Raw genomic sequence first — 72089 nt, forward strand, 5'->3', positions numbered from 1 at the left:
ATAAGAATGGCCGTACTGGGTCAGACCAAAGGTTCATCTAGCCCAGTATCTGTCTACCGACAGTGGCCAATGCCAGGTGCCCCAGAGGGAGTGAACCTAACAGGCAATGATCAAGTGATCTCTCTCCTGCCATCCATCTCCATCCTCTGACGAACAGAGGCTAGGGACACCAACTTTGCCATGCAAAGTTACAAAAGGAAGAAAGCAACCGAAAACTACAGATTTAAAGTGGAAATGATACAGGCTAATTTTAAAGAGACATAGACTGATCATATTAGCTCCCATTTTGTGAAATTGGTCTAAAATATTGATATAAATTGCACCCCTCAATTTTTGCCAATTCATTTTGTGATTTAAATGCCTTCCCCCCCCAAGCCAACACATATTGCTACTCAAAATTCAACAAAATGGTTCTGTGGCTCCACCCATGAGGTATGACTCAACCCTCCTCCCTGTTGCTAGCTACTTGAAGTGGCTTCTGCCCTCTGATAGAATGGGTTGGTTCTTTGGTTCTTTTTTGTGATGACTGGTGCCTCCACCCAAGGTGGCTCCTCACTATCCCTGAGACACAATGATGCTGATCCTTGGGAAATTGAATAATTCTACCCTGATGGCAAGGAGCATAAAACCCAATACACAAGAAATGGTAAAGTACATCAACACAAACCCCAGGAAAAAAAATGACCTACACAAAATAATAATATAATGGATGAGGACTTTATTGGGAACAGGAAAATAGGATCTGTGGAAGGAAAGGTTTAGGGTTAACAGACAACTACTAACACATCAACAAATTTCTCACCTCTCTTATCTCCTGTTCCCTCCATGGCATCTTCTCAGGCAAATGGCAGCTAAGGATGGTTCCGGAGACAAGTGCTGTGAATGTTGGCTGGCAGAAACAAAAAAGGGGAGACCCTGTTATGGTGTCTTCACAACCAGGAGGGGCAGGGTTCTCTTCAGGGTCTCAGGTCTGGATCCTGAAGAGGTCTTAGTAGGGTGTCGGTAGCTAGCACCAGGTCAGATTGCTGCCATTCTGAGCAGTTGTGGAGGGCAGGAACTGTGAGACACATGCACTAGGCTCCAACAACAGTTCAGTCCCCCTTTGTGGGAAGGGGAGTTAATCAGAGACTTGCTGAGCTCTTCTGTATCTCACCACTCAAAACTTAAAGCTCAGATACATAAACTAAAACAGTCTCTTTGTCTCAGTCCAGTTGTCCTTTGCCATTGAGGGGCTGAGCAGCTCTCACTCATCATTTAACCCAGCTAGCTGCATGTCCATATCACCCCCTGCAGAACCTTCCCTGTTGGCCTCAGCAGAGGTTTCTAGCCCATTCTGTCCCCACTCCTGACTCCAAGTATACTGGGAAATGGTGTCAGAGGGCTCCGATAGCCATCATTGTTGTAGTCCCTAGGGTAGGAACCCTAAGGGGCTCAGTACAGAGTTCCAGAAGCTAGCAAACTCCAAATGGGGGTTCTTTCTTTTTCACATAAATCTTAACAATCAGATATTTTAAACAAGCAACATTTGCCATTTGAAATTCCAAAAGTGCTCAAAATGTGATTACTGGGTCAAGTGAAAAATGAACTACTATGGCATTTTTGTATGAAATCAATCCATATTCAAGTACATAAAGTATGAAAATTTAAAAATTGCCTCTGGCAAATGTTCCGTGTATGGTTCTGACACACTTGCTAGAAATCTCCATCTGTCAGCCACGAAGGGCTTGTCTACATGACCCTGCAGTTCAGATGACGGGGGTGTGAACTGCAGCACGCACTAGCATGCTGTGTTGTAAGAGCTCCTTGTAGATACTGAGGGCACAAACTAAAAGACCTAATTTATTTGAACTTAGTCCTGTCTGTAACAGGACTAGATAAAATGTTAACTTGGTACCTCTCAGCTTGTGACCACAGGTTGTCCATGGAACAAAGCAAGCTAGTGCATGCTGCAATTCATGCCTCCATAGTCTGAATATCAGGGCCATGTAGACAAGCTCTTTGGGGCTCTTTTTCGATTCTCAGGAGACTGCATTGTTAACTGTGCTGATGAGCTGTGCGTGGTCACCTGTGATGATGAGCTCTCCACGCTGGCCAAACAGGAAATGAATTTCAAAAGTTCGTGGAGCTTTTCCTGTCTACCTGGCCAGTGCATCCGAGTTGAGAATGCTGTCCAGAGCGGTCAGTGGTGCACTGTGGGATACCGCCCGGAGGCCAATACCGTCGATTGCGGCCACACTATCCCTATTCCGATATGTTAATACCGATATTAGCGCTACTCCTCTCGTCGGGCAGGAGTACAGAAACCGATTTAAAGAGCCATTAAAATCGATATAAGGTGCCTCCTAATGTGGACGGTTTTGGCATTAAATCGGTTTTACGCTCCTAAAACCGATTTAAACGCCTAGTGTAGACCAGGCTACAGTTGCAAAGGCCAAATCCTCTTTGTGTATCCAGACCAAAATATCAAGTAGGGGTAGGCATAATGTGGCCAGATTCTCAGCTATTTTGGTGGGCAATAAGAATCTGTGGTAGCCTTTTAGGACCAGGTATTGATCTGTTACACCAGTGCAAATCCAGAGTAGCTTTGCTTTAACAGTGCTGCTTTGGACTTACAGCAATGTAAAGGAGCTCAGAATCTGGACTATCTTCTCCAGATTTATTTGTACTTGCTTTTGCCAGGGGCTATTATGTTTGTGTGTTCAGTTTTGTTCAATTAGGAGGATCTTTGTTCTACTGGTCAACACCCTTGCGCATGCTGATACTGTTTAAATGAAAGTGCGGTGAAGTGGGACACACCAGAATGCACATGAGATGGATGGGGAGAATGCTGCTTGTAGATGTACTTGACTGGCCTTCAATAAAACAATGTTTGCCTTTTAGTCAGATATTAAGGCTAGAGTATCTGCTTTTCATAGGGTTTCTAATTATACTTCTAAATTAATAATTTTCTTATCTTTGCTTCATTGCCATAGAGAATTTGTTTTACTAAGTCAATCTAAGTAATGTTTGAATGTTAATATTTTCTATAATCCTATCTTTTAATTTAATTTTTGAAACAGTCAACAGACCATAGTACATAGGGCCCATGGATTTCTCTAATGAAAATACACTATTTATTTTTTAATATAAAGTTTTTTTTAATATAAAGATTTGACAATGCATATTAAGCAGTTCAAATCCCATTTCTCACACTGTACTCTGGTCCTTCTAGTTTTCTTTTTGACTACACTGCCTGCCAATTACCTGTCTGCCTCCTCCAAAAGTTTCTCATTAAATGCAACACCACTTGGAATAAAACAGCTTAGAAGAACAAACAGAACACACACCTTTCATAATCATCAAAAACCCTGCCCCCCTTACACATACCTAGTTTATATGGAGTCTGATTCTAGACTTGTGGAAGTCAATGGTAACCCTCCTTTTGAATTCATGGTTGTAGAAATGAGCCCAGAAAATATGCAGTACAAACTCAATCAGCTGGATAATCTTACAATTGTAACTCATCCTCCCTGTCTCTGTTCTCCATAGCTATCATCCCATCTCCATGTTTAAACTGTAGAAATGATGGATGAGATCCTCACCCTCACTCTGATAAAAGGGCTGCAGTGGCATAAAAGGGCCTAATCTGGCTGGCACAGGCAATGACTAAGACAAACATAATGTTGCCTTCCAAGGACCACTCACCTGCCCTGGTGTAGGGATGTATTGGGGCAGGCACACAAATGAAGCCCTATGAAGATTCCAGGCAATGTTGTGGTCTAGGAGCAGCCTAGGGAGGTGGCCATAATTTAGAAAAGATGTACAAATTACACCAGCGACCTTTCCGGTCTCTGAAGCAGCCCAGGATTAGGAGGGCACAGAGATGGCTAATGTTACATTAACCCCCACTTTTCTGGGATGCAGGTTTAGAGAGACAGCCCAGACTCATATCCCATGTATTTAAGAGGCTCTGAAATGCACCTTAGCACATTTTAGGCACTGAATAAATAATTAACAATAGTTGTAGTTATAATCCAATGGGAAGAGACATCTACTGGATTTCCCCCTAATAATGTAAGAGCTATTACATGTTCAGCAGTGAGAGAATCAGGGCTTTGATAAATGCAAGTTAGCTGCCAGATGAAAGCACCATGGTAAAGGCATGCTAATTTGCTACTTGTTGGTATTGCTGTACATGCTATTGAACAGCTCAAGGAACCTAAAAGCTGTTTTTACAATGAGATTATTCATAAGAAACACAGGGAGTTTGTTCCTGCCAACAGTTTTAAAGCCTGAACTTCACTGTTTAAAACTCTCCAATAGGCACTCAGATAGTCTTGGCAGTAATGAGTCCCTCTGAGCAATACTGATTTTCCCCTCCATCTTTATTTAAGCAAAACTTGGAAAATGATCGCTTACTAATTACCATGAACAAGGTTTGATTCAGTGTCAAAGATCTAGAGCTCAATGTAATTTACAACTATAGTGAAAGCTGGTGCCTAAAAGATTCAGTGGAGTTCACCCTTCTGGCACCGAACACTCACTCAGTCACCTCCTGAGTCCTCTGATAGAGGCCAGATGCAGACGTTTAAGTGTTGCATAGAAATACCTCAGCCCTGCTGCCTCCAACCCTCCTGCTCTATTCAAATTCTACCATTTCAGTGCTGCAGCCACAGCCAGACACCTAAAAGCTTCTAATCCCCTTCCTCCCTGCCTGCTGCTGTATTCCCAGAACTGTTTCAACCCCTACTCCATCTCACTGTTGATGATCCTTGACACTGCTAAGCCCACCTGCTGTCAAGAGTCCCTACCTCATTGCTGTGTCCTAGCAACCATGGAAAATGTGGCATTACTTAGGGTTAGAAGAGAAACTGAGGCCTGATTCTCCACTACCTTGTGCCCTACACTTCTGCAACTGGGGTATGGAATAATAGAAATGTAAGATCTGGAAAGGAGCTCAAGAAGTCATCAAGTCCATGCCCCTGTGCTGAGGCAGGACAAAAGAAACCTAGACCATCCCTGACAGGTGTTTGTCAAACCTTGTCAAAGGCTTTCTGGAAATCTAAGTACACTATGTCCACTGGATTCCCTCTTGTCCACATGTTTGTTGACCCCTTCAAAGAACTCTAATAGATTAGTAAGACACGATTTCCCTTTACAGAAACCATGTTAAATTGTTGGGCAAAAGTCATGTTCTTCTAGGTGTCTGACAATTTTATTCTTTACTATTGTTTCGACTAATTTGCCTGGTACTGACGTTAGACTTATCTGAATACATCTAACATTTAACCCTGTTCTTTCTCTATTCTAGCTTGAGTTCCTTCCCTTTTGTTGAGTATCTGGTCTCCATTAACCTTTTTAATGAAGATTGAAGCAAAATAGGCATTAAACAACTCGGGCATCTTGATGTCGTCAGTTATTCGCTCTCTTTCCCTGCTAAGTAGAGGAACTATATTTTTCCTTTGTCTGTCTTGTGGTCCTGGTGTATTTTAAAAAACTTCTTATTGCCTTTTATGTCACATGCTAGGTGTAAAACATTTTGAGACTTAGCCTTTCTGATTTTGTATCTGCATATTTGTGCTATTCTTTTGTATTCATCCTTATCTGTTGTCTATGTTTCCACTTTTTATAGGATTCCTTTTTGAATGTCAGATCTCAAACAGCATCTGCTTTGCACAGATGTGTATGACTGCCCCAACTACAAGGTGGTAATAAAGCAGGACATAGGTTGGTTAGGTGCATCCATTATAAGTACTTAAGTGCTTCTCAATCTGGGGGTTGTAAAGTGGTGTCGGGGTCGTAACATCCAGACCTTCTCATTTTGTTAAATGGAAAAGGTGGATCTTAGTATGGAAAAAGTTAAGAACTGTTGACTTAAGCAGTTTAGTTAAAGCCAAAGAAGAGTGAACATAGAGTTGGACAAGTGGGTTACAGGAGTTAAAAATATAGAAGAATTCAGCAAGAGGGAGAAATTTATTAATTAAACTTTTTAATATCCACTCTTACTGCGTTAAACAAAAAAAGCCCAGCAGATTTACAACACACTTGGAGCGAAAGAGGTGTGGCTGTCTGATCAAAACAACCACAACAAAACAGCATCAGGCAGTGATTATTTTTTGTTTTGGAATTGTTTGTAAATATTTTTATGAAAATAATAGTTCTAGTTTTCAATGGTGCACAGGTAAATGGTTACATTTTAGGAACTCTTTTTAATACTTACAATCCACTACCAGCTTTTGTAAGACAAAAGCCATAAACAATGAAGAGGTGGTCAGCCTCCCTGCATTGTCTTTCAAATTTTGTTTTCAAATGATGTTTTCAGTCATCATCTACTAAATACAATGTCCGCTCCAGAGAAGATGGCATGTATGGAAAATACATTCCCCATATAGGAAAACTCCGCATAATAGAGTTCAATCCTTCAGTCTACACTTAGGCAAGACTCCCAGTAAAGTCAATTGAAGTTTTTGCTACAGTAAAGACTAAAATACTGGGCCCATAGAAACTTGATTTATAATTGCTTTGCTGAACAACCACAAGATGTCATTGTGGGCCTGCTATGAGGGGCTGTTATGTCTGCAAAAGTCAAAATGAATGTTTTGAGACCTCTAAACAAACTGAAAATATCAGACTTATAAGTGTGGATCTATTTCACATATTTACATAAAATGAAAAATCAAGCAACTCTCCTAATGTAGATTCCAAAATACGTTTTGGAATGCTTTCAAAACTTTACCTAACCACTTAGGTATATTGAAAAATAAAGCCACGGCTTCTTTATATAAACCCAGTAACACCTCCAACCATCCACAGAGCATCCATTGTTGAACTTTAGGTGCTCTGAGATGAGGTAAAGTAAAACATGATGCTTTTGGGTTCATAAGAAGAAAAGCAATGAATAATAAGACGCTCAAGAAAAGAACAAAGTGGTCAATAAAGAAATGCTAGGCATATTTAGCAGTTGTGAAATGCACTTACTGTATAGTTTGTCTGAAATTTCATAAATTAAATATTTCTTCCAAAATGGTTTTTATTCTTGGTTAGAAACATTAAGTTAATGTTTTCTGTTCTGTATACATTTTCAAAGCAGAAATTTATGTTCATGATAGCAGTATAAAGATGACTGTTTTAGGAATTGAATATCACAAGTGGATATGAAGAAACAGAGTGGAGATTACCAAAATGATTTGCTGGTAAATGAAGCAAAATGTTTCAAACCTGACTGCAACCTGCCATGCACAAACTGGAAACATGAACCCTGTTTGAAATAGCAGTAAGTTAAAATGCACTAGCGAGCTTTTACTGCACAACAGTAGAGTCCACACAGCCATTTAGTGCGCAGTGGGCTACAGTGCTATAGATTCACAACCCGACTTACTTTGACAAAATTTCCATATAGCCTTTAAGCGCCTCACTAACATTTTCAAAAGCACCTAAACTTACTTAGGGGGCCAAAGCTGCAAATGACTTGCAGTTAAACCTAGGCTTCTTAGTGTCTAAATCACTTTTGAAAATGGGACTTATGCACCTTTGAAAATTTTACCCCTAGATCCATATTTAGGCCCCTAAATAAAAGTAGTCTGGTATTATGTCTTCAGGTGATGCTGCAGGTGCTTCACATCTCTGAAAAACTGGGTCACTCTTATTTAGGGGACTAAAGGCTTGATCCAATGCTTCTGAGAAAGTTCCCAATAATGTATCTATACATTGGATCAAAAACTGGCAGAGACAGGAACCAAAGAGTAGGAAGAAATAGATGGCAAAAGGCTATGTTGAAAATTAACAGCAGGGTGCCTCAAGGGAAGTAGTAGGTGCAGTGTTCGTTATTATTAATTATTTGTAATGGGGATGGGCAATTAGGTAGCAAAATCTCTGAATGACCCAGTTATTTAGGTTGGTCAAGTCCAGGGAGGACTGAAGAAATTAAGAGAGACCTAACCAAGTTAGGCGAATAGGCAGCACAGTGGAAAATGAAGTTCTTTGTTGATAAATGCAATGTAGTGCACACTGGGTGAGGGTAGTGGTGGACACGTAAATGACTCCTGCACCTTTACTGGGTTCTACATTTGCTATATTAATCCAGGAAAGGGATCAGGGCATCAATGTGGACAGCTCAGTGAAGATCTCAGCTCAATGTGCAGTTGTAGACAGAAAGTCAAACCAATTGCTAGGATACATAATAAAAGAAATGGAGAGTAATACCAAGAGTATTATGATGCTAATATTAGAGCTGGTTGAAACTCAGTATTTCCATTCAACAGGAATTTCCAACATTTCAAAATTTCCTTTCATCTTGAATTGGAACAAACTGTCAATTTCTGGAAAAAAATAATTTTGACATGATCAAAGTACCTCATTTGACAATTTTATAGAATATAGTGGAAACAGTAAAGTTGTAATGAAGTGCTTCAACTTTATTAATGTTCTGATTTTTTGTTTTTTGGGGCAAATTGACTCATTCTCTTGAAACATTTTGATTTTGTTGAATCAGGAATTTCTGACTAAACTTTTGTTGGAAAAATTTCAACCAGCTTTAGCTGCTATATAAATACATGGAGCACCTCATCTGGCATCCTGTGTGCAGGACTGGTCACCTCAGCTCAAAAAAAAAAATAATTGCAGAATTAGACTGGGTTCTAAGAAGGTTGACAATCATGAGGGTATAGAAAAGTTCTCATATGAAGAGTGATAGAAAAGGACATGATAAAAATATATACAATAATGAATACGGAAGGTAGATCACTTTGTCTTAGAGCGCAAGAACAAAGGGGCATTAAATGAAATTTAAAAGATGACACATTCAGAAATGGGGAAAGGAAATACTTTTTTCACATACACTTTAAAGCTAAGTTAAATTGTGCTATTTAACTTGATTGCAGTGACAAGATCAGCATTTTTAAATAACACAAAAAGACCTAATGAGGCTCCCCGGTTAGAATGCCCTGCAGAAGGATAATATCATTTGACTGTGTGGACTAAACTGAAAGAGCTTTTAGATGTAGTGAACAGATATGCCAATCCCTCCCCCCCAAAAAGCAGAAATTGGGTTTGTTTTTGTCTTAATTGGCTTGTGAGATGCTTGTTGGCTAGCTTTTGGCTTGTAGCATGTTGCGTGTGTGCTGCTTTTTTTTTATTGGCTCCTGGCAAGCAGGGGCAAGGGGTGCACAGCGGGCCCACCTCAGTCCCAGAGTGCATGCCCGGGGGATCTAGTCGCATAGAGTGTTGGGGATCTAGTCGCATAATTCTTAGGGGTTGGCTTGTTTTGAAATGAGATTAGCTTGATTTTTGGCTTATTGTGAAAGTTGGTGTGCTTATTTAGTGCGTGAAAGTTGGCAACTGGGGTAGTGAATTGCTTTGAGGTAATCACTGTGTGTTTGTGAGTGTGAGAGTGTGTGTGTGCACATGTAGGCACATGTACTCTTGTGTGCATGAAGGAAGAGACATACAATAACAATGAACTAAAGAGCCAGTGGCGATAACTATAAAACCTTTATAAAGCTCCAAATCCAGACAGAGAAAGCCGAGCTGACTGTTTTTTAGAAACAGGTCTCAAAAAGTGTCCACATATCCAGCAAACCATCAACAAAGTCCTCAACTCTCATCTCTAGTGTCAGTGAAATCTTCCTCTCCTCGATTATAATTTCTTCCACACCCATACTCTCTTAGGAGTCTCAGATGTTCAGTGCTGCCAGTATTCTCTAAGTCTTGACAATTCATTAGGTTAACAGGTTCAGTCACAGTCTTTCAGATTTATAGATTTAATCTATAATTTTAGTAGGCTGGTTTAAAGAGATTGTTCTTGTTGCAGTTAAGTGAGCAGCTCTTGGCAAACAAATAAGGGCAAAGGCCCAGATTTGTAAAGGTTAGGTGCTGCTCCAGTCAGTGATGCAAGGCCTAAGGCCCAGATACTCAAAGGTATTTAGGTATGTAACTCCCAGGTTCCAAGGCTAGTTTCATATAGAGAGGAAAGCCTAGAGGTCCCAGCCTGGGGTGGAAGGAGTGTTTTCACAAAGTCAGCGTGGAAGTAGGGGGCCTCTACATGAATTGCCCTCACTTCCCATATACCTCCAAGATTCATGCAGCTTTTAAGAGATGCACCACGTCTGAATGGAACCCAGTGCCATTTCTGCACCAACGAGGGGTTGGGTAAATCTTGCCTCCCAATGGAATGATCGAGGGAAAACCAAATGGGGACCTTACTTATGTATGTGATAGATTAATCTATCTGATTAAACAGTTCCTTATTAGTTCAGCTGATGCTGCAGATCATTAACCATGATAGAAAAAGAAATTTCTGCTAGATTTATTAACTCAGAACAAAGTTGGGTTTATGTTCAAAATATACAGTAGTTAAGAATGGGTAGAAATGTACCTTGGGGTCATTTGCCCCCTTATATTCCCCATAGGGTTTGGTGAGGGTTAAAGACAAATTCAAGTTATATTTTTAAAATTATTTTAACATTATGGCAAAGAAAAGCCTCATCTTCCCTAAATAGCAGGGTTGTTTGTTTGTTTGTTTGTTTTTTCTCCATGGCTTTTTTGAAACATCTTTTCCAAGAGTAAATGTTCCTTATATATAGGCAATCTCACTCCTCTTGCTTAGCTTACAGTAACTTGGGAAGTAGTGGAAAATAAACTTTGTAGATAGAATTTGGAAGCCAGATATAACCACTGGGAATTTAGTAGATTTATGATGGTAGAATACTAAGATACATAAATATTTTTATCATGATGTGCTGAATTGAAACTAACAATTAAATATTTTAATTTTAATTTGCCTAGACTTTTTGCCTCAGGGGAGGTGGAAATCGATAGCCACATGTTGTTTTCTTTATTGCTATGCTTTCATGTAACTGTAACAATAGAGAAGTTTAGAATCCAGAGGGAGCACATTTGGGAGCTTACAGCTACAAGGATACAAACCTTTATTAGGTTTGTTTCAAACTAGTTGATAAAGAACAATACTGATTTTGATGAATACCTTATCCAGTACAACAAAACCATTACAGTAGCAATTAAAATAATTGTTCATTTGAGAGTATGTACATAAACACACATTTGCTAATGTTTTTACCCAAAGCCATGACCATTACCAGCCTAAGTGCAGAATTTAATCCTTTCAGAACCTCAAAAAACCTTGTTGCAAAAAGGGACTTTCAAGAAAAAAAGTGGCTTTTTTTCTTGGTTAGAGAGGTAAATCAATCCATTGTCCATGGGGAGCAAAGCTATTGGCAACATTATATTAAAGAAAAGAGGAGAGAAGTGTTTAATTCTGAAGAGGAAATCTGTGACCTGTCACACACAGTGAACAGCAATTAGAGGAAATAATCTTGCAAAGGACTGTCTCAGGGAAGAGTACTGGGAAGAAGTTTATTAAGAAGTGCTTGTGCAACACAAACAAATCAGAAAAGTGGTGTTTGGCACTACAAAATTCTGCCCTGTTACAGACTGGAATGAGTCATGATGATGATTTCTGTACATAGACTTTGTGCAGTCACCACATATTTTTCCACAGATTCAAGAACTAGAAGTTTCTGAGCATGTACCATTTCAGGCACAAATTTCTGTATGCCTAGTCTGGATATGACTTGTGCAGGAGTCAGTCTCTCAAGTGGCCATGTAAATGCCTAACCATGGACCTAATGTTTGTGTGCACATCAGGTATTCGTGTTATACAAGTGTATGGAGAATGAATGAATGTACATGTGTGCACCTAACTTTTTAAATCCTGTCCCTCAAGGTTGGGAGGTTTCTATGTAACACCCATAAGCATGGTACTACTCACTTATCAGTATATTGACTAGAACTCTAGGAACCTGTGACTAATCCTGTTTAGAAAGATGTATCCATAGGATGTAAAAGTAGAGTAAAAATTTATTATTATTTATCAATACAGCACAAGTCGTGTGCAGAGCATTTTATAGACATTAATAAAATCATGGGTCTGGCCCTGAAGTGTGGTGTTAATTTTTTTTTAATTCCAGTTGTGTCTAGAGGCCTCAACCAAGATTAGAGGAGCCAACCTGCTATACGCTATACAAAGAGTGAGACAGATCCTGCCCAAGGAGCATAATAGACCAGATAAAGGGGCAGGATTGGAAACAGAGGTGAAGTGACTTGCCTAAGGTTACACTGCAGGTCAGTACCAGAATCAAAGATAGAATCTGGGTCTCCTGACTCCCAGTCCAATGAACTGTCCATTAGACATACTGCCCCTGCCTTCAGTAGTTTACAATCCAAGGAGCAGGGCAGTGCAGGGGGAAGGAGCCTGAAAGAGCAGCTAGCTAACATGTCTTGTAACTTCTGTGATGTTCTGTTATTAGATGCTGAGAACACTTCCCTCAGCGGAGGAATAGGGTTTGTAGGCTTGTTGGAAATGGTGTGTTTTAAGGAGGGACTTAAAATAAGAGACTGAAGTTATGACAGACCAATTGGAGGAGGAGTTCTACCTATAGGGGGCCACATGGAAGAAGATGTGAAGAAGGGATTCAAAAAAGGCTGTGAATGAGAGGAGCTACATTGGTGAAGAAAGCAACAGAAGGAGAAAAGTACAGAAGATTAAGCAGGAACTTTTTTCCATCCCCTAGGTGTAGTAGGTAGTGGAGCTGGTCATTTAACACACTTGGTAAAGGCCTCTGTTATTAGACTAAAGGCTGCCATGAGTTGCATCTCATCCAGTGAACTGAGGGCTACTTGCCTGTATTATGTTGCAACAGATTGTATTTCATACCCTGGATTTGCTCTCATGAAGTGAGTAAACAATTTAACTTTTGTGACTAACTTTTTCTGATTAATGACGTTAAACAATTTCTTCAACACTTAACATTGTTTATTGTACACAGTTAAAAATTCACTGTTACCTCGCCATTCTGTAAAGCAAAGCATTAAAGCAGGAAACGCCATCAAATATATTGTTTTGCAACTTTTCGAGGTCTTAGAGAGACTAGTGAGCATTTGAATGCAAATGGTATGTAATTTATACATCACAAAGTTTGTTTGTGTCAAGTATTGCCTAATTAAGTCTATAGTTTCTGCCAGCATTTTGGCTAATCTTCTGCTATAAAAATATGGAATGTTACCATGGGTTGTAAAGTCTATAGAAATGTTTTTCAGTGCTCAGCTGAGTGAGTTTTATCTAACATCAAAGGTATTACATGGTGACAAATGAGCATAATGAAAAATATAAAACTTTGGTATGTTAATATATATTTGAGGAGAAGGCTAATAAAATATATAGAATTGTGATAATGTGAGTCACCTACCTAGCTGATTCTCTGACTTGTGATCTGATCACTGTATTTGGAGTTGGGAAGGAATTTTTCCCCAAGGTCATGGTGGCAGAGACTTGGTGGAGAGGGGGTTTGCCAGGGGTTTCCTCTGAAGCATGGGGCCTGGGTCACTTGCAGGTTTAAACTAGTGTAAATGGTGGATTCTCTGTAATTTGAAGTCTTTAAATCATTGTTTGAGGACTCCAGTAACTCAGCTAGAGGTTATTGGTCTGAGTGAAATTCTGTGGCCTCCAATGTGCAGGAGGTCAGACTAGTTGATCACGATGGTCCCTTCTGGCCTTAAAGTCTGAGTATATTAACCAGTCAATAAAAATGAATTTTGAAACATAGTAACATGTATCAAGAATGTTAGAACTCAGTGCAATTTAGTCATCTCCATTCAGTAATATAAAAATAATATAATTTTGTTTATGATATAGTTGGGTAGATTTTTGTCAAACACTGTGATGAGAATTTTTAGATAAAGAGCCTCAAGGGGATGAAATGTGGAGTGTGACTGGCTCAGAGGATCAGAAATAAATTCTGAAGTCTTTTTCCTGTAGGTCACTGGGTTGAATGTCGAAATGTCATAATCTGAAACTTATTTGATGGCCTAGGTTGGTGTCTCAGTCTAGCTCCTAGTAGAAAGCTGGCCACATCAGAAACTATCCCAATTGACTTCATCATCAGAGAGTTTAGGGACTGAGCTACATTTAAGTGGTATTTCTCTACATATCAGGGTTGAGGCACATTTAGGTTGTGAGGAAACTTGCATTATCATACTTTCAGTGATTTGAAACTGCTTTGTAGATCATGGGACCATAGTCATGGCCCCACACTTCAGGATACAATCAAGCTTCCAATATCTTTCCAACTCCAATGCAGCTTAAAAAAACCCCAAACCAAAACAAACACCAATGTAAAAACAAACAAAACCCTCCCTCCCCCCCAAAAACCCCTCTTCTTTTGTGCTGAAAATTTTTGAATTTAGTATTCAAGAATAATTTTTTTTAGTTTGAAAAATGAGCCCAGTCATTGTAGTGTCTTTGGCTGATGGAAAATGTAAATTTCCTTCCTTTTAATAAATGTATCTACTCTCTTTTAGGGAAGCTAAAATGTTAAAAATTGGTATCATGCATCCAAATGCCACAATTTCTTACTCCTTTCAAAGCACTAGTGGAGAGTATAATTTAGAATAAAACTAGTCTCATAACAAGTTATTAATTCTCGAACAGCCTGGTTCTGCATCTTGCTTCAGTCTTTTTTAAAAAGTTCTCTGTTCAAAACAATTTTAATACTAATTATAGTAAAATAAATAAATAAAATAAAAATGTTGCAAGCAAAATGATTTGGAATTATTGGGGGTGGGGGAGGAGAGGCAGGAATACTTTGCTCGACCTGAAGCATTTTTCTCCAGATTGTTGGTTCGTGAAATTTTGAGATTTCAACTTTTCAACCTAATTAAAGACAGGAAATTTATTTTTAAAAAAATCCTATTTTTCCCCCCGGGATAGGAAAACTGTTTCCTGCATAGTTTTAAATTTAAGATTAAAGATGGTCCAAATTTCCCATTTCTGTTCCATGGGAAATTCTGATGTTTTGAAAAAACTCAATTTTGAAGTTTCTCATGGAACAGAGATTCACAATCACTTTTGCATTGGAAACATCAAACCAGTTTGGTTGAATCCATTTTTTCTTTCAATAAAAAAGATGGAGCAGAGCTGCCCTGACTTCTGGCAATCCCTCATACTGCCCAATCTCTCAGGGAGTCCCTCGGCAGGTCCCTGGGAGTTGGGGGCAGCCTGTGGGTTTCCCAGCAATGGGACGAGTCCACCACAGAATAGGATTTCCTAGCAACCCTGAAAGCCCATGCTGCAGCTGAGGCTTCCATGGCTGCCAGGCTACCTGCTGCAAAGTCAAGAATCTTGACCATGAGAGCCCCTGCTGGAGCCAGGGCTCATGAGGCTTCCAGGCTTCTCCCTCTACAGTCCTGGATAGGTTGCTAACTATATTTGATACAGAAAAAAGATCTAAATGCTGTAAGAGTCTGTTTTATATTGCATAAGATGAGAGAAGTGTACATCTCCAGGAAGGGTTTCTGGATGCATTGTGTGCGAGACCCAGTGGAAGAATAAAACTGTTGTATCCTTGGGGTTAGCAATTTTAGGAAGTAATCACTTAAGACGCAGAGAGCTGTAGACCTTGAAAAGCAGCTATTTGTTGCCATACACCGAACTAACCAACAACCAGCCAAAACTGGCAGGGCTATCCCCTAATAATTTAACTCAGTTGCCATAGCAACAACAAGATTCTATTACTATGACAACCAAACACAACATATTTTCCACCCTCCACTTAAAGAGAACATCACCTAAATAAAACAAACACTAAACTAGAGAAGGAGGCTGCCTCTGTTCCCTCCTAAACCCTGGGGATTATTTTGCCCCATAACTGTGGGCTTGTCCAAGCTAAAGATCCAGCATTGAGCAGGCCTTCTGTATCTAGGTGGATTATGGCAGACTTATGGTTTTGTTGCACCTGAAAGTATCTTGGGCACAGGCCTGACAATGGGCTCAGGGTTCATAGTGTGAATGGGTGAGGATGTGGTATCAGCTCACTCAGGGAAGGGGTGTATTTCCGCCACAGGCAGTAATAGAGGGGGAAAGTCAGGAACAGGTGACTCTTGATTCGATTCACTCGAAGCTTAGCAACTCAACTGAAGATGTGTCCTGGGGACTAGTATGACCTGGCAACAGCTGATCTACATATCATCGCCAGGTGAGATCCTTGGTAGTCCGGACAATGTAGGAAACAGGTCCTGTTTGAGCGATGACAGTGGCAGGGACCCATTTAGCTCCAGAAGCATAATTCCGAGCCAAAACCAGCTGTCGTGGGCTAAAGGTTTGGTCTTTTGCTCTGGGTGCATGCCTGATGACTTGATCTTGTTGCTGAAGTTGCACAATTTGTCGGGTTTCAGCAGACCAAAGTAAGTGCGCAGCTGTCGTCCCATCATTAGAAAGGCTGGGGATGCCTTGGCCATAGCGTGAGGTGTGTTTCTGTAGGAAAGTAAGATGTCCAGATGCTTTTGAATGGATAATTGTCCCCTTGCCAATTTCAAAGCTTGTTTCATTTTCTGCACAAATCATAATGCGTTGGTGGATGGATGATATGGTGCTGAAGTGATGTATCTCAGTTGCTTTCATAAAATTTCGGAACTCCTGAGAGACGAACTGTGGTCCGTTGTCGCTCACAAGTTGTTCTGGAAGACCAAAATGACTAAAGAGTCCCCGTAGTTTTTGGATAGTACTCTCTGCAGTAGTGGACTGCATTATAGAGACTTCTGGCCATTTAGAATGGGCATCTACCACCACCAGCTTCCTTCTAGTGGGCCAGTGAAGTCAAAGTGAATACGCTGCCATGGGTTTTCAAGCCAGTCCCATGGGTGGAGGGGTGCCCACTGGGGTGCATTCCTCACACCCTGACACTTTTGTTTACTGGCACATTCAATGTGTCCCTTTTTGCCACAGTGTTGACACACCAGGACCTTATACCAGCATTGTGATGCATGGTGACCCAGCTTACCACAGTGGTAACATTCCTGAATCACCAGTTTTGTGGGTACGTTCTTGTGACACCTTATGCACTCTAGGGTATGCACCAATGTATTGTGCCTCCTTTGTAGCCAGTTCTATGGCTACTGCAATATCAACTGTCTTCTGTAAGGTAAGCTGAGCCTCTTTATAGCTTCTATATAGCTTCACCGTGCAGGCCACACACTAACCTGTCACATAGGGTGTCATTTAACGTCTCCTTAAATTCACAGTGTTTCACAAGCTTTTTCAAAGTTGCTACAAACTGTACAACTGTTTTTGTCTTCTCTTTGGTCTCTTTTGTGGAATCAATATCTTTCAGCAATTACCAGTGGTTTTGGAGCAAAATGGGAACCCAGGATTTCCACAATGTCACTGTAAGATTTGGTTTCTGGTTTAACAGGGTGTAGTCAGCTGCATAGCAGGGAGTAGGTTTTAGCCCCTACAATACTTAAGAATATTGGCACCTTCTTCTACTCTGCAATGTCATTTGCAACAACAAAAAGCTCAAAATGCTCAGTATATATGTGCCATTATACAGTAGTCTCCTCAAAAGGTTCCAGCGACACCGTAAGTGTAGCCATGGTTTTAGTTTCAGTTTGCACCATCAGTGCAAACCAGCCAGTTCGCACCCCCTTCCAACAGGAAAAAGTTTTTTTGTTTTTTTTTAACCTTGACTTCTACCTTCTTCTGTTCCTGGGGCAGCACAGGGATCCTATTCTCATTGCCATGTTGTTGTATCCATGGGGGTAGTGGTTTTAGGAAGAAATCACTTGAGACACAGAGAGCTGTAGACCTTGAAAAGCAGCCACTTATTGCCACACACTAGCCAAAACTGGCTGGGCTATTCCCTAATAATCTAACTCGGTTGCCATAGCAACAACAAGATTCTGTTACTACAACAACCAAATACACCACAAAAACCTCAAGGGACAATAGGGGAAACATGCTTAGAAGGGGCTCTTGCTACAAATGTTCCAAAGCACAAGCTGATGCACAGAGGATGGAGGCTGATCAAGCTCCCTCAGGCACAACCCCACTAGAGAAATGTGCAATCCTGAAAAATTGGTAGGGTCACCCCATGCGGCCTTGTAGCACAGACAGCCAAATGATGGCTGCCTCCTGAATTGGTGTGATACATTTATGCACTAGGGGAGAAGACTCTCTTCACCCTCTACCACAACCACACAATTGGTGGCAGAATTTTCAGTTTCCTCTGTTATGATTTAATATACATTTAGCCATATGTCTAGGAAGAAAGAACGTAGGCCATATGTACATGATGGGGGAATCTCTCCTGGGAACCAGTGACTGAAAAGATTTTGAGGTTGTGGTGGATAATTGGCTGAACATGAGCATCCAGTGTGATGCTGTGAAAAAAGGCTAATGCAAGCCTGGGCTGCATAAACAGGGGACACTGAAATAGGAGAAAAGAAGTTATTTTACCTCTGTATTTGTCACTGGTACAACCTCTGCTGCAATGAGGGTTGTGGTAGATTCACCAGCACTGACAATTTTTTAAAAATCAAGATTGGATGTTTTTCTAAAAGACATGCTCCAGGAATCATTCTAGGGCATAGTCTATGGCCTGTGTTATACAGGAAGGCAGAGTAAATGATCACATTGGTCTTTTCTGGCCTTTGAATCTATGGATCAGAGAAGCTTCTAGGAGTACTTCTAGCACTGCCTGGCTGGGAGCCATGTCTTCTTCCTAGGTGTTTGCACAGTACTAGACAATGGGGCCAATACCCTCGTTGGAGTATCTGGATAATGCTGCAATACAAATTATAATTATAAAAAATACAAATACAAATAGAATATGGATGCTCTGCAGATCAAGAAACTGAGAGACAGAGGGCCACATTTTCTGATCCAGGTAATCTGTGCTTGGTGCTGGATGGAGGTAGGCAAAAGTGACAATAAATCACCTTTATGTTCCTTTTTTCTGAGGCTGCCGGATGATGACCCAATCACCATTTCTGCTGTGTACCAATGGTCCTCAGAGATAGGGATGGCACAGGCACACTCCCATTTCCCCCAGCCAGGGAATAAGTTTGTTTAGGATCACATGAACATTGGTAAAATGAAATACCATGGCAGCCTCTCTTCATTCTCTGTGATGTAAAGCAACTAAGGAAGATCAAACGATTACAGTCAGATTTCAAATGAAGGCCTGGTCCTGCAAAGGGATCCATCCATGTGGCTGGCCCCTTATAGCTACACACCTCACTTTGCAGAACTAGGGACTATCACTGCAAAAAGAATTGCTTCTATTTCTGCCTTCCCCTCTCTTGTCACAGTCATTTATCAAAAGAATGGATACTTCTGTATCTACACAAGGAGAATAAATTTATTCTGTAAGGTCTTCAGTTCTTGATAAGAATATCTTGCTTTGAATCAAATAATTATAATACAAACATAGCCTCATTTAGTTTAAATATTTAGTATTGTGGCTGGCTGACCATTCTCCCTTTTCTCAAAAGCTATTGATACTTTTAAGAGTAGACAACCAGAATGGCTAATGAGTTAAGCAACAGAACATTAGTAAAGTCAAAATAGTACAATTTACATCCACCTTTTACAAAATCCATGAGGTCCATGGTACTACGTCACTTGACAGTGCTAAGAAGGGGACTAAGAAACATTAAAAATGTAACACATTCTCATAACAAATGCTATGATTGCTGTCAGATAACTTGTTTTCTTTGGTGTTGTACTACAGGTTCTATATCAAGAAAGATGCCAGAAAATAACTTGGTAAATGGCCCTTTTACTTCCCCTGCAGCGCAGAGGGATGTAAATAGAATGATCCCATTACAGCTGCAAGATTATGGTGGTCTAAAATCCAAGAATAATGTCCATAAATGCAAAACATTTAAATCTGGAGCCACTGAACTATATATCTGATCTAGATAAAATCCTAGACACTTACTTTCTCTTGGCAAGGGACAAACATAGTAACAAGGCTGAAATTTAAGTTAAGTGGTTGACATTTGTGACAAGGCTGATATCTCTCTTTACTACACAAATTCAGAATGTTAAATTCTTATTATGCGTTTAGTTACTTGGATATGGGCTGTCATCTCTCACAGGACCAGAGTGCCAGCTTTAATATGGGTGTTTTAACTGCTTGTATGTTCATCAAAGGCCCTGTTATGCTAAACATTGTACATATACATAGCAAAAGGCAGCCCAAACCATGAAGCACTTTGTCTGTACAGACAAGAGGTAAGGGAAGTATAGAAATTCACTTGAAGGTCATGGCACAGCCAGGAATAGAACCTACCTGTGACCATTATTAAAGATTGCATGTTAAAAGGATGGGAAAATATATAGGGGGAAGAGACAGAAAGGAAAAGATACATGAAATTATTGAAAACAATATTTTTAGTTCAGAATCACTTTCAATATGGCTAGTAAAATGCAGCATCATTTTTTTGTGCATTGAAAGAACAGTGGATATTTTATCCACATGAACTCCCACAGTGGCTGGTTAGGAGGCTGAGCCTGTGAGGAATACAGCCAGTTCACACACAAGTAGTCCCTGTTGGTATGTATGCAAAGACTTTATGAACTACACCTGTAACAGTTGGAAGTCCTAAAAAAAATGAAGTCTAGGAAGTTAGGAGGGAAGTATCAATAGAGTAAAGCATGCTGTTTCTTTTTACCTTATATTGCATCTGAATATATGTATAAACACTAGCATCAGAAAGAAAGGGGCACACAGTGAGCTGAAAACACTTGATAAATAAAAGCTGATCTTCTCTTCAGCTCTTGTAAACTAAACCACATATTTTCTTCAGTGTTAAAATACCTGAATTGCCCAGAGATATTACATTATACATGGAGATTAGACTGGAGCTGAATTTAGCAGAAAGGGAGAAAAAAGCAACAGAATTTTAAGTAGTGTGGTTGCTGTGAAGATTTGCTGCCTGTAATGAATAATGCATGTAGTATTCTTTCTTTCATGGAATAGGCTGCCTAATGAAAAGTTTGAAAAAGGTTATAATTCACCTGCCTGAAGAGGATTCTCTCTTCTCCCCACCCCACCCCCAAGATAGCCTTATAATGAGCCAGCTAAGTTGTATTGGTACTGGCAAAAATACAGAGAGCAGTTTTTTGCCAATACCATTTTCGTTGGTTACTTCAGGCAGGTAATTTGTAACCTCTTTCAAACGTTATATATATATAATCTCTCATACTACAGAAATCCAATTTGCATCTGAGTAGAGATAAAGATGCATACTGAAGTATAAAGATGCAAGACAGACTAATATGCCACTAAAAGATAGTTTCAGTATGCTACCTGCTAAGAAGACAAGGAGGATATGCAATACTGACTTCACCTGGCATTTTTCTTCATTAACTTTCAAAGCAGGGAAGGCTTTGCATATGTTTTTGTACATTTGCATGTTGCATTTGAGAAGGATATCGTGTTTCAAGCAAAGCAAAAGTGTCAGTAAAGTTAAGCAGAATCTGTCTGTGGAACTTTAATGTAAAGATTCACATTCCTATATGAAGGGAACAGGGCTTTTTGGTAACTACTGGCTGTAGAAAAGTGAATGCAATCTTTGATACCAGTCATTCTATAACAGTGTTGCACTGAAAAGGACTGGGCCCAATAGGTTAGAGGGCCTTCAGCTTGTATGAGAGTTAAAGTAAATGTCAGAAATTTCTGAGTCAACTTGAATTAACTAAAATGGATATTCAGTTACTTCGGCTAATATAAAGATTTGAGTTGCCTCAGCGAGTCTGATTTTAATTACTAGCACCCTGGGAAGCAAATGTACAATGTTTTTCAACTTCTTTATAATTTCATATAGAAACTTACATTAACAGAATGTTAAAGCTGCACAGCTGAACACTCGCAAATCATAAAGGACCAGGATTAAGGCTGCTTTTACATGCTTAGCTCTACCCTCTTCTGCATATGCATTACAGTTGAGGGGTTGATTCTGCTCTCATTTACATAAATGTATAGCAGAAGTAACTCCAATGAAATGAATAGAGTTATGCAGGTTAAAAACCAGTATGAGATCAGTATCAGGCTCATAAAATTTAGACGGAAAAAGATCAATGGAAGGCACTTCATGTTCCAGGACAATGAAACTCTATTGGCTTCCAAATGTTTGTGAGTGGTGAATATACATTTCATAACAGAATTCCCTTGCTTGAGTCTCTGCACACCTTACAAAGTTAGTTTATACTGCAGTTGAATTGAAGGTATTTAAGGAGTGCTTATTTTACACATCCTAACTCTAAGGGTTATGCCAAAGTGCGTAGGAAGGAACCCTATCACAGCACAGCTTACTTCAGACCTTTTACATTTAAGTCAGGGGTTGGCAACCTTTCAGAAGTGGTGTGCCAAGTCTTCATTTATTCACTCTAATTTAAGGTTTCGTGTGCCAGTAATAGATATTAACATTTTTTAAGATCTCTTTCTATAAGTCTATAATATATAACTAAACTACTGTTGTATGTAAAGTAAATAAGGTTTTTAAAATGTTTAAGAAACTTCATTTAAAATTAAATTAAAATGCAGAGCCCTCCGGACTGGTGGCCAAGACCCAGGCAGTGTGAGTGCCACTGAAAATCAGCTCATGTGCCGCCTTCGGCACGCGTGCCATAGGTTGCCTACCCCTGATTTAAGTCAACTATGTAGTGAGTTGGCTAGTCACATAGATCTGGGGTTGAGGCAAGGACACCTGCAGACTTTAAGGTGCACTAAGTTTCAAGGGTTCCTGCAGACTTCAGACAGTAGGAATTTTAGCACTTTGCATAACTCCCCAAAATCTGTATATGCATGTTGGTCAATGAAATGAACCTGAGAATTCTGGGGAAGGAAATGCTGCTTGTGTCACACCAGCAGGTGGAAAAGAGAAGGAAACTGGGCTTTAATAAGGTGGGGAGATTCTATCCCACCCAAAGATGGGGACCTTCTTCTCCACTCAACACATTCATGGTTCAGACCTACTATAAAGGGGGTGAAGTCTCTTGTGGCTGCTCCAACTAATCTGAAGTAATGGGATGACAACAGCATATGGGGGGAGCACATGAACTCCGCCCAGATGTGCTGCTCCTGTGGGAATCGCAGAAGGAAATCTGTATGATGTACATGGCAACTGACCTATAATGTTTTAATGACAACTGTATGTTGGTCTGAGTATGGGCAATGTACTATACTAATGCATGAAGTTTGAAAGCATGAGAGGTGATAATGGATGCTCGGTTCAGGTGAGACAATGTGGCTGGTACAGAGTGAGGGATAGGAAGAGAGGCAGGAAAGATGAAGATCTGTCAAATCCTTTGTCTGCCTGAAGCATTTGGATAGTAGTCCTGGTTAGTCCAGAGCAATGTAAATATAGCTAATTTAACCAACTCCAAAACAAACATGCTTCAGGACAAGGAATGTGCACTGCTCCTCAGTAAAAGTTAATTTCATAGCAAATTGTAGCTATTGACCCTCAGTCATTTGGGCAGTAGAAATTTAAATAAAGTCACAAGATAACTCTTGTATATGCATAGAAATTGCACTTAATAAAAAGTAACCAAATATTTTTCTCCAGATGTGCAAAAACTAACACATTCACACCCAACATAAATGCTTCTGCAAGAAATGCAAAAACAGGGGATTACAATACTAACTGTTAGGCATCCTTAAATGCCATCCTTGGGAACCAGAATAGTTAGAATTCTATGAAGGTGACCTGTTTTGTTTACAATGAGAGCAATTAAAATGGAAAGGGAAGATGTTGGAAGCCAATTTGTTATTCTACAATGTATCACATTCTTTGTGTACGCTACTTTTACTAGTAAAATGGAAATCAGGGGAACTGATTAAGCACAGCTCTTTACATTAGCTAACATTTAAACTTTAGGCATCAAAAACATACAGGAAACTATTCAGAAGCATACTATGGCAAGTAACCTGTTTAATTTTCAACATGTAAAGGATGAGAGGATTCCATCATGAATTTAGTCCCTGTCGGATGGCAAGTCAATTAATGTTCGTAGTGCAACTGTAAAGACCTTCTTTCTGTGATGACATTTCAAGACATACAACAGAAACAGCAGGATAAAACAACAACAAAAATGAGGCGAGATGGGTTTTTCCTTTATTTTTAAGTTCTTTCATTAGGAAAGCATTAACCATTTATGAGAGAAGCACTAGTTCTTTGTTTTAATGTCTAATTTATGGAAATACTGTGTAAATGGTCACTAACTAGGTACACCTTCTGTCCTAATATAAAGTTATGCTAGTTGTAAAGATCTTTGTAGAAAGTACAATTAAATGATGCATACAGATAGCTTGAAATTAGTTGATAATGTAACTAGTTAAGTCTCTAATCTCCATCCTTGATCTTCTAGCATACTGACAGGGCCGCCCAGAGGATTCAGAGGGTCTGGGGTCCTTGGTGGTGGGGGGCCCCCGCTTTGGTGGCAATTTGGTGGCGGGGGGTCCTTCCGCTCTGGGACCTGCCGCCGAAGTGCCCCAAAGATGCATGGCGGGGGCCCCCCTGCCGTCGAATTACTGCCAAAGACCCAGCTCTTCAGCGGCGGGTCCTGGGGCAGAAGAACCCCCTGCCACGGGTCTTCGGGGCACTTCGGCAGTGGGTCTCGGAGTGGAAAGACCCCCCTGCTGCTGAATTGCCGCCAAAGACCCGGAAAGGAAGAAGCTCTGGGGCCCAGGCACCACGAGAGTTTTCTGGGGGCCCCGGAGCAAGTGAAGGACCCCACTCCAGGGCCCCCAAAAAACTCTCGTGGGGGCCCCTGTGGGGCCTGGGGCAAATTGCCCCCTTCCCCCCCGCCCCCCGGGCGGCCCTGCGTACTGAATAATGGATCATTCACAAGTAGTGCACTAAGAGTGGCTTAGGGCTTGTCTACAGTTACAGCACTGCAGCTGCACAGCTATAGTATTTAGTGAAGCTGCTACCTGTGCTGACAGGAGAGCTTCTCCTGTCAGCATAGGTGCTCCACCTCTGAGAGGTGGTAGCCATCTTGATGGGAGAAGCCCTCCCATTCACAGTGCTGTCTATATCAGGGGTTAGTTTGGTATAACTGTTGCTCAGGGATGTCTATTTTCCACACCTCTGAGTGATGTAGTTATACCAACATACATTTGTAGTGTGCACCAGGGCTTAAAAATATGGCTGAGAGTTGCTTACGTTAATGGGTGGCTATTCAAATCTAAGGTTCTAGTCTTAGATTCTACATATGAAACATGCATCTTAAAAGACAGCAGCCTTTTCCACAGACTGTAGTCTATTCCATAGACATTGCTGCTGGTGAAATATCATGATTACATGTCTTAGTGGAGGAAAGACTGGGAAGGGTAAGGGGCTGGGACATTGGAGAGCCACCAGGAGACAATCCTTGCCTGTATCTGTTTTCCCACCTAGACTTAGATGTGCCATCCCCACTGAGACCTCCATGCTGATGTGACTCAATCAACTATGCTTGGAGAGAAGGGACTCCTGGAATCTGAGGAGCACCTCCTTGTGGAAAGATCAGAGGCAGATGCTGGAGATGGGGAAGAAGTATGGGGTGGATGTGACTGGGACTGTTGTTAAGACTTTGGAAGCTGCTGATCTTCTAGCTATGGCTGAGGGTGGAACTATCCAGGGGAACAGGATTTTGTGGTGCCAGATGGTGGCTTCAGAGACTGCATACCATGGTGATGATACTGAGTGTCAATCCAGGGCTGTTCCTCACCCTGATCCTGGGAGAAAGGATGTGATCAGTGTGCCACCCACTTTCCCTAACCCCATCCCCTACTTAAGCAATGGGGATGCTGCAGCCGGAGCTGAATGTTCTTCTGTGTTGATGGAGTCCAAGAGGGGTGAAGAGGATGGCTATGGCCTCTCTGACTCCTTGCTGGTCCCCAGTGTTCCAGCCAGTTAGCTGGGCAGTATTAGCAGCTCTGCAGGAGTCTTTCCCTATGGCCGGGAAACATTCCAGCAGCTCCCTGAGAGAGGAAAGGCTCCAGCAGCAGGGAGGATGTGAGACTCTACAATGCTAAAAATAGCTGCACAGATAAGGAGGCACAGCTTGAGCAAGCAGAGAGCCCTGTAGGATACATCCACAGAGTTCAGTAGTGTTTTTACTCTGCCTTAGTAGTGCCTCACCATCTACACTGCTGCTTACACTTCATGACCTCTTAGTACTCTACATGCTGCCGAAAGGAGTGTGCAGGGTAGATGTACCTTTTGTTGACAATTTTTAGAGGGTGGTATTTTCTACCAAAATATAATAGAGAGAGCACCAAAATTTAAAGTTAGCATAAATAATTTCTGATGGGAATTAGAAATGCCAGAACTTTTAAGAACAATCACTGAATTTCTTGTAACTACATGTAAAGATGTCAGTACTGGAGCACTTTAAAATGCTATAAATCTACCCATTACAAATGGTTGTTTGAGATTCTATTGGAATTTCCCCCCATTCATTGTATACTTTCGCTGAATGTTGCACAAATATAATCTCCTGCAAAAGTGTTTAGATGTACTTAATTTTTTCTAGGTCTATACAAATAAAAGGTATACCCAAGGAAATGTTCTTTTTACCAGGTGATATTTACTCTCTAACTAAAGAATAACATCATTTGATAAGTGAAAAAAGATGTGATTGCAGAATAAGAACTGTACCTGGAATAAATGTCATTTTCATTTATGCTTGCTATAATTTAACCACTGTGTTTTAATGTCCACATGGATGTAGTTTTAAACTTTTAGATTGCTTTTATCTAAGTAATTGAAAAGGAAGTTCTATTAAGACTTCTCTAATTATGATATTGCCACAAAAAAGTGTATCTGTAGCTTCCAGAATGTAATAAGCATACTTATAAACGTGAGCTTAGATATAACACACAGTACTTATTGCCCTGTATTTTTATGCAGTATTTTTACCACCAGGTTTGCTGCCAACAAGTCAGGTAGATGAGCTGGCATGAAACCTGCCTGGCTTCCAGAGAAATTCGGGTAAAATTGACACATTCTCATGGAACATTCAATTTAGACAAATCAGTAAATTCCATCACAAGTTTAATCAAAAATTTATGATGAAACCAGCTCTAGTTAATGAAACCATTGTGACAGTAACAATAAATTGTTTAATGTTATAGTTCAGGATTCATGTCAATGTATTGATGGCATACTCCCATTGTAAGAACCTCCATTAAAAATCCCGTAACACTTTACAGGCAGAAAAAGAGAAGAGTTCAAATATTTAAAACTTGAAATTAAAACAAAAGTGTTAATTCTTTCTGTCATCTCTCTTGCCATATAGAGATTTAATTGTACACTTTGGGGAGCAAGCAAAAAGTGAGTTTAGGTGGGCTTGAGCTGTTTCTGATGTTTGGTCAGTTTCCTCTAAGACAAACTAGATGCTGGAGAAACACAGGCATAGCCTATCGTCTTATTAGTCATTTTGAGACGTGGCAAAGTCTTACCCATATCAGGCCAAGTCAACTTTTTTTTTTTTTTTTTTGGCTGGCCGTTCTGGTCACAGGCTGGCTCTTAGCAACATTGGAAAGGGTAGAATTGTGTTGGCCAACTAAGACAGACCCTTATTAGACAATGGCAAAAAAAGAAAGCTAGGAAAGAGGAGAAATAAGATGGGGAGGTAAACTGACAAATTATTAGGGAGAGTTGTGATAGCTGACAACTATCACTCACATTCCAAGTGTTCAGCATTTAGCCAAAGTTGGTGGAGATAGTGGTGTCATCTGGTTCTCTTACTCTGGTTTGGTTTGCTCTGCTCAGAACATCTTTTAGCATCATGATGATAAAGACTCAGTGGTGTCAAAGATGGTATGGGTAGCAGCAGCCAGGATGGGAAAGCTTGCTCCTTCCAATCCACCCATTCCACTGTCCCATCAGCTTTTTTTTTATTGCCTCCTACAGAAACAACATCCAAGAAAGGGTGTCAGCCTCCTCTCATTGAAATTAGTCACTCAAACACATTTCAGTGATTGTTTTTTCCCCAACCAAAAAAACATTTCCTCCCACTTCTAGAATCCTTAGTTCATTAGCATTGTTATGCCAACCCATGGCTTTACCAGGAGATTTAAAGACACATCACTTATCACAGCACTTGACTTACGCTATCCTGTTTGTATCAGCATTTGTCTCCAACTTTTGTTTTCTTTTACAAACAATTTTATATAACAAAATGTGTAGAACTTGTACTCCACATTGACTGCAGCATAAAAGGGTTAGTTCTACTTCAAGGCCAATTGAGTAGCGGGTGAGGAGAGAGGACATATGGCCCCAGATTGGCTAGAAGACAGGGAGAGATTTCCTGCTCCTACCACCTCAATATGGGGAAAGGAAAGCCACTCCAGAGCAGGTGCAGCCCTGCCCAAGTGGAGACAGGGAACTGGTTGATGGCCTGTGGTGCTAGGCCAATCAGCGGGTGCAGGGATGAGGCTGGAGAGAAAAATAACATAGCTTAAGTGAGCGCACATGTGGCAGCTGCTACTGGGAGGAGAAGCAGACCCAAACTCAGCCTGAACTTGGGTGATGGGATCAGCCTAGGGTGCAGTCCAGGCACATTCACAGCCACATTTGGAAGAGTCCCAGATGCAGCAGAGGTGCCCTGGTCACCGAGCAATACAGCATAGACTGTCAAGTCTAAGGTCACCACAAGAGGCAGAAGGTACTCTGTTTTGGGACTAAGGCCAGAGGTTGGAGAGGGATGGGGGGCTGTTTGGACTGGAATTTTGTGCTAGAATGTAGTAATAGGTATATTTAGGCACTGGGGAGTCATTATATTGGCAATTGCTAGGAGAAAGGTATGTGTGATTCTTCACAGGGCCCCCTGAACAGTCCCTTGTGTCAAGTGAGGTTTTGTCTCTGCCCAGATAAGTAGTGGCAGCACTTACTTCTGGTGTTAATTTCTGTCTCTCTGAAGGTTGTGGAAGGGAACTGAAGTTTGGGCCTAATAGGAGGTAAACCAAATTCTCTCAGGCACATGGCTTGGGATTTGGGATCCACTCAGCCAACCTAGGATGACCCCAATGTTTTTCTACGTGGCCATAAATAGTGGAGCGCTTCTCTAGCTCATTGATTCTTCTTCATCTCTGGTACTAACTCCAATGAAGTAATGAGATGCCCCTGTAGTGAAGTGCTTAGCTGGGAGAAGGCACTCCATCCTCTTACTCTTAGCTACAGTTTCACCAAGAATGCTTGAGCCTTATCTGGCATGAGAATTTTATTTTCTCCTTACGCCTTGTACTGGTTTAGCCCATTTATCTTTAGAAATAAAGATTTTTGTCTCCCTCTTCTCTTCAAAGAAACATTTGTTTGTAAATGGTAACTACAAATGTATACAGACTTGCAAAACAATTTTGCCTCCAACTGCACATGCTGTCCTCCCTGTCCACTCTCTCTTCACAGATTTTTAAGACCAGAAGTGATCATCTAGTCTGACTGCCTATATAACACAGGGCAGAGTTTCCTGCATTAAATCCTTTTAAGGGTGCCTCCACCTTGATAGCTGCTGTTCATGAGCACAATCCTGTGTGGCACTGGTGCCCTCAACTTTCATTAAGAGCAGATGAATAGGATACAGCAGGAAGTGGTTTGTTCCTCTGAAGTCTTATGATCTGATTATACTCCCACTGACTTCAGTGGTGCAACAGTCCAGATTCTTGATGTGATAAAGCAGTAGAGTTGCTGGCTTAGGTCAGAAGTTGCTGCTTTGGTATATTTAAACAAAAAGCTAAAGCTTTCAAAGTTTATCATCCAATGTGCCTGTCTCTTTGCAACAAAGGTGAATTTCTGAACAAATCAATGATTTTCGTCAAAAGCAAAGTAATTACTCAAGTAATTTCTGCTAACTGATGCATTCTGTATGACCTTTAGAGTTGAGCACAGCCTTATTTTGCCTGCAGCTTTCCTTTGCTACATCGTTCAGAGCCTAAAAAAGATTAATTTTCTGGACACACAATCTAATTAGTCTGAAAAATTCCTTTGTCAATATCAATACATAATTCTGTTTTGAGTTATATGGTCACAATGCATTAACTCTTAGAATTTATTTTTGATTACTGATTTTCATAAACATATTTTAAACCCTTTCATCTTACTGCATATCGGTAATCAATCGGAATTCTAAACCAGTAAGTTAGTGTAATTAGAGTTCCCCAAGTTAGTGCTTGGAAATTTTTCCACTTTATGGAGAAGCAGAAGTTTCTCGTAACAATACATTTCATGGATGCATGTAAAGATTTCCCGTTCTCAAACAGCAGCAGTTTACAAACTAATTCTTTTCCCACTGATCACTTTCAGTAAGGTGAGTTGTTTTTCTTTTCCACAAACTTCTTAGGCTCTCTGACTTCAAAATGTCAGAAAAAGGCAGAAGTGGTTCTCCATCTTCCTGGAGTAGGAAGAAGAGTCTACATTACATTCTTCACAGAAGACTGCATTTCAATCCATTTACAGATGAGTATACTTTATTTAATATACATTTAAACTAAATCATGTGCCTCACATGTGTCTATTCCAGGAACAAGTGAATGAATTTTGCCTACCTTTTTAACACACTCAAAACTCTTAAGTTCTAAATCAGGAGAAGAACTAGATACTTTTAAATAGCAATAGCAGCCTCAGAATAAGGTTATATGCACTGGACAGTCTTCCTTTTTTCACAATAAAAGGGAATGAGGATAAAGTGGGAAAACGCTTTTTTGTACTGGGGAGATGGAGTACTAAGAGATTCAGTGCTAAAATACTTAGAATTAAGACCTATTTTTGTAGTGCTCCTAGTGCTGCACTTGCTACAGATTCTCATGCTTCATCTTACTTGTTGCAAGTCTCTCTACACTTATTCAGAAATTGCGGAAAACCACAGATTTACTCTCATCTCCACCTCTATCTTTTGTTTGGAGCATTAGGATTTGTTTTTTGATGGGAGGGATTGGGGGCTGGGTGGGATGACAGTACTGTATGTTATAAGCCACTTTTCCTGGTCTTTTAGGTTTTCCTCTTACCTTAGAAAAAGATTCTCTAGATCTAGATCATTACCATCATTCTACTTCCACTGTTCTTCCCATCAGAAGTACATTTTATTTCTCTCAGGGGTCTCAAACCAGTGATTTACTCCAGTGGAATAGTCAACTATTCCTCATTGCATTCTTGGACACTAAAAGTAAATAGACCATGCTAGGCAATAAAATAACGTATCTTTATACCTGCTATTAGCAGTACAGAAATCACTCAAATCACACTTTATCCCATATGGAATAAAATATGGCAGCTATTTAAAGGTGAACAGAGAACCTTCCACAATACTTTGGGAGAGGAAGTGAGGAATACACTTGAAACTATCAGCAGAACTTGTGTGTGGTAGAGATGCAGTTACTGTATCTGTGGAGTTCTGGCCAAATTCTAACAATCTAAATATTACTTCTCTTTTAAAAAAGTGGTATGACAGCTTTAATGAACACAAGTGGACAGAATCTTTACTTTACATCACACGTGAAGTACAATGACTTCACTGGTGCTACTTCAATTTATACCAATTAAGGATCTGGCCCTGATCCTCAAGCAACATAGGATCATCTAACATGAGCTTGGAGTAGTGGTCAACACGGGCTCAGCAGGAAGCATGCCAACTCTTGATTTATCTTCACAAGCCTTCACAGGAAACTTATGAGGTTAGTTTCCCAACCAGCTTTACTTAACTACCAGTTTCATGAAGCTTTTTGGGATTTCAAATTTTTTCCTATTTTTCATGGGGATGAAACCAAGAGTTTTTCTTGGTGAGCAACCCACAGCAGGCTAGCTAATAGCCCCATGGTTAGGGCACTTAGCTGGCATGTGAGAGTCCCACATTGAAGTTTTTGCTATGCCTGTTACACCAACTCATCTCTTTACTCACCTTCAGTGTACTGCTCTCTCTGACTGGGCCTACAATTATCAATTATCACAGCATTCAACAGGTAGGCAATCATCCACTCTTCCACATAAAACACTTTTCCCTCCTTAAGTTATTCTGTAGCCAGTTGTCCACAAAAGGACTTAGTATTATCCACTGCATCCATTTACTAAGGGCTTGCTAGATATTGACAGTGTCTCTTACGTTTCCTGTTTATTAATCTCTCTGTTGTTCTTTGAGTACAGAGACTGTAACTTCAGTGTTTTCAAGACTTATTACAGATTTTCATCTTTTGTGTGCTTTGCCATGCTACTGTGCAATACAGTAAAAAGTATTACATGAAATACGGGGAGGGATAGCTCAGTGGTTTGAGCACTGGCCTGCTAAACCCGGGGTTGTGAGTTCAATACTTGAGGGGGCCACTTAGGGATCTGGGGCAAAAATTGGTCCTGCTAGTGAAGGCAGGGGGCTGGACTTGATGACCTTTCAAGGTCCCTTCCAGTTCTAGGAGATTGGTATATCTCCAATTAATTTAAAAAAAAATTAATTAAAAATCAGAGCTGCCTAAGTTGCTATAATATAGCTGTATGCTGCTACTCCCCCAGCAGTGAGGAGAATTTATTTATTCAGAACCTTTACATGATTAGAGCAAATGTTTTCTCATCTCATGTTTCATCTCACTGGTTTCTAGGAGTTTCTATCAGCATTCACATCATGACCTCTTGAGTTTAAAAATTCCACCATTCTTTAGCAAATAGAACTACAGTACACCCATTGCAAAAGACACTAGAGAACAATATGGCTGAAATATTGTGTTATGAAAAAAATTAAAGATCATTGTTCTTGAAAAACTAATTGAACTAAAGGGCTTTGAAAAGACTATTTTCAAATCAAAAGATGCATATTAGCAAAATATAGAATTATGTGACACGCACAACTGTGAAAGTTAATCATAAGTGGGAAAAGAACAGAGCCTGAGATTACCTCTCTCACCACAGCGTAGACTAGAAGGCAAACAACTAATTAGTTGTGAGCAATGCACTGGTCATATAACATTCTGTCTACCATCACAAGACAGTTATATTTCTATCAAGATTTATACTACAAGATTTGGTCATTGTGCTAGAAAAGCTGTCATTTGAATTTGATATGTGGTTCACCCTCCTACTCTCAACCTTCAGCCTCTAAACTATATATGCAGCCTCTGAAAGGTGATGGATATTTACTTGTAGCATGTTATGAACAGTGCTTGTTTGGTTTAAGTGACTTCTCAGCTGACATCAGCAAATTGAAAATAAATTGGGATTGCATATACATCCATGGCTACTTTCACTGAGATTCCCTGGCTAAGGTGATACATTCTTCTCTCCTCAGAAGAACCTGTAAAAAATATGCTGAAGCACAGCGTGCCTTACTGGAATTCTTATATGCTTGAACAACTAATGTAAAACCGGGTATGTAATTCTCTGTGGACAATATCTATTGCTTGATGTACACTGAAAGCAATAAACCAAACTCTTCCTCAAGCTGTCCCAACTGAGCATAGCAAGGAGTGTCTTACAATCTGATAATGTACGTTTATGTCATTAGTCTGCACCTGCTATTTCAGATGGAGCCCAAAGATACTTCAGGATAATCAAAAGGTTGCTAATCACATAGCATGTGGGCTTCTCTTCCAAATAATGGGATGTCTGGCCTTTGTCTATAGCTGGTATTTTGCTATTCATATTATTTGCTTACATGGAGAACACTCTGTTATTAGAAGTACCATAGAGAGATATTAAAACTCGGGAGGAAAGTTGAACAGGGTAAAGGTAGATTTATGCATGGCAGGTGGGGATTTTTAAATCCCCTTATCTGTTTCTAGCTCTGAATTTAAATAGGTCCATAAAGATATCTGTATGCAACAGATGCTGTCATCACTTGCCAAAGTGATGACAAATACCATAGAAAGTATTAATTATCCATTCATAATCAGAACAGCACATTCTTCACTGCCATCAGTTAGTGCAGTACCAGTTTTCTTTCCTAGATCCCTATCCCAATTCCTCTTAGCAATAAGTTATGAGAAGAAAAATATAGCATAGAGACATATTTTAAAAACACTACCGAGGAAAGTTAGGCAAATGCTTTCCATCCTAAATAGAATTCCTATTGACCCAATGGCAAGATTTCAGATTTATCATAAATACTTTCTAACTTGCGGAAGGAGAACCATAACTCTGATAGTGGGGAGCTGTAACATGACGACAAGTCTGTTCAGAAAAGAACTTCTCAGAAGAAATGAGAGCGCACACATGTAGGGCTGCCAACTCTTAAGACAAAGAGGTAAGGACAGGTTTGAAGAATTCAAAGATTCCATTGACTATGGTCTTAGAATTCATTAACAAGAAAAATATCTATACACTTGTATAATTAAGCTGTTTCAAAGAATTGAAAACTACTTATTCTGTGAGGTGCATACCATTTAATTTTTCAGTAAGTTTTTGACAGCAACTGGATCAGGGTGCAGTGCAATTGGCTACTGTATTCTTGTTCTACAAAATAAAAGTGCTTTTAAAATTTTTACCTCCTATGTGAGGTAGAAAATTCATTTAGACATTTGATTTAATCCTTCAATATCATATAATTATTCATGAATGTGTGGTCATATTGTGCAATACATGACTATTGAAGTTGGCTTGCAGACTGGGTTGAATAATTTCAAAATGGTGAAGGAAGGTTTTTCCATAGTTTTACTGCTGATGCATTAGCAGCATACTGTTGTATTATCCACCTTCAAAGATTGCTCTTTCCGCTTTTAGTAAATCTCTGCAGCAGCATATGTCGACAGCATCACAGAAACCAGCATGTCTTTCATGTACACCATTTTCTTTGAACACTCTCTCTCTCTTTAAAGGGAACATTATTAAAATACATTACTTGCAGCTCAATATGTCTTGCTGTTCTTTAGTTTTTCCAAGACAATATCAGTGGAATGGGTAGCTTGTCCCTCACAATGCTTTTAGACTGCACCATTAACTGAACTTAGAATTTACCAATAATTGGAAGCTTAGAAGTGCAGAAAGAACTTGAACAGGAATGGGATCTAACATTTGGAACTCACTACCAGAAAATGAGTGTTTTGATGCCAGGGACAAAGCAACCACCTCTATGTTTTTAGTATCCAGTGTCTTCCCATGCTGATTTCACATCTTTTCCCCCTCCATCCCATATCAACCTAGCTTTTCCTGTTGACTGGCATGCAAATGCATCTCCTATTGTGTTTTGGCTTTTACAAAGCTTGATTTTTTTTTTTTACATTAGACCTAGGCAGACGGGTAAATCATCAGTCCGCCAGTTAGTGGAGAGGGGCTCTTAGAGCGATAGTATCTGCCAGATTTGGTTTTGGATTTCTCACCGGCTGTTCTATGCATGCACATTGTTCAAATTCACGATGGCTCCTCTATGTACGGTTTTGTTCTTTGAAAATCTTGGCAGATCCTATCAAATCTCCTGAACGGTGAGCCATTTCTCTTTCTAGGCAATTCTGATATGCACTGACTTTATTTCCCAACTTTCTCCCTAGTGTGCAGCTGTTACATCATTCATCCTTTTGCTGGAAGGGGAAAATATGCAACCTTTTCTATGGCTCCTATCTTTTAGACAGGGGAATTAGAGTATCTGCTAAAAAATCATATAGTTGATAGTAGAATTTTGCTGCTGCAGGAGTGAATTCAATTTTAAATATCAGATTGGAGGTCATAAACTTAGTGGAAACAGACATGTATTCAAAACTTGCCATATACATCTGAAACTTTGACTACCCGGTTAAAAAATATTCCGACTGGTTCTATAACGAGTGCACCTCATGATAGTTTAGTAACACCATCTTTTTGTCATCTGTGTCCAACAGAGACTTGACTACTTTAATGCTCAAACTTATTTTAAAATCAGCTATACTGATTTTAGAGTCTGGATGATTTATTTTTGTGATCTTGCTCTATATAGTAGACTTGTTAAATACTGTGATTAGTAAGCAGTGCTGGTTCCAGCATGTTACCATTGGTGTTAAATATCATAAAGTCCTCAAGATTATATTGTAATTTGTCAGTATATGCCCATAGAATAACAGACACTTTATTTAAATTTATCTAGCTTACCAAAGGAGGAGATATTATGAGGCACTATTTAATGTCTTTTCAACAGATCTCCTGCTGGTGTGGAGTACGTTAATGTGATTACTGTTAGTAATTTTATTGCCAGTTTAAGGTGTAGTACTTTTAGAATAATCAACAACAAAAATTAATGGAACATATAATGAGTCTGTGCAGTTTATTGCAACAGGAGATTGTCAAGACAAATACTGTGACTGACTTTTTTTATAAGAGCGAAGAACATGATATCATTAGTAACATTTGGCCATATAACTAAAAGTGGGCACTGATAAAATGATATGGGTAATCAGATACTGAGATGCTTCAGAAGGCGTTTATCCCTCCTGTGCATAATTTCACAATTGAGTAGATGCTGCACTATTGGTCTTCTGAAGCATCAAGAATTGGACATTGCTAAAAGCAGAATACCAGACTAGTGGGACCAATAAACTGATACAGTAGGCCAGTTCTTATGCTAACTTGAAATTATTCCTTGCTACTACTGTATCTCAAGGAGTACAGTACTTGAGCAGTATGTTTGCCTGGGTCTATATTTCCAATGGAACTGAAGGAACTAAAGCTGAAATAAAATGTCTAAAGGAAACAATATATGGTTTAATTAGCCTTTATAAAAATATAGTAGTAATACATCCAAATTTCAGTTCTGTTAGCGGTTGCAAGGGGATTACCCATCTAGAATGCCAAAACATATTGTCTCTCTAAGCAACAGAAGTTGGTCCAATAAAAGATTTTTATCTCAACCACTTTGTCTCTCTAAAACATATTCAGGCAGTGAGTTTTCACCTCCAAAAATGTGTCTTACTCTGGAGGAAAATGTGATGCAAAACTATTAAATTTTTTTTTTGCAAAAAAAACAACAATTTTTTTTTCAATTTTTTTCCCAGCTGTGTGACTTTTTTTTTCATGCTAATAATCAGTGATCATATATTCTTCTTCATCAAAAAAAAAAAAAAATCATCATCGTTTCTCTGATAGTAAGATGCAATTTAAATATCCATGAAAAAATCTGAGAGGTCAGAGACGCTACTCCAAATTAAGTCACAATAGCACTACATCAGTCCAAGGAGAGGTGATGTAGCACTTTGTGTCTTGTCATGCTCAGGATATATTCATGGCAGGTCTCAAGTATCAGAGGGGTAGCCGTGTTAGTCTGGATCTGTAAAAGCAGCAAAGAGTCCTGTGGCACCTTATAGACTAACAGACGTATTGGAGCATGAGCTTTCTGCATCCGACGAAGTGGGTATTCATCCACAAAAGCTCATGCTCCAATACGTCTGTTAGTCTATAAGGTGCCACAGAATTCTTTGCTGCTATGGCAGGTGTAACACTGGTTTTTCCTTGAGTACTATTGGTAATACTTTAGTTATTACAGAGTTCTCTCTTATTACAATCTTGTTTAGCAGTATGGGACCCCAACACAGGAGAGCAAGGAATGAAGATATATAATACATATGCTTGCTGATCTTCAGCTAGCAGATGATGATGATGATATGTTGCAACTGAGGGATAAATTCTGCCCTCCTGCCACCCCCGCTAGGTTCTTCCCTTCTCTATACCCTGCATTCTCACCACTCTTCTTAAGCCCAACATGCAGATATACAGTATCGTCATGGACTAGTAAAGTTTGATATATGTAGCCTCAGAAGAATTGACAGTCTCCAATAGAAATGAGATGGTCTTCCTATCCTCAATTTGGGATAAGGTTAGAGTCCTCAGCTGTGCTGTGTATGGTGCATCTTGATTTGTATGGAAAATCCCCTTTTATCTCTGCACTTATCTATGTGCCCATAGACTGTGGACAAGAAATCATCCTGTCTCGTACATCTAGAAAGTGTCTAGCACTATTGCTAAGTGAAAAGGTAAGTATTCCACACAAAGAATTGAAAGGAAACAAAAATGGTTGGTTTGAAATTTTTTTCACAAATTTTTTCATCTTTTGAAGAAGATTGAACTGAAGCTCTTTTTTTAAACCAAAAACTGCAAAGTTTCTCAATGTTTTAATGTGAAAAATCCATTTTTTTTCAAATCTTGCCACCTTTTTTCTATTGGATTTTTTTATAAAGCGAGTGTGCTCTTTCAGAGTGAAATGAAATGTTTCAAAACTTTTTTGGGAAATGAAATTGAAAAATGTCAATGAAAATTAAATTTTTCATTAAAATTTAATACACTATCAAAAAAACTTCAACCAGCTATAACTTAGCATGTAGGGGGTACTAGCACAAACACATTAATAACAAAAATAGAGGATTTTACTCTCCTCTTAACCAAAGCACTGTCACATTTCAATATAAAAATTCTCTCTCTTGGCCTCCCTGAGAGAGCTCTGTACCAGCCCAGATTTGACAAAATTCAGACTCCTCATTTTATGAGGCAAGTTTTGAAGACCGTTTTCTACCAATTGCATTTATTTTACCAGGAACTGCTAAATTATTTGGTTATAAATTCCTAAGCATGATTATCCAGTGATTAGCTTTGCATTCCAATTCTTTTTTTTTTAAAGGCTATTGCTCTAATCAGCAATAAAATGAATTGTTCCATTTTTGCTACTGATGAAGGAATGACTGTTTTGTAGGCAGTTTTTAAAATTGCAAAATGTAAAATGGTGGTGGCATTTTTTTTTTAACAACAATATATGCACCTAGCAAAGTTTTATTTCATAGTAGAACATCCTAACATTTTTAGTTTGGGTAAGACAGAATAATTTATCTTTGCTTAGAACCCTTTGGTCCTACCCATGTTGTCTGTGCAAGGACGCTGTGATCTCAGGAGAGGTAGTATAAAATCAACTATTTAGTAGAAGCATCCATTTGAAGAGTGCAGCATGTCAAAAAGATTTATATATAAGGGTTCTTAAACCCTCCCTCTGCAAGAGAGATCCTTGAGTCTTAATTTTTGGTCACTTCCTTTGGTTCATATGTCGTACCTAATACTCATGAGTTTCCCTCTTAGCTAGAGTTTGACAGACAATAATGATTTGTACTACTGTAGCACCGAGGAGCCCTAGTAGCGGACCAGGGCTCCATTGTGCTAGGTGCTATACTAACACCCAACAACATAGATGCTCCAAGAAGATAACAATACAAGTATAAGATGACAGATGGATGGATAGAAATGCGGATACAAGGAAACAATAAGACAATTATAGTCAGCATGACAGGCAGTGTCAATGTCAATGTCAGCAAAATGTCTCTCAGATTACCCTGTTGGGCCACATGAAGCTATTCACATCTTGTCTGTAACAAGCTATTTGTTTTTCATTTTCCCCCTTGAAAGCATCTGAGTTTTTGATGTCCTGCCTTATCATGTATTCAGTGTTGTAAAGCAGTAAAAGTTGTCATTATTTAAACAAATTTCATTAATGTGAATGTGATGTGAGTACTTTTATTCTACTATTGGTAAATGTGAAGCATCTTGAAAACAATAAGGAGAATGCAAGGAGCTTTCAAGCAATTCCTGTTGCTAGGAAACCATGCTTTCTTTGTGTATTTTCAAAATGACTAAATCACCTTGTCTGGCTTCAGAGACAGGAGCAGAGGAGGAAAGAGCTAGTAAATTAAACAAAAGCGTTATTTTTTTAACTTTGCAATGTGCTTGGCTTGGATGATGATGATGAGTAAACATGACTCAGAATGACTGTGGAAGCAAGGCTGAAATCACTAAACTTCACCAAGTAGCTGTACATTGGAGCAGGACCTGGCTGATCCTTTCCATCAGGACTGGAGAACAGCCACCCATAGATGTCCCTTGATTATGACTGACTTGACCTGTGAGTGGGGCCTTAGGTAGGTGAGATTTGTGGTGAGACAAAGTTCTGGGCTTCTCTAAGCTAGGCATGATGAGGGGTGTGTGTGTGTGTGTGTGTGTGTGTGTGTGTGTGTGTGTGTGTGTGTGTGTTAAAACTGCTGATATCTTCATGTGGCTTTCTCAGTTTCTTCTATTCGAAATTGGTTTCTCTTGTTTCTTTTGATTGTCTTTGGACCCAAACAAAAAGATACTCATGTTCAATGTTCCCAGGGGACTCTTGAGTGTTTGTAGGCAGGGAAAATGCCTGGAAGGTGAACAGGGGGGGTTTATTTCAAATTCCCTGATTCAGAAGCTGGCATATGTCTCTATGTAGGGACTTCAGCCATAGTTTTTTTTGTTTTTTTTTTAGAACAGAATTCCTAAACAAATTGAATTGGTCCTTGCTGGTGTCACTGGCAGTAGGGTTATACATACAAATGATAGGGGAAATAAGTCTGTCAGATTTTGGTTTTCTATTTCATATCCCAGGATATAGCATGAGATCAAAATATGTCTGAAAAATACTCACCTTTCACTTGAATTTGTAGGAGTTAAGTACTCTATGTGAGAAGGGATGCAGTGGATCCAGAGTTTTGCAGGCCTTGTGCTAGTCTATTCTGCAGAATATGAATGAAGACTGGTGTGTAAAATTGGGTAGTATCCCTTTAAATAGTTTTGTGAACCCTCTAATGGCATTGATTGTTCTATGTTTAGAAACCTTCTCAAGCAGCGGTGTATACATAGCTAGGCCTTGCATGTTGTGTACAGTTAGTAAACATGGATATTTGGTCCCCACTGTGCCCATGTGGCTCTTTCATTATGGTGGGATGGCAGCGCCACTATAGTTAAGTTGCATCACAGCTTCTGTCTAAAGGTCGAACCTTTCTCAATCTCTAAAATTGACATGCTATGTTAGATTCCTTTGAAATCTGGTGTGTCTCAGGGGGATGCAGGTGTCACACTGTCTGGAGTGTCTGAGGTCAGACAGTCAGAAAACAGGGCAGACGCCCCAAACTGGTGGTATAATTAGATTTCACCAAGCCAGTAACAAATGTACACACCTGTATCACTATATTAGTCTTATGATGGAGTTACAAACAGTTCCCTTAGGCTCTCCTTCCTACCTTACCACCCAGATAAACTGGACTTTTTGATATTGGTCACTATACAAAATACTGCATCACATTAAGTTACTCTCAAATGTCCAGTCACTTACCCCAGGTCAAATAGATACTCTGGATCTCACGAAACAGAATGCTGAAGCCAATTTCTGTAGCAAACCAACTAAAGGTTTATTAGCTAAGAAAAAGAAAGTTGTTGAGAGGTTAAAGCAGGTAAAATACATTAACAGGTAAGTCCAAGTTTGTAAGTCCTAAATGACAGAGATGTTGTGATCTGCTAGTTTTCCATAAGTCTCTCAGGGTTATCCATGGTAATTCTGGGGATTTCCATCCACTCTGTAAGAATCCAAAACAGTTCAGCGATACAGGGTCGATCTCTGGATCCATTCTTATAGTGTCTTTCCACAGAAGGCAATCTGGCAGGCATATTTATTCACAGCATGGGCTTTTCCTTTGTTGATTAAATGTAAACAGTTTGTGAATTTCCATTGTCAAACACAACGACCCAGACTTTGAAGATAGCAATCTTTTACATTTCCAAGGCTTTAGCCTCCTGTGACTGGTAAATGTGATGTAAACACAATGTAATAGCCTGAAACAGTCCTTCATTAGTTTTCATCAAGTAAATAATCATCTTCATTCTAACACACACTTTTGATCTAGGGTTAATTAAGTACAGGGATATACCTAATGTACTGTGAAAGCATTCAACAGGTTACAGATAAATGAAGACCATATCATTCACATTTCCTTTGAACCATCTGAGTTAATTAGTACACAACATTTGATATTCACACACAAGTGAATTGGCTTATGACTCTGACCTGCTGGCCTGTCAGCATCACAACAGAGTAGACTTAGTGACTCGAATTTGGAGTCATTTGAGCTAGATGGTAGCAAAGATATATGTCTAGGAAAATATAGCCATTTTTCAAAAAGTTTCTAGTTGTTTTTTCACAGAGCTAGAGATCAAACTATTGATGTGACGAGTGTCAATGGTCTGGTCTGTCGAGTTTTACCCAAGGTAGTGCCTGGTGCCCATTAAAATGTTGAGGGCCCCAAGCTGAGAATGGTATTTAAACAAATGTACAGTTTTTACAGTGTGCATGTGCCAATACAGAAAAATGCCTAGGTTTTCATTCTTGCCACTTTATATACTTTAAAGTTAGACTCTTGTAAGTGATCTAAAATCCCCATGGTTACTTAGACTGCTTTGACATTTAGTGATCCTCATGGGGTGGCTGATGGTCATGAAATCTTTGGCAGCATTTTGCAGCTTCCACAAGTTTGGCTATTGTAAAATATTAATGCACACTTTCAAGTAAATACTGCCCTCCAGCTTTAGAGGCTATGTCTGGGCCAGTAGGGAAAAGAGAACCCTTGGTCCCTTTAAGGATTTCAGTCCCCATGGACTTGAGGGGTTGGGCACTGTGGCTGATTGGTTGGTCACAAGGGTGCAGCATAAGTTTACTGGCTCTCACACACCCTAGGAGAGGGCTTATAACCTCCTCCTCGTGCCCAGGGTGCCAGTCTGTGCTGGGAAGAAAGGCTCCCCTTCACCCCCACTTGGGATTAGAGTAGAAATGGGTTTGAGGGCCTTTCCATGGGTGTCATGCTAGTTAACTTTTTGCAGCTGGAAAGGCATTGTCTGAGTGGAGATCTTTCACCTTTCTCTCAGCAGGGGCTTGGTGGATAGGTTAGATTTAAAATTCTTTTTGTTACAATGTAGGAGGTGACTGGTGCAGGTGCTCATTCAGTAGGAGGTCCTGCTTCCTGACAAACTGGAATTGGAAGAGGATTAGGAAAAAGCATCTCCTACAGAAGGTGCAGAATGGGGCTGGAGCTCAATGTTTGGGACAGCAAGTAAGCAGCCCCTTCTTTCCCCCTTAACCACTACCTAAGGAGTGGGGGAGGTGGTTGGAGTCACAGTAATGGTGTGGGGTCCATGTGGCATGGATAGGTGGGGAAAACAAATGATACCCCCTGCTGGCAGGAGGTATAGATTACAAAGAAAGGATGACCTGCACAGAATGACTTATTGCCAGCTAGTTCCCAGATGAATTACTAAACATTTAAATTGTGGCCAAGTATGGACAGCCAAGTGCAGAATCTCTTCCTTGGTTGTTAAGCAATGAAGTGTAAAAACTGGAAGTGCTGTATGAAAGGATGTAGTTCAGACTTTGAAAAATGGGAGCTATAGCATAATGTGCTGCAGTAGGCAACAATGAATGATCTGATGCAGTACAGTGTTGCTCTACTATAACTTGTTGAATTATGGACTCCTTTAATTTTCTTAAATACCATGACACTTTTGAGCCATTTTCTTGAGCTTCTTTCCATTCCCTTAATTAGGGTAACCAGATAGCAAGTGTGAAAAATTGGGACACTTTTTTTCAGGGGAGGAAGGATATAGTTGCATATATAAGACAAAGCCCCTAATATCGGGATGAGCTCAATAACATCAAGACATCTGGTCACCCTATCCTTAATTCACCAAGAAAGATCACTAAGCAACAACCAGCATTATATCTTGTTTTCTCCCTAAGGTCATTTTCCTTACAGATTTCTGCAAATTACTACGTTTGTACATAATTTTCCTCTCCAACGTCCCAAAACAAAATCCACTCAAGTCAATGGGAGACTGACATTGACTCTTATCCCCCTACCCCTACAAAGATTATATGTATTCTAGATAATGTTATAGTATCTTAATTTTCATTATCCCAAGTTTTGCTAACAATTACACATCATATACTAGCCATCTGAGTCCCAAAGAACAAACTAAGTTGCAGACCAATAAATACATGTCACATATGACCCAAATTGTCATGTGGTATGTGCCCATATACAACTTTGCAGAACACCACACACAATCTGTATATCAGATCATAGCAAGAAAATGAAAAAGGGTTACATTTATGAAAGAAAACTTTGCTCTAGAGTTTCATAACAGCTTTTTGCAAATCCTTATCAGAAATAAAATGCATTTAATGAATGCTAAAAACATTTTCTGTCACAAAATGCAATCTGTGAAATCAGACTGGGAAAAGGCAAAACTCAGACAATCATAAGCTCTTGGTGGATGAAAAGATGGAATAAACATGACCAGAGCTATGAAATTATTTTTAAGCGGAATGCAACTTATTAAAATATCAATATTTTCACCACAACTATGGAATTGGTTTATAGAAATGGATATTTACTTGAATAAGGACCAACCTTGACTAGGCATTGAACCAATGTCTCAGCAAAGCTCTAGAGGCCAGAGTGCTGCAGGACATGTTATCTTTTAGAAACATTTTTTAAAAGGAATTTCTTTGGGGTAGAACTTCCCCTATGTCTGTATAGTGCCCAGCACATGTTGGGTGCTACTGCACAATACATCGATTTCTTAATAAAATAGTGAGAATAAAGGCCCTAATGGCTTGTGGCTGTTAGAATTCTATGGTATTTTGTAATATTAGAAGTGTTTGATCCCTGTGCCCTTGCCAAATATCTTCTGTAATTATATTCACCTATCTTAAAAATCAACCCTGGTTGGAGAAAATATTCTTCATATTATGACCTAAAAACTGTTCCTGGCACAGAATGTGTTGGTGGTTTTGTATAATAAGTGATTTTAAATGTTTAGGCTAAGATTTTTATATGGTTTCCCCTCAGCAATATGGACTTTGGCACTTTTCAAAATGGAGTCAAATCTCCATTTTGTCCCCAAAGGCAAGAAAATTAAGGAGCCAAAGCTGTGGCGCGAAGGGCTGGTTCAAACCAGTCAGAACTGCCTTGCAACTGTCATCCCCTCAGAACTTTCCCACCACTCACTCCTTATAAGCAACTGTGCCATGTCACCACGGTGCTGTCCATTCAGGAGGCAGCGGTGTGCAGTCGGGCTTTGTACAGGTCTCCAGATCTAGAACTGTGAAGGATCCTGTGACACCAACAACTTACCTGCCATCCAGGGTCCTTTGATCCATCAGCAGCTTCGGTCCCAGCAGCTTGTCACCATTCAGCAGCCGAGATCCAGTGTTCCTCCCCAAAGGCCAGCATTTGGCCTGAGCGTAGAAGGTCCTGGACCCACCGCTCACTACCATCTGACCTGTCTATAGATGACATCAGATTAGCAGTAGGCTATACAGGGGATTTGATTTGTTTTGTTCTTGTTGCCAAGGAAGGGATATATTGGGTCTGAGCTTCAAGCTCCTTTGTTGCAGTCTGTTTGAGTGTTTATGTGTTTGCTAACGGTTTCTCCCTTACCCCTTTTATGTAATCAATCCTTAATACAATACTTACCTGTTTCAAATATAACTTTCTTGCATCATGGAAAGGGCCACCCATATATCCCAGGAGAACCTGCTTCAAAACAGAACCTCCCTGCCCAGTGAACACAATTCCGCAGTTGTCACCTACCACTTCACATTGGAACCTATATGAGGTATCCCCAAACAATTACAACCCATATTTGATGGGCACCACGCCCTGAAATAAATCTTTCCTGAACCCCCTCTTCTGGCCTTCAAACATCCTCAAGTCTCGACACGCTCATCAGAAGCAAGCTCCCCACAGACACATCAACTCAAAGCAGCACCAGACCTTCCACCAGATGCAAAACCTGTAGACATATCTTCACTGCTATGATGATCAATACTCGCAACAACAAACTTTTAAAAAACATGTGTAGGACCCATGAATCATCACAACATATGGTGTACCTCATCCAGTGCATCAAATGACCCAACAATTGTGTGGCTAAAACCAGACAATCACTATGCTCTCTAATGAACTCACACAAAAAAGGATAAAAGACAAAAACACCATATTATCCATTGACAAACACTTTTCACAAATCGATCACTCTATATCTGATCTCTCAGTACTCATCCTCAAAGGAAACCAGCATCACCTTCAAAAGGTGACCCTGAGAATTTAGGGTGTATCTCCACTGTACCCTTCTTTTGGCAGTGCATAGTCCCCCTAGCACCAATATAAATAGCTTCGTAGATGGTGAGGCAGGGCTTAGCCAAGTAGAGTAAAGACATGCCTGAAGGTTGTGTGTATGTACTTGAGTACATACCATATGCGGATCTCTACTTGCCCAGCCCCTGCCTTTCTGTCTACACTACTATTTTTAGCAGTGCAATGTTCCACTGCCTCCCCACTGCTAAAGCCCTTCCCTGCTGGAGGAAAAGACATATATCACATTGGTAGATGTGCAGGTGAACGAGCCTCTGATAGTGTGGCTGATGTGATTAGATCCTATGATGGTGTCCACGAATAGAGATGTGGACAGAGTTGGCAATGGGCTTTTTTGCAAGGATAGGTTCCTATGTAAAAGAATAAATGGACACAAATTAGTCATCAAGAATTATTTAAAAACTGGTCGGAGAACACTTCAATCTCTCTGGTCACTTGATTACAGACCTAAAAGTCACAATATTACAACAAAAAAAACTTCAAAAACAGACTCCAACGAGAGACTGCTGAATTGGAATTAATTTGCAAAATGGATACCATTAAATTAGGCTTGAATAAAGACTGGGCGTGGATGGGTCATTACACAAAGTAAAACTATTTCCCTATGTTTATTCTCCCCCCACCACTGTTCCTCACAACTTCTTGTCAACTGCTGCAAATGGACCATTTTGATTACCACTACGAAAAGTTTTTTCTCTTCTGCTGGTAATAGCTCACCTTAACTGATCACTCTCGTTAGAGTGTATACGGTAACACCCATTGTTTCATGTTCTCTGTGTGTATATATATATCTTCCTACTGTATTTTCCACTGCATGCATCTGATGAAGTGGGCTGTAGCCCACGAAAGCTTATGCTCAAATAAATTTGTTAGTCTCTAAGGTGCCACAAGTACTCCTGTTCTTTTTTTTAGGTTCAATTCAGATGCTTTTTCCTGTAATGTGTAGAAATTTCAAAAATACATTGGCCTACTGAATTTCCATATGTAAATATCAGAAACATAACAGTGTCATTAGGAATTAGCTTTAAGTAGACTGAGTTTAGTTCTTATAAACAGGCTTGACTGCTGTAAGCTTCCAACCTATTTGCACTTCCATTTCATGATTCCTTCTTTTCTTAGATAAGGATTCAGTCTGAATGTGATCTGCTTTTTCCAGTCTGTAAAGAAAAGTAAGACACTCTGCAATGTGACAAACTTGGTTATGTTACATCAGAAACGCCTCTGATTTTCAGTTTAATGATGTTCCTAACAGTGTTCCCATCTAATGCAATTTAGTTGACAGCTTTTGTTGCTTGTCTATGTAAATGTGTAAACAATGGATTGAGGATTTTGGAATAAAATAGACCTGTCAATTAATCACAGTTAATGCAAGCAATTAACGCAAATCAAATTAACTAGATTTAAAAAGTTGTGATGAATCACAGTTTTAATTGCACTGGTAAACAATAGAATACCAATTTAAATTATAAAAATTTTGGATTTTTTTCTACATTTTTAAATATATTGATTTCAGTTACAACACAGAATACAAAGTGGACAGTGCTCACTTTATATTATTTTTATTACAAATATTTGCACTGCAAAAAAATAAACAAAATAGTTTTCTTTTCAATTCACTGCATACAAGTACTGTAGTGCAATCTTCTATATTTGTAAACTTCACTTTCACGATAAAGGGATTGCACTACAGTACTTGTGTAATGTGAATTGAAAAATACTATTTATTTTATTTTTTACAGTGCAAATATTTGTAATAAAATATAAGGTGAGCCCTGAACACTTTGTATTCTCTGTTGTAATTGAAATCAATGTATTTGAAAATGTAGAAAAACATCCAAAATATTTATTACAAATTTAAATTAGTATTCTATTACTGTGACTAAAACTGTGATTAATTGGGACTATTTTTTAGTCTCACAATTAATTGCAATTATCTTTTTAATTGTTGGACAGTCCTAGAATAAAATAAACATAATGCAAGAGGGAAAAATCATCCTAATAATTCTGTTAAATACAGGAGCATTCCTCTTTAAATGCAAGCTTTAGCAGTTCATTCTATGCCAAAAGGGAAGATTATAGCTGAAACTCAATAGATCTTTAACACACACAAAGGAATTAATGTATTACTCAATGGTAGGAGCTAAGTTTTCATGGAGAAATAATGTAATGTGCAGTTAAAGGCATTGTAATAGGCTTGAAATATAGTTAGAGTTTGGATTTCTAACAGTATTTAATGCTTCATCAGACATGCTATACAGAGAAGGAAAGTGAACACATGACTCATGATATTTGAGGTTAAAGTGGGAGAGAAATTTTAGTCTAAATTCAGAGTACTTCCACTGGGGAAAGAAGAGTTATTACTTGATTTTAACCCAGGGGGACTGGCAGCAGAATTTGACTCTTAATTTTCAGAATATTTGTAGAAATATTTTTATTCTTTGAAACCGTGTACATTTCTAATAAATGTTTTGTCCAAACAAACCAAAACAATAAAAGTTATTTACAGAAGTCTAGTCAAAGCCATGCTTCTGCCAAATATATTTCTGTCTCAATCTTTTTAGAAATTGAAATAGTTATTATTACCTATGTGAAAGTGAATTGCAACTCTGATCCCAGCACTTGTTCATGGCTCAGTTTAATTACCATCTCCGTTCCTGTAAAAAGAACTATGCTACCCTATTCTGCAGCACATCACTGCTCATGCACTATTCATGTTCATTTTTTTAGAATGCAAGGTAATCACTGAAGTGCTCATGCATAAATTGGTAACTTTTCAGGATGCTGTAGTCCAGTCAAACAGTTTGCATAGCTCTTAAGGATGAATAGTTCAGAATTTATTGCTTAGATCATATCCTTAAGGCACGGCCCATAGTCACAGGTGGTGCTGACCTGTGGCACTCCAGGAAAGTACCTGGAGGCATTCTGGAATAAGGCAGACTACCTCCCACAGCTACACTATATGAAAGGGAAGTATACATACAGCTATGTCCATTTTTGAGTGCAGGTTACTCCCCAAACTCCATTTGTGAGGCTAGGGCATTGCCTCTTTCCTTTCCTCTGTGAGGTACTGAATATTCCTGGAAACTAGGGAGGGGGCAATCCCTGTAGTCCATAGAGTATTTTTGACTGTATAGAGTGCAGGGAGTACTATGAAGGCTGCCCCTTATACAAGCCATGAAGAGTGAGAGGGAAAGAGAATCTGTGCACCTGCGTTAGGGGCAGGCACTCTTTGGCCTTATGTTATTGATGTGGGTAGTAAATTACAGTTGCAGCTACAACAGATGTGTTGCACTTTTTAGTTCAGATTTGGACTTTTAATCACTATGCCCTTATTAGAACAGATGTTGGCCAATGACAACAGACACACGTGCATTCTTAAGTGAGACAAAATAACCACCCAGTACCTTCACATGAAAATAAAATAAAGTAAATGTATATGTATAGCTTGATAGTTAATTAAAAAAGAGCAAGAAACAGTATAATTTATAATTATGGTGTACAAGAACCTTCAGGGGGAGAAAATACTGGGAACTAAAGGATTCTTTAATCTAGCGGAGAAAGTAATAACAAGAACTGATGACTGGAAGCTGAAGCCAGACAAATTCAAATTAAAAATAAGGCACATTTGTTACAGTGCGAATGATTAACCTTTAGAACAAATTTCCAAAGGAAGTTGGGGATTCTCCATCTCTTGATATCTTCAGATCCTTTCTGGAAGCTATGGTTTAGCCAAACACAAGTTATTGGGGTAAGTACAAGGATAACTGGGTGAAATTTAATGGCCTATGATACACAGGAGGTCATTCTAGATTATCTAAAGGGCTCTTCTGGCCTTGAACTTTGTTAAAGTTCATAATGAAAGTCTCTACTAGAAAAAATCCTAAACTTATTAGAGTTGGTGGTTTTAAAAATAGATATTATCAATCACAAGTAGTATTCCTAAAAATTACTGTTAAAGACACATATTCTGATGTGACTTCAGCAATGTTTGAATATGGGATTTTAATCTACTGATTTTTAATCGACTCACACTTAGTTTAGAGTTTTATAACTGAAGGAATTTGATTTGATAAAGGGGCAGGCAAATATTTAAAGTTTATCTTCCAGACATATCTCTGTCTGTCAACACAGAAGTGCTCTGATTCTGATAATTCAAAAGTGATTTTTGGCTTGTTCTTTCTCAAATAACTATGCTTTATTAACACTACATAGCAGGCAGTGTATATCCAAGTGGATATATAGGATGACAGGTGCTAAAACGATAAGGAAATTTGCCTCTCCACCACAAACATAGAGGCTCGCCCTTATGAAAATTAATTTAACAAGCCTTTGTCTTGAGTTTCTTATTTTGTGTAGCTGAACAACCTCTGAATTTAGCAGCTCCTGCCTGCAAACAAAGTATCTTTGAAAGGGTAGGAGTGAATAAGCCTACATTTTGTTTCTCATCCAATCCCTTGGTTTTATAAATTGCACTTATGATCTCTTGTAGAGGGCATCTGAGGGTGCTAAAAGAGTTGGCAGATGTCATTGCAGAGCCATTGGCCATTATCTTTAAAAAAGGGAAGAGGGAGGATCTGGGGAACTACAGGCCAGTCAGCTTCACCCCAGTCCCTGGAAAAATCATGGAGCAGGTCCTCAAAGAATCAATTTTGAAGCACTTAGAGGAGAGGAAAGTGATCAGGAAGAGTCAGCATGGATTCAACAAGGGCAAGTTGTGCCTGACTAACCTAATTGCCTTCTATGATGAGATAACTGGGTCTGTGGATGAGGGGAAAGCAGTGGATGTTATTCCTTGACGTTAGCAAAGCTTTTGATATGGTCTCCCACAGTATTCTTGCCAGCAAGTTAAAGTAGTATGGGCTGGATGAATGGACTATAAGGTGGATAGAAAGCTGGCTACATCATCGGGCACAACAGGTTGTGATCAATGACTCCATGTCTAGTTGGCAGCCGGTTTCAAGCGGAGTGCCCCAAGGGTTGGTCCTGGGACCAGTTTTGTTCAATATTTCATTAATGATCTGGAGGATGGCGTGGATTGTACCCTCAGCAAATTTGCAGATGACACTCAACTGGGAGGCGTGGTAGATACACTGGTGGGTAGGGATAGGATACAGAGGGACCTAGACAAATTAGAGGATTGAGCCAAAAGAAATCTGATGAGGTTCAACAAGGACAAGTGCAGAGTGCTGCACTTAGGACGAAAGAATCCCATTCACTGTTACAGACTAGGGACCGAGTGGCTAGGCAGCAGTTCTGCAGAAAAGGACCTAGGGGTTACAGTGGACAAGAAGCTGGATATGAGTCAACAGTGTGCCCTTGTTGCCAAGAAGGCTAATGGCATTTTGGGCTGTATAAGTAGAAGCATTGCAGCAGATCGAAGGACATGATCATTCCCCTCTATTCGGCATTGGTGAGGCCTCATCTGGAGTACTGTGTCCAGTTTTGGGCCCCACACTACAAGAAGGATGTGGAAAAATTGGAAAGAGCCCAGTGGAGGGCAACAAAAATGATTAGGGGGTTGGAGCACATGACTTATGAGGAGAGGCTGAGGGAACTGGGATTATTTAATCTGAAGGAGAGACGAATGAGGGGGGATTTGATAGCTGCTTTCAACTACCTGAAAGGGGGTTCCGCAGAGGAGCAATCTAGACTGTTCTCAGTGGTAGCAGATGACAGAACAAGGAGTAATGGTCTCAAGTTGCAGTGGGGAAGGTTTAGGTTGGATAGTAGGAAAAAGTTTTTCAATAGGAGGGTGGTGAAGCACTGGAATGGGTTACCTAGGGAAGTGGTGGAATCTCCTTCCTTAGAGGTTTTTAAGGTCAGGCTTGACAAAGCCCTGGCTGGGATGATTTAGTTGGGTTTGGCCCTGCTTTGAGCAGGGGGTTGGACTAGATGATCTCCTGAGGTCCCTTCCAACCCTGATATTCTATGATTATTCTCAAACATCTGTGATACATTGCTGTGGAAAAGGGCAGTTTATCAATAGCTTCTTGATTGGGTCATTCCTTTGTCTGTTTACATAGATATGGTGCTCCAGTTGCACCAACCAAACCATTGGAACACACATGGGGCTCACTCCTTCAGCTTTTATGGCTTGGAGAAAGGGTGCTGGGTATAATTTCATACTAGTCAGTATAAGGAGCCAGGTGATCACTGGAAAAAATGGGTATAAAATAGAGGTGTGCACAAAATATATAGTTGGCAGTTTTGCTGTAGCCTGGTTCATCCCAGGATATTAGAGAGACAAGGTGGGTGAGATAATACCTTTTATTGGACCAACTTTGGTTTGGTGGAGAAGAGCCCGTGGTGCTCAAAAGCTTGTCTCTTTCACCAGCAGAAGCTAGCCCAATAAAAGATAATACATTGCCTGCCTTGTTTCCATAAAATATAGTTGGCTCTTTAGCTTTTTTTTTTTTAAAGTTAGAGATCCTACTAGACCCAGATAGTGTCTTTCAGTGCACAGACTAAAGCCTTTAAGGGTCTGGTCATACACTGCTTATTAGGATCACTGTTACTTGGAAGCTGAATCCCTATTAATTGAGTTGAAAACAAACTGTTGTTGACTACTAGCAGTCCTTACAAAGATTCGTCCCACAGCCATGCAGCCTCACATTAAGCAACAGTATTATTAAATCCAGAAGTAATCCAATGGTTCATCCTGCTATTTGATGAGACAATTCTGGAAAAATCAGACCACATGAATTCAAAATGCTCATGAGACCTCTCAATTAAGTAGGCATACATCAGACTCAATAGATCATGGTATGCAGTCCTGAGAGGTAAAGAATTTACTCAGTTGGTTTTATGGCAGCCATGGATGTGGCTGAAGAGACCCACTCAAGAGAGACAATCTCTGCCACATCTGTCACATTTAAAGATGATGTTTCGACCCATTGGGCTCTGCCTCTAAGAGCTCTTTTATCCTCTGCTAAGCTGGACTGCTTCCTCTCGTAACTCTGGAGACCTTGGTTAAGCGGTGTGTGGATACCTCTTCTCCACTCCACACCAGCCAGCAAAGAAGATCAACCATGGAACTGAATGCACTCCTTGACACCGTGAGGAAGCAGTGGCTACAGCATGCACTCACCAAATCCCCAATAAAAATTCTGGTGCTCTCTACCAGAATGTCTACTGGGATTCCCTCTGAAGCAGGCCCTTCTGAAGCTTCCTCCAGTATGGGCTATGGCTTAATATTCAGTTTGGCCTTTAGTTTATTATACAAGAGATATCTACTTCCTACAGTCAGTCAGAACAGGTAGATTTCATATACTGAATTTCTTCGACCCTGAGGGTCGACACAATGAGATAACAAGCACGTTTACAATCACCCAGCAACAAGTTTGAAATCTCTATTATTCTGCTGTATAATGAGGAGCAGCGACTAACTGCACAGTCACACTCCAACAGTCACTGTGGAGAAAATAAAATTTGTTATTAGGCTAATGAGGACTAAGAGTCAGTCTCTCTGCAACAAATACATTTTTGTCACAAATGTAATGGGAGGAGAGAGAGACACACACAATAGACATAGCTGGTAACCACTGCAATACAGTACAAATACAGGTATTCCATGCTATCATTCTCTGTTAGAGTCCACTGTAAGGGCATAGAAAAGAACCCTATTTAGGTGTATAGAGAGTGATAAGGATAGTTCACTATAAATTAATCTTGCAAACCAGGTTTAAAACCCTCTGTGAAAAGCAGTGATAACAAGCATGGGGAGGTCACCCAACTGTGGAAGTAGTGAAAGAACTGACAGGGATTTGTAGGGGATCTTAATGCATGACAGTCTCTGATAGCAAGAGTTAGGCTAACTGTAACCCTAATAATGCAAGATTTGTAGAAGCAAGGATTGTGTGAAGCAAGTGGAAAAGAACTGTGTGAGAAGTTGTTTCGACCTTGTGTAGATAACGTGTAGATAATATGAAATGTAGACTGAAGTCTCTTAAGTGAGAAAAACAAGATATCAGGATGACCTATGTATAAACAAAATGTAGCTGTTGCTTATTATTGTCTGTAACAAAAGTATAAATGCTTGCTGTAATTGTTTACCTGTTGAGAGACCTGTCCGGGACTGGGGCGACCCTGTGTCCTAGGGCACTCCCTCCCTCAATTGCAATTGCTTGAGAAATAATAAAGTATCTGACTCTCCTGCACTCAAACAAAAAGTGAGAACTGAGTTTTTCTCTGACACAACTTTCAAGAACTACTGCAGAACACCTCCAAATCTCCAAGGACAAGAGCCTACACCCCCATGAAGCTAATTTTTAAAAATAATTTTAATAAGGCTCTTTGAAAAGAAATGTGGGCATCAGAAACTCCAGAGAGCATAAGGGAAGTGTAGATGTGACAAAACTGCCTGCAAAGGCTGCATTTTTAGTGACAATGCTACCACCAAAGCAAGAGAACCCACCATTAAATATACAATAGGGAATCATCCTGCATGGGCACAAAGACAGATTCAATGGCTTAATAGTTTTTTCTTCTAGCTCCAGATTCTATGACTGACTGGAGAGTGGGAACATCATCAGGTTGACCAGTGAAAATTATCTGGACTGAAAAATTTCTGCAACTTCCGATTTGAGAACTTTCAGATGCCAGGCACTGATGATCAGTGTTATTACTGAATAAGAGTAATGGCAATCTAACCCTTCCTGCTACAATGCTACCAACCAATTTAATGGATAGCAAATTTGATTGGATCTGCAAGGTGCTGGACAGCTTTAGCATAAAAGGGGGAGTATATGCAGGGTAGGCCTCTCCTCCCTTGGGGTGCTCTGCTGTCCATTAGCCAGTTAGAGAGATGCAAGATGATTGGCTCTTGCTTCCCATAGTCATTTATTTAAATCCTGGTTCAGCGTTTATCAGGACTCTTTCCTCATTTTTAGCTGACCCAACCATCCCTCCTTCCAGTTATATGTTATATGAACTGTGTGTTAAAGTTGCCTATTCAAGGAGGAATTTATCCACCAGGGTTGAAATGGCTGGGGCCATATCAGTTTTTTCCTCTTATTCATCATGGAGACACTTAGCGATTGCCTGATCTGTTCATTCCCTCTGAGGCACTGGCATTGGCCGCTGTCGAAAGACAGGATACTGGGTTAGATGGACCTTTGGTCTGACCCATTTTTGGCCATTCTTATGTTCACAGCTAGGTTAAATAGTTATGGGATTTAGAAATTTAATGTAAGGCATTATGTGAATGTTAGTTTGTTGCAACTTGTTCCTGATGTCTAGTGTGGATAAAAGGTCAAGGGCCCATGACCAGAAAATAAAAGATGTGGTTTTGCTAATGGACCCCAGGTCTATTTAAAAAAAGGGAGATCCATAGTCCTTGCAAACTGGGGACTGTCTTTGATACCTTCCATCCCAGTCTCAAGGTGAGAGGAGCAAGCTGAATCCTTGGGGTAGGCAGTGAGTATTGTACCCTGATAGGTGACCTGTAAAACCCCACACTAGATCCATCTAAATACCTGGTGGGGAGATGAAGCAGATAGTGTCACTGTCTGATGATCAATTTAAATATAGTTGCAGCCTGCTATTTAAAATACACCCCATAATCTGTATTCATTCACTGGTGTGTGCAGATCAATGAACTGTCAACAAGTACTGCTTCAGCAAAATGCAAGATTTCACAGCAAGTGTTAAGCATTGAATAATAACAATCAAATCCTAAATCTCCAGGAACAAATCCAAATGTCTAATTTAAACAATATGAATGTGAGGAGACAGAGAGAAGAGGACGAAGAAAGGAAATTGTTTCCCCAAAAGAAAAACAAAATCCCACTGAAGCAGTAATAGAAATTTCAAACCCCATATAAAATTTACTTTTGGTTCAGTCATCCAAAAGGTTACTTGCACCTGCCCTATAAAGGCAAAAACCTTGAGAAATTAACACCTGCTGTATTCAGAGCCATTTGGTGATTTTTAGTGAAACGGTCAGGAAGTCTGGAATCATATATTGTAAAATGCTTTAGGTGCCAGACTGTAAAAACTGAGAACACTGTTTTCAAACAGGGACCCACTTTGTCTCTTTCTTTTCTATTAATAGAAAAACTGATAAGAGACCAAGACATGTCATGAAGAGATGACTAGAGCAGTTGATGCAGTGGTTCAGCTTCTGTCAAATTTCAGCTCAAATAATCTGCCACTTGTTTGTGGTGGAGAATAGTGATGTAAAGTCAGCGGATACATATGAATACATATGCAGCAATCAGTGCTAGGGACTGATGTTGGCTTATGCATGATGGGTTTTTTAACTGGTTCAGGTCTCAGAACAGGTCTAGGGACTTTGATTTTGCCTCGGAAGTAAGAGAGGAGGTTTTGTTTTGTCAACTACATGGTTTAAAAATACCAAATAATAGTGCTGTAAAAAATGTGGAACTTTGAGGGAAAGGCCAAAGAATCCAAAAGATATTTTCCAAAGACATTTACAGGTTGTTTTGAAAGTTAGTACATTTTATTACATAGGCTTCTTTTCTCCTGGTAATCATATATAATTCTCATTAATATCAACATGAGTTAAGTATGCCCTGGGGGAACAGACTAAACTCTAATTTTGGTATTTGCAATTGTATTGATTAGCAATTTTATGCTAACTGCTGTCACAGTTTATCAAACTGGCTCTACTGCAATACATTTCACTGTGGATTTCTCCCCTGTACTTGCTGATATGAGATGTATGATGTGTGCTTGTTTGCATGATGTCCTAATATATTATATCTCCGCTATTCTTTACAGACAAAGCTTGATCCTGCTGCCACTGATTTCAAAGCCACAGCATCAGGTACAAAGTCCAGGTTTGTAAAACACAAAGTAAGCCATTAGGTGTCTTTGCAGCTAGTTTTCTGAGTAGGGGGAGGACTGAAAGGAAGAGGGGGATCTCCCTTTTCATTCCAGTGATCAAAATTAACCAACCACCTACACCTACATTTTTCTTATTTTCTGGTGTTCAGCCAAAATCCTGACCTTATTGCTGTAACTACAGCTGCTGTTTCTACCTGCACTGAGTTGATATGAAAACATTCCCAGACAAGGTGGCAGTATAGAGCCTTGAGTGACTGCAAAGAAGTAGTTGCTATTTCAGCACACTAGAAGGAGTAGAGGAAGCTGTTAATCATGTTCATTAGCTGTTTTGAAGCTGGTGTACATTAAGTGCAGATGTTCCTGCATGTACACACATACCCCCTTAGTTAGAAGCTGGTAGCTCCTGACCAGTCAGCAGTGAGTTCTGTCAGGGGTACAAAACTGGCAGCCATGTTGAGCACCACTCAGATCCAGCCCAGGTTTGCAGGGAGAAGATACAATCTGGGTTACTCCCAGCAGCTCTAGCTGTGTTGAGTCATGGCTGGAGAACAAGTATTGAAGGCTATGTGCTGTTTAGGAAAGACAGAAATAAAGGCAAAGGTGGTGAAGTAGCATTGTATATCAATGATGAGGTTAACTGTAAAGAAATAAGAAGTGATGGAATGGATAAGACAGTCTGTCTGGGCAAAAATCACACTGGGAAAGAAAGCTACTAGAGCCTCCCCTGAGATAGAGCTTGGGGTGTGCTACAGACCACCGGGATCTGATTTGGATATGGATAGAGACCTCTTTAATGTTTTTAATGAAGTAAACACTAATGGGAATTGTGTGATCATGGGAGACTTTAACTTCCCAGATATAGACTGGAGGACAAGTGCTAGTAACAATAATAGGGCTCAGATTTTTCTGGATGTGATAGCTGATGGATTTCTTCACCAAATAGTTGAAGAACCAACAAGAGGGGATGCCATTTTAGATTTGGTTTTGGTGAGTAGTGAGGACCTCATAGAAGAAATGGTTGTAGGGGACAACCTTTGTTCGAGTGATCATGAGCTAATTCAGTTCAAACTAGATGGAAGGATAAACAAAAACAGATCTGGGACTAGAGTTTTTGACTTCAAAAGGGCTAACTTTAAAGAATTAAGGAAATTAGTTAGGGAAGTGGATTGGACTGAAGAACTTGTGGATCTAAAGGCAGAGGAGGCCTGGAATTACTTTAAGTCGAAGCTGCAGAAACTATCAGAAGCCTGCATCCCAAGAAAGGGGAAAAAAACCATAGGCAGGAGTTGTAGACCAAGCTGGATGAGCAAGCATCTCAGAGAGGTGATTAAGAAAAAGCAGAAAGCCTACAAGGAGTGGAAGATGGGCGGGATTAGCAAGGAAAGCTACCTTATTGAGGTCAGAACATGTAGGGATGAAGTGAGAAAGGCTAAAAGCCATGTAGAGTTGGACCTTGCAAAGGGAATTAAAACCAATAGTAAAAGGTTCTATAGCCATATAAATAAGAAGAAAACAAAGAAAGAAGAAGTGGGACTGCTAAACATTGAGGATGGAATGGAGGTTAAGGATAACCTAGGCATGGCCCAATATCTAAATAAATACTTTGCCCCAGTCTTTAATAAGGCTAATGAGGAGCTTAGGGATAATGGACGGATGACAAATGGGAATGAGGATATGGAGGTAGATATTACCACATCTGAGGTAGAAGCCAAACTCGAACAGCTTAATGGGACAAAATCGGAGGGCCCAGATAATCTTCATCCAAGAATATTAAAGGAACTGGCACATGAAATTGCAAGCCCATCAGCAATAATTTTTAATGAATCTGTAAACTCAGGGGTTGTACCGTACGACTGGAGAATTGCAAACATAGTTCCTATTTTTAAGAAAGGGGAAAAAAGTGATCCGAGTAACTATAGGCCTGTTAGTTTGACATCTGTAGTATGTAAGGTCTTGGAAAAAATTTTGAAGGAGAAAGTAGTTAAGGACATTGAGATCAATGGTAATTGGGACAAATTACAACATGGTTTTACAAAAGGTAGATCGTGCCAAACCAACCTGATCTCCTTCTTTGAGAAGGTAACACATTATTTAGACAAAGGAAATGCAGTAGATCTAATTTACCTCAATTTCAGTAAGGCATTTGACACGGTTCCACATGGGGAATTATTAGTTAAATTGGAAAAGATGGGGATTGATATGAAAATTGAAAGGTGGATAAGGAACTGGTTAAAGGGGAGACTACCACAGGTCGTACTGAAGGGTGACCTGTCAGGCTGGAAGGAGGTTACTAGTGGAGTTCCTCAGGGATCAGTTTTGGGACCAATCTTATTTAACCTTTTTATTACTGACCTTGGCACAAAAAGCGGGAATGTGCTCATAAAGTTTGCGGAGGACACAAAGCTGGGAGGTATTGCTAACACAGAGAAGGACCGGGTTATCATACAGGAAGATCTGGATGACCTTGTAAACTGGAGTAATAGTAATAGGATGAAATTCAATAGTGAAAAGTGCAAGGTCATGCATTTAGGGATTAATAAGAATTTTAGTTATAAATTGGGGACACATCAGTTGGAAGTAACAGAGGAGGAGAAGGACCTTGGAGTATTGGTTGATCACAGGATGACTATGAGCCGCCAATGTGATATGGCCGTTAAAAAAGCTAATGCAGCTTTAGGATGCATCAGGCGAGGTATTTCCAGCAAAGATAAGGAGGTGTTAGTACCATTATATAAGGCACTGGTGAGACCACATCTGGAATACTGTGTGCAGTTCTGGTCTCCCATGTTTAAGAAGGATGAATTCAAACTGGAACAGGTTCAGAGACGGGATTCTAGGATGATCCGAGGAATGGAAAACCTGTCTTATGAAAGGAGACTCAAAGAGCTTGGCTTGTTTAGCCTAATCAAAAGAAGGTTGAGGGGGGATATGCTTGCTCTTTATAAATATATCAGAGGGATTAATATTAGGGAGGGAGAGGAATTATTTAAGCTTAGTACCAATGTGGACACAAGAACAAATGGGTATAAACTGGACACTAGGAAGTTTAGACTTGAAATTAGATGAAGGTTTCTAACCATTAGAGGAGTGAAGTTCTGGAACAGCCTTCCAAGGGGAGTAGTGGGAGCAAAAGACATATCTGGCTTTAAGACTAAGCTTGATAAGTTTATGGAAGGTATGGTATGATGGAATAGCCTAATTTTGGCAATTAATTTTGGCAATTGATCTTTGATTATCAGCAAGTAAGTATGCCCAGTGGTCTGTGATGGGATGTTAGATGGGATGGGATCTGAGTTACTGCAGAGAATTCTTTCCTGGGTGCTGGCGGGTGAGTCTTGCCCACATGCTCAGGGTTTAACTGATTGCCATATTTGGGGTCGGGAAGAAATTTTCCTCCGGGGCAGATTGGCAGAGGCCCTGGAGGTTTTTCACCTTCCTCGGCAGCATGGGGCATGGGTCACTTGCTGGAGGATTCTCTGCAGCTTGAGGTCTTCAAACCACAATTTGAAGACTTCAATAACTCAGACATAGGTTAGGGGTTTGTTATAGAAGTGGATGGGTAAGATTCGGTGGCTTGCTCTGTGCAGGAGGTCAGACTAGATGATCATAATGGTCCCTTCTGACCTTAAAGTCTATGAGTCTATGAATCTCAGTACAGTTTTCTGTAACTTTACACAAATCAGTGGGATTGAGGCTGGAAAAATACCATAAAGGAGAAATCAAATGTCTTTGTGGGTTGTATTAATTTTTTTAACCAAATCCACTGTGTGAGCCAAACAGCTTCTGTAATTGACAGTTTTTCATATTCAAAATTGTGGATGCTGAACCAATTGGTTATGTGTAACAACTAAATGTTTTATCTAATTACCAACATAATACTCATGGTGAGCATACGTGAAAGCAGATTGTCAGAAGTCCCAATCCCTGTGTTGATTTTGTGAGGTTTAAATATACACGTTAGGGTTTAGGCCCTGTATTATATTTTTCCTTTTAAAGGAAAATAAATCTCTAGTTAGTGATGTTAGCCTAGCTAGGGTATGTTGTAACTGCTGTGCTATAATGGTTTTATCTTTACAGTGTTGTTCAGTAAAGAAATTTGAAACTGCTAATTGTATATGTAACTATCTTATGGTAAAGACTGGCACTAGATTCCCAGAAGAAAAGAAAAAGAAAATGAATTCTGGTATTATTTTCACTTGTAGTATTTAGAGCATTCCTATAAAAAACTCAGAGGTAATCTCTAGCAAGGATATGAATTCAAGGTCTGTGCAAATATTTTAAATCAGATAGAATTCTGTAGCACAGAACTGGAAACTAAATTGATTTATTCCAGTCTACATAGGTTACATATGTATTTGTTTTGGCCGATCCCTCTTTGCTTAGTGGGCTTTATTCCTCTCCATGTCAGAGCTAAATTTTGGATTAAAAGGCATGGCTGTGACTTTAAAGTGGTATCTCTATAATCTGTCAGTGCACTGGCTAGGCAGGAATTTTTTATTTCATACATCATTTACAGCCTGCTGCTGCAATTCCGAAAACATTAGTAGATTTTAGAAACTGTTGATAAGAAAGAAAAACTTTGCAATTTGTGAAAGTTTGGAGTGTTTATGCCTGGGTGAATTGGGCAATGACTGAGCTGCTGCCACCACTTCAGTTCTGCTGACTGTAAAGTCATAAAAAATAAACAAATAACCCTGCTCCCAAAATGCTTTAGTGTAGAATGACTGGAGCAAAACATCTTGGAAACCTTTGGGATTTCTTCCTGTAGACTTATCTTGCAGGGACATGACACAATTTGTTATATTGCTACTGTCAATGCTTTACTACCACCCCTGTAACTAACAGAAAATGCCTTTGGAGAAGCAGCCCTCACTTCTTGCATTCTTTTCACTTTGCTTCCCTCTTTCAATCATGCTGCAAAATGTAGAATTTCTATAATGGAAGGAAAGAAATTTTAAAAATAAGATGGGATGTGAAAAAGTCATGGCCAAAAGTAAACAAGTATTGGAGAGATAGAAAATACTTATAAAAATGAAGAGACAATCAAGAAAGCTTTTTGCCAAATACATTCAACCAATCTAAATTTAATATTAATAAAAATCAAGCAAGTAAAAACACTAAATTCAGAGGCCAGATAATTTCTAAACTCATGGAAAATTAAGAAAGTCTTGGAAATGCACCAAAAATATATGTGTTTGTGGGGAAGGAGGGAGACTACCATCTTCTCATGAACCTTCGACTAGACAGCAAAACATGGTGTGCAGGAGGCTGTGGGCACAGAAAAAAGAAACACAGCATTTCCAAATATGAGTAAAGGGAGGGTGGCCAGGAGGATGTCAAAGTGGCCCTAAACTGGTAACACAGGAAGGCAGGCAGTCAACATGTATGTTGTGAGAACACTGTCAGCGTTCTAGACAACTAGCTGATGGATAGTGCAGAGGTAATGCACTGGAAATTTGGACAATGATAACGGGGTGACTGGGGGGAGGGGGAAGGTAGCGGCTAAAGCGCTCAAGGGAGACCACAATATTCTACTGCCCTAGTGATATAGGAACTCATCTCTAGAAAGAATATTACATACAAAAATAGGTTTAAAGAAAGTTTAGTTAGGAAATGCCAGTTTTACAATTCCCATGGAATTCTGCTCCCTTATGTGACCATCATGTACACTGAACATAAGAACATAGGAACATAAGAAAGGCCGTACTGGGTCAGACCAAAGGTCCATCTAGCCCAGTATCTGTCTACCGACAGTGGCCAATGCCAGGTGCCCCTGAGGGAGTGAACCTAACAGGCAATGATCAAGTGATCTCTCTCCTGCCATCCATCTCCATCCTCTGACGAACAGAGGCTAGGGACACCATTCTTACCCATCCTGGCTAATAGCCATTTATGGACTTAGCCACCATGAATTTATCCAGTCCCCTTTTAAACATTGTTATAGTCCTAGCCTTCACAACCTTCTCAGGTAAGGAGTTCCACAAGTTGACTGTGCGCTGCGTGAAGAAGAACTTCCTTTTATTTGTTTTAAACCTGCTGCCTATTAATTTCATTTGGTGACCCCTAGATCTTGTATTATGGGAATAAGTAAATAACTTTTCCTTATCCACTTTCTCAACATCACTCATGATTTTATATACCTCTATCATGTCCCCCTAGTCTTCTCTTTTCCAAGCTGAAGAGTCCTAGCCTCTTTAATCTTTCCTCGTATGGGACCCTCTCTAAAACCCTAATCATTTTAGTTGCCCTTTTCTGAACCTTTTCTAGTGCTAGAATATCTTTTTTGAGGTGAGGAGACCACATCTGTGGAATCATAGAATTATAGAATCTCAGGGTTGGTAGGGACCTCAGGAGGTCATCTAGTCCAACCCCCTGCTCAAAGCAGGGCCAAACCCAACTAAATCATCCCAGCCAGGGCTTTGTCAAGCCTGACCTTAAAAACCTCTAAGGAAGGAGATTCCACTACCTCCCTAGGTAACCCATTCCAGTTCTTCACCACCCTACTAGTGAAAAAGTTTTTCCTAATATCCAATCTAAACCTCCCCCTCTGCAACTTGAGACCATTACTCCTTGTTCTGTCATCTTCTACCACTGAGAACAGTCTAGATCCATCCTCTTTGGAACCCCCTTTCAGGTAGTTGAAAGCAGCTATCAAATCCCCCCTCATTCTTCTCTTCTGCAGACTAAACAATCCCAGTTCCCTCAGCCTCTCCTCATAAGTCATGTGCTCCAGCCCCCTAATCATTTTTGTTGCCCTCCGCTGGACTCTCTCCAATTTATCCACATCCTTCTTGTAGTGTGGGGCCCAAAACTGGACACAGTACTCCAAATGAGGCCTCACCAGTGCTGAGTAGAGGGGAATGATCACATCCCTTGATCTGCTGGAAATACCCCTACTCATACAACCCAAAATGCCATTAGCCTTCTTGGCAACAAGGGCACACTGTTGACTCATATTCAGCTTTTCATCCATTGTAACCCCTAGGTCCTTTTCTGCAGAACTGCTACCCAGCCATTCAGTCCCTAGTCTGTAGCAGTGCATGGGATTCTTCTGTCCTAAGTGCAGGACTCTGCACTTGTCCTTGTTGAACCTCATCATATTTCTTTTGGCCCAATCCTCTAATTTGTCTAGGTCCCTCTGTATCCTATCCCTACCCTCCAGCGTATCAACCACTCCTCCCAGTTTAGTGTCATCTGCAAACTTGCTAAGGGTGCAGTCCACACCATCCTCCAGATCGTTAATGAAGATATTGAACAAAACCGGCCCCAGCACCGACCCTTGGGGCACTCCACTTGATACCGGCTGCCAACTAGACATGGAACCATTGATCCCTACCCGTTGAGCCCGACCATCTAGCCAGTTTTCTATCCACCTTACCATCCATTCATCCAGCCCAGACTTCTTTAACTTGCTGGCAAGAATACTGTGGGAGACTGTATCAAAAGCTTTGCTAAAATCCAGAAATAGTACATCCACTGCTTTCCCCTCATCCACAGAGCCAGTTATCTCGTCATAGAAGGCAATTAGGTTAGTCAGGCATGACTTGCCCTTGGTGAATCCATGCTGACTGTTCCTCATCACTTTCCCCTCCTTTAAGTGGTTCAGGATTGATTCCTTCAGGACCTGTTCCATGATTTTTCCATAGACTGAGGTGAGACTGACTGGCCTATAGTTCCCTGGATCTTCCTTCTTCCCTTTTTTAAAGATGGGCACTACATTAGTACACAGTATTCGAGATGTGGGCGTACCATGGATTTATATAAGGGCAATAATATATTCTCAGTCTTATTCTCTATCTCCTTTTTAATGATTCCTAACATCCTGTTTGCTTTTTTGACCGCCTCTGCACACTGCGTGGACATCTTCAGAGAACTATCCACGATGACTCCAAGATCTTTTTCCTGACTCGTTGTAGCTAAATTAGCCCCCATCATGTTGTATGTATAGTTGGGGTTATTTTTTCCAATGTGCATTACTTTACATTTATCCACATTAAATTTCATTTGCCATTTTGTTGCCCAATCACTTAGTTTTGTGAGATCTTTTTGAAGTTCTTCACAATCTGCTTTGGTCTTAACTATCTTGAGTAGTTTAGTATCATCTGCAAACTTTGCCACCTCACTGTTTACCCCTTTCTCCAGATCATTTATGAATAAATTGAATAGGATTTGTCCTAGGACTGACCCTTGGGGAACACCACTAGCTACCCCTCTCCATTCTGAGAATTTACCATTAATTCCTACCCTTTGTTCCCTGTCCTTTAACCAGTTCTCAATCCATGAAAGGACCTTTCCTTTTATCCCATGACAGCTTAATTTACGTAAGAGCCTTTGGTGAGGGACCTTGTCAAAGGCTTTCTGGAAATCTAAGTACACTATGTCCACCGGATCCCCCTTGTCCACATGTTTGTTGACCCCTTCAAAGAACTCTAATAGATTAGTAAGACACGATTTCCCTTTACAGAAACCATGTTGACTATTGCTCAAGAGTTTATGTTTTTCTATGTGTCTGACAATTTTATTCTTTACTATTGTTTCAACTAATTTGCCCAGTACCGGCGTTAGACTTACCGGTCTGTAATTGCCGAGATCACCCCTAGAGCCCTTTTTAAATATTGGCGTTACATTAGCTAACTTCCAGTCAATGGGTACAGAAGCGATTTAAAGGACAGGTTACAAACCTTAGTTAATAGTTCTGCAACTTCACATTTGAGTTCTTTCAGAACTCTTGGGTGAATGCCATCTGGTCAGTGACTTGTTAATGTTGAGTTTATCAATTAATTCCAAAACCTCCTCTAGTGATACTTCAATCTGTGACAGTTCCTCAGATTTGTCACCTACAAAAGCCAGCTCAGGTTTGGGAATCTCCTAACATCCTCAGCCGTGAAGACTGAAGCAAAGAATCCATTTAGTTTCTCCGCAATGACTTTATCGTCTTTAAGCGCTCCTTTTGTATTTTCATCGTCAAGGGGCCCCACTGGTTGTTTAGCAGGCTTCCTGCTTCTGATGTACTTAAAAAACATTTTGTTATTACCTTTGGAGTTTTTGGCTAGCCGTTCTTCAAACTCCTCTTTGGCTTTTCTTATTACACTCTTGCACTTAAGTTGGCAGTGTTTGTGCTCCTTTCTATTTGCCTCACTAGGATTTGACTTCCACTTTTTAAAGGAAGTCTTTTTATCTCTCACTGCTTCTTTTACATGGTTGTTAAGCCACAGTGGCTCTTTTTTAGTTCTTTTACTGTTTTTCTTAATTTGGGGTATACATTGAAGTTGGGCCTCTATTATGGTGTCTTTAAAAAGGGCCCACGCAACTTGCAGGGATTTCACTTTAGTCACTGTACCTTTTAACTTTTGTCTAACTAACCCCCTCATTTTTGTATAGTTCCCCCTTTTGAAATTAAAGGCCACAGTGTTGGGCAGTTGAGATGTTCTTCCCACCACAGGGATGCTGAATGCTATTGTATTATGGTCACTATTTCCAAGCGGTCCTGCTATAGTTACCTCTTGGACCAGCTCCTGCGCTCCACTCAGGATTAAATCTAGAGTCGCCTCTCCCCTTGTGGGTTCCCGTACCAGCTGCTCCATGAAGCAGTCATTTAAAGTATCGAGAAATTTTATCTCTGCATTTCGTCCTGAAGTGAAATGTTCCCAGTCAATATGGGGATAATTGAAATCCCCCACTATTATTGGGTTCTTAATTTTGATAGCCTCTCTAATTTCCCTTAGCATTTCATCATCACTATTACTGTCCTGGTCAGGTGGTCGATAATAGATCCCTACTGTTATATTTTTACTAGAGCATGAAATTTCTATCCATAGAGACTGTATGGAACCTGTGGATTCACTTAAGATTTTTACTTCATTTGAATCTACACTTTCTTTAACATATAGTGCCACTCCTCCCCTTGCACGGCCTGTTCTGTCCTTCCGATATATTTTGTACCCCGGAATGATTGTGTTCCATTGATTGCTCTCAGTCCACCAGGTTTCTGTGATGCCTATTATATCTATATCCTCCTTTATCACAAGGCACTCTAGTTCACCCATCTTATTATTTAGACTTCTGGCATTTGTGTACAAGCACTTTAAAAACTTGTCCCTGTTTATTAGCCTGCCTTTTTCTGATGTGCCAGATTCTTTTTTTATGTGACTGTTTATCATCTGATCCGGCCCTTACATTATACTCTTCAGTCCTCTGCTCCTGACTATAACCTGGAGATTCTCTATCATCAGACTCTCCCCTAAGAGAAGTCTGTGTCCGATCCACACGCTCCTCTGCAGCAGTCGGCTTTCCCCCATCTCCTAGTTTAAAAACTGCTCTACAACCTTTTTAATGTTTAGTGCCAGCAGTCTGGTTCCACTTTGGTTTAGGTGGAGCCCATCTCTCCTGTATAGGCTCCTCCCATCCCAGAAGTTTCCCCAGTTCCTAATGAATGTGAACCCCTCCTCTCTACACCATCGTCTCATCCACGCATTGAGACTCTGAAGCTCTGCCTGCCTACCTGGCCCTGCGCGTGGAACTGGGAGCATTTCTGAAAATGCCACCATAGAGGTCCTGGATTTCAGTCTCTTCCCTAGCAGCCTAAATTTGGCTTCCAGGACATCTCTCCTACCCTTCCCTATGTCATTGGTACCTACATGTACCACGACCACCGGCTCCTCCCCAGCACTACACATAAGTCTATCTAGATGCCTCGAGAGATCCACAACCTTCGCACCAGGCAGGCAAGTCACCATACGGTTCTCCCGGTCATCACAGAGCCAGCTATCTACATTTCTAATAATCGAATCTCCCATTACTAACACCTGCCTTTTCCTAGAAACTGGAGTTCCCTCCCCCGGAGGGATGTTGGGGTCATGTGGAAAAAATAGTATGTTATTATGTAATTAAGACTGTATCAAAATGCATACGTACAAGTAGGTTCTCTCTTTTTCCATGAGCCCTTCCCCGTCCTGTGCTATTGCCGTCCAGCGTGCAACACTTTGTTGCACCCTGGGAGACAATATGGAAAGCACTTTGCACATCACATAAGCTGTTTCCTCAGATAATTGACTTACAGCATGTCCCTCTGCCATGTTCTTTCAGACACATTTCAGGAGACTTACTGGGTCTCTGTGGAAGAAATGAATCTGGACAAAATAAAAGGCTGTATGATGAAGGCATAAATTTTAGTGTCACTTTGGTTTTGTGAAAGCCTTCGAGAACATGATAGAGTTGCTTGTCCTTGCCACTGGCTGCTCTGTACTAAACACTGTAACCAACAATAAGCCATCCACTCTTTCCATCAGAGATTGCCTTTATTTCCGTGCAGTTCCAGAATGATAGCACAGTGCTGATGGTGAAGAGTGGGCTCTTAAACTCCCTTCATTACTCTTCATTGTGTTCTCAATGACTCTAGTTCGCTGTGCTGTATTATTTCAAAAGTATAGGGAAAATGGGTTTTATTTTAGGTTATGGCTTGGCTATCTTTGAGAATAGCACAAGTAAATAGTAGGATTCTGTGGCATGTTTGCACTTAAGCTGGCACTCACTTAATTTAAGGTGGTTTCTACTGCATTACTGTTAATAAATAGTTCATGAAAATGGGTTGATTTTCCAGTTTGCATAACTCTCAATCCCATATTACTGCTCTCTGTAAGGGTCCTTTTCTTCATATGCCACCTCAACCCTCCTTTCTTGCTTTTTGAAATTAGATGGACTGCTTCTCACCTCTTCCAGGTATACAAGAAATGCTAAGTAGTGTAGACAGGGTGGTTTGCGATTTATAGGGCATGGATACAGCTTCTGTGAAGATCTTGCCTATTTACCTGTCTAATCCTAAATTATCTTTTGGAGGTTACCTGGACCAATCCCCAGAAGTGCAGCTGAATCAGGGATATGCTTCTCCACCTGCCACCTCTAGAGCTTAAAATTTGATCATACTCCCTGTTCCTTAATTTATGATTACTATAGAGCTCCTGATTCTCAGGGGTATGTCAAAGTAATGACAACCAAGTTCCAAAAACATGCAACAATTGCCAGCTAACTGCAGGCGAGGGTACAGCATGAAGATTGGCCTATTGCTACTAATAAATAGCCTTCTCCTGGCATTGGACAGAAGCCATATTTCAGACTACTCATCCTGTCTGCAGCTTTCTATGCATTCAAAACTCAAGGTGCTGCTGACCTGCTTAGGTGACATGTACCCTACTGTGCAGATGGGAAAACCTTACAATAGTTCCAATCATTCATCTCCAAAGAGCCAGAGAGGTGATGACCAACTGCTCGTCATGATAATTTATAGTCTTTTTTAAAAAACTTGTCTCTATACCAGTGCAGGGTGTTCTGAATATGATTATTGCTAAGCTCTTCTGGTAGCAGAATCACACTTCTGGCAAACTTGGCCAGTTTCAGTAAGAGTTGCAAGGACATTTCTTTGCCCAGGCTGTTCCGATTGGTGGAATCCTGGAATTTTCTTACTAATTGGTAACGCTACAAACAGCAGGAAAACCTGGTCTTCAGCCTTGCTTAAGCTGATAAAGTCAAGATCTTAGCACTATAGACCAGATTTTTTAAACTATTGGGGTGATGCTGTGCTCTAACTGATTTAAAAGCCTAAATGTCATTTTTCAGAACAGACTTAAGCCTTAAGAGTCTAAATTCCATCAACAGTTGCTTAAGTACCTTATGAAAATGAGATTTAGGCTCCTAAGTCAGTTGAATGTTATGCTGCTGAGCACAGCAATGCCTAATAGCTTTAAAAATCTGGACCTATAATACCACAGCATTAGGCACCAAATAGGTGCTCTTAACAACAACTAACACTATTTACATCTATGGTGCATTAGCAGATTCTGAAATATTTATCAACAGAATGTGTCTTATTACCCTTATGTACTACAGATAATTATAACTGAGTTGGATTTTTCCAGCTCTACTTTGTTTTATTTTTCAGAGAGCTTCCCTGCTGTTTGAACTTACAACCACCTCTTTCCTAAACAGCAGGAAACAATTTGTCTGCAATCTGTTTATCTTGTAATACTAATTCAGTAGAAAAAGTTTCTATCTAGGGACAGTCTTTGAGAACAATTCTGAATCCCAGGATCTTGGCTGTGGAAGATTTGTGGACCATCTATCCTGAACCTAAGCTCTTTGTTTCTTGGGATCCCAACTTTGGTGACATTCTGGAACTACCATGGAAGACACACCCACACCCACATGTAACCCTTCTGCCAGGCCGAATTGAGAGCAGCAAGGGCCGGGTTCAATGCATAGGGGTCGCTTCCCTACAACGTAATGCAAACCAGCTCAAGCCCCCACCCAGTAACCTGGGAAAATCTTACACAAACCCCTGGGCACCTCAAAGAGGCAATATTTCCCCTCTTGCAAGCACAGAGTCTCGGTGTAGCAGAAAATGTTTAATAACATGAGATAAACAACATAGCATTAAACTGGGAAAACACCTCAACTAGGCCGTGTCCTTTTCCCTGGGCTCTTGAGTCCAGCAACCCAAAAATCACCCACAGTCCCAAAAGTCCCGCAACCCCAAAAGTCTTTGTCCTGGGTCAGTGCAGCCCCAGAGTTCAAGAGTCTATCTGCAGGGGTTTTCCCCCCACCAGCCTGGGTAGAAAGGGGCACCTTATGTGGTCCAGGGCCGACTGCCCTGCCTCTCCGTGGGATTCTGCTTCCGCTTTCCCCATGAACTGCTCAGCTCCGCTCCACCAGCTGCTCTGCTCCACCAGCCATCCTGTGATCCGCTCCAGCCATCCCCGCAAACTGCTCGGCTCCGCTCACTCTGTGGGCACTCCAGCTGTCCCACAAACTGCTCCGCTCCACCAGCTGCTCTACTCCGCGATATAGCTTCAGGCTCCCCCATTAGTTAGCACAGCTCTTTGGTGATTTCAGCTCTTAGTGAGTTCAGCTCAGTAACCTGTAACTTGGATTCTTAAGGGAATAAAAAATCAGCTCTGGTATTCAACAGTGGAGAGAAGAGGAGGTGCAATTGATGCTTCTGGCTCACACAAGGAGCCCACTCCCTTGTCTAGTGAGTGCCACTCAATTGATGGTGAGACTCTCTGTCACAAAGCAGTTTCACAGTTCCTCATCCACACATTCAGGGTGACAACACTCCACTCCTCCCGCCCCAACAACAAAGAAACTGGGGATCCCACAGCTGCCAAAGCAACCATCCCAGGCTGCCGTGGGCTATGCCAGGTGGGGTGTGCCTATGCAAACACGATCAGCCCCTGAAATTCTTTTCCACACTCGCCATAATTCACCACCAGATGTCAGGGTAGAGCTCATCCTGACTCTGCTTACACATATATAGAAATCAGCTCTGCTTTCTCCCCTACTACTGAATGCCTGGTAGTCTTGCCACATGATGTTATCTCCTTTTCTTAAGTGCCCATGGCACATTCACACCTGACCAACTACTGCCTTTCATGTACCCCTATCTGTATTCAGTCCCTTACTGCTCTCCTAAACCTGTGCTATGTTTGGTCCCCTTCCACACCTACTTGTTGCATTGTCTCCACAGATCAATCTTCCCGCCCCTCGATTCCTACCCACTTCTGCCACATACCATGTGTCAAAAGGATTTTGAAGATATAGCCTGTCATACTTCAGGGCAACTGTAGCTCTATTTTCACCTTGTTGTCCACCAAGGGCACCCACTCTAGGCTTCTGTCTCCTCAGATGTTACCTTTCTTGGGCATGAACCTGGGTCTCTCTCCCTCTGGGTATTTTTCCAGTTGAACAGTTCCCTGCCTATACTGTGATATCCCCAGCAAGCCAGACTGCCTAAACAGGCAAGTGTCTGTGCTTTGTTTTCTCTTTGAAGGCTATCAACAGCTGGAATTGGCAGCAGTTACAAGTTACCACACAGTTCTTTCTAAGAAAGAACATTTATTCTCAAAGTGAAAGCGTAACAGAGCAAACATATGAAAAACAATAAAAGAATCTACGCACATGCTAAAAAGTTTCCCAGGGGTCACACCAACTCCAATCGTGGGCTCCTGGTAGGTGTCAGTCCGCCAAAGCCCATAACTGGGTTTTTCCTGTGATTACAAGTTCATAAATGTCTCAGATTCAAAAGCAGAACCACCATGAATAGTTCAGTCTTTCCTTTATACAGCTTAGGCCTTTGATGTTGGCCTCATGTAATAAGTAATCAGCAGACAAAGGCCCACTAAGGCTGCATTTTTACCTAACAGGAGGTGGGGAATCTGCATTCATCTGCCCCCTAGATATTTCCCAGGAAAACTACTTAACATATATTGTCCCCAAAGTCCATTCTTGCCTGGTTCATTGTTCAATATAGATCTTTGAACTCCCAGACCTCATCTCACATCTCTCTCCCTAGAGAGGCTATTTACAATCCCAGTCTGCAATAATACATAACCTTTGCATTAAATACAATGGACCCCAAAGATAGTTAAACTTAATTCAATAAGGGGTTTCAAGGGTATTGTTGTATCTGTCAGACAGTCCTTCCTTTTCTAGAAGGCAGGCAGAAAAATGGGGCTATATTTCCTCCCGTTACTATCCCACTAAGCAGTA

At 40.3% G+C, this 72089-nt stretch overlaps 2 long non-coding RNA genes across 2 annotated transcripts; one reads left to right on the plus strand and one right to left on the minus strand.

The window, feature by feature from the left end:
- Nucleotides 1-5609: 5609 nt before the first annotated feature.
- LOC120406505 lies at nt 5610-26892 on the plus strand. The gene is made up of 3 exons (XR_005599323.1): nt 5610-5706; nt 11964-12117; nt 25237-26892. It is a non-coding gene; the product is annotated as an uncharacterized LOC120406505 (long non-coding RNA).
- A 14137-nt stretch (nt 26893-41029) lies between these two features.
- On the minus strand, nt 41030-45258 carry LOC120407004. The gene is made up of 3 exons (XR_005599727.1): nt 45063-45258; nt 44721-44872; nt 41030-41226 (listed from the first exon to the last, which is right to left on the minus strand). It is a non-coding gene; the product is annotated as an uncharacterized LOC120407004 (long non-coding RNA).
- Nucleotides 45259-72089: the final 26831 nt, after the last annotated feature.

The sequence above is a fragment of the Mauremys reevesii genome, linkage group 5 (genome assembly GCF_016161935.1).
Source record: "Mauremys reevesii isolate NIE-2019 linkage group 5, ASM1616193v1, whole genome shotgun sequence".
Classification (NCBI taxonomy): Eukaryota; Metazoa; Chordata; order Testudines; family Geoemydidae; genus Mauremys; species Mauremys reevesii.